The sequence below is a fragment of the Pezoporus wallicus genome, unplaced genomic scaffold, assembly GCF_028554395.1.
Source record: "Pezoporus wallicus isolate ANWC-B61680 ecotype Strahan unplaced genomic scaffold, APGP_CSIRO_Pwel_v1 contig_6488, whole genome shotgun sequence".
NCBI classification, from domain to species: domain Eukaryota; kingdom Metazoa; phylum Chordata; class Aves; order Psittaciformes; family Psittacidae; genus Pezoporus; species Pezoporus wallicus.
This window is the reverse complement of record NW_026641738.1, coordinates 628,710-700,798: the sequence shown is the minus strand read 5'-3', so window position 1 is coordinate 700,798 and position 72,089 is coordinate 628,710. Positions and strand designations below refer to the sequence as shown.

The 72,089-nt window shown below is 42.0% G+C and overlaps 1 long non-coding RNA gene across 2 annotated transcripts; it reads left to right on the top strand.

Annotated features, from left to right (window-relative positions):
• The first annotated feature begins 12,537 nt into the window (after positions 1 to 12,537).
• Positions 12,538 to 38,406, top strand: LOC130607717 (uncharacterized). 2 transcript variants are annotated; one of them, XR_008974315.1, is made up of 6 exons: positions 12,538 to 12,927; positions 24,702 to 24,878; positions 34,392 to 34,468; positions 36,406 to 36,539; positions 37,395 to 37,515; positions 37,868 to 38,406. It is a non-coding gene; the product is annotated as an uncharacterized LOC130607717 (long non-coding RNA). The 2 variants fall into 2 exon arrangements; XR_008974316.1 differs by lacking the exon at positions 34,392 to 34,468.
• Positions 38,407 to 72,089: the final 33,683 nt, after the last annotated feature.

Genomic DNA, 72,089 nt, shown 5'->3' with positions numbered 1-72,089 from the left:
CACCAACCAGCCCACCCAAAAGCTGGGCACTCCTGGCAGAAGGGAGGTAGAGGCAGCCCTGCCCCATACAAAGCTGCCCAAAGCACACCTTGCCCAGTCACATGCAGGCTCTCAAGTGACATGAAGGTGTTGAGCTGCTTTGACACAACCATACCCCTGCTGAGGGGGCCTAGGGGTGGACGAGACGTCACTGAAACATTGGACATATTGAGTGGATCTCCCAGAATGGGGCAGGCTAAGGCAAAGCACTGATTTCTCCTACAAAACTCCCAAAAGACTTTTCTGTTTTTTTTTTTTTTTACCTGGGGAAAAGGAAGATTCATTTTTTTTTGTCAGTACTTTTCCATTTTTGCATGTGAAAAATTGGAAAGAAGTTAAAAAGAAGAGGAAAGAAGAAAGAGTGTTCAGAACGTAAGAGTTCAAAACTAAAATAGAAGGATGAACTTTTCTGATTGCCAGCACACAAATTGTTATTTTCAGGTAAAGGAATTTCTAGTTCACTTCAACAGTGATGAGACATAAATGTTCCTCCTGAATTTTATGTTTTATGGTTGGTTATAATAATGGGATTTCATAGAAAAATTCGATTTTTATAACTAAGATTTTTCTATGACTGTTTTGAAAATTGAGTTATTTCAGACAATTCTCTAGAAAGTGTTCCAAATGATCTAAAACCCTAGCTCTCTTGATGATGTCTCCATGAATATTCCCCCAACTTTGGATGCACTGACTGAAACGGGGTTGTTGTATACTCCTCATCAGGGAATGTTTCTTTGTGAAAGCTGCTTGGACTAGAATAATGCGTGCCATGGTTAGGAGACATTTCATGCCTTGTTGAGTGGCCAGCACTTTTGTAAGGGTGCTTACTGATTCACGGTCTTATGATAAACGGTCTGTAATGGGGGAAAACCATATATCTATTGGCAGTAGGCAGAGATCATTTCACTTCTATGCTGTTTCTAGCAAAATGTCCACATGCACTTCAGGTCATTATTGATCAAATATTCATACCCTCTAGCAGTGGTCTGGGAGCTTATCTGAGAAAGGTCTGAGATTTCTGAGTCCTGAACAATCCCGTATTACATGATACCTAGGGTGATGCACATACCCTGGCACTGGCCACTGAAAAACTAGTTGTGTGAGGCTCCTTCCATCCTTGGTGGGGAAGGAGAGCATCAGAGGGACCTCTACAGGGTGCTTCATCTCAGCCTCAGTAGGTGTCTAATGGAGGGGGGATGAATTGCCCTGTGAAGGTGTTACTTCTCATATAATTTTATCATGCAGGGGGCGAAACATCTAGCTGCCAAGCAAGTAGGGTGCTAAAGTTAAATGATATGTACCTCAGCTATACCATGGGGTGTTGGCAGTGTTACATCCTTTACATCCTGACAACCTAAAAGTGCTCTGCAGTTGTCATACAGTTTTATTTTCAATGAATTTATATTGCAGATTCTTATTTTGGCTGCAGTGTATTAACTGTATAAACAGTCAAGTAAACTGGGCACCACAAAAGCTTGCTGGCTGGTTGCTGCATGCCCCCTAGGCAATAAAAACATGTGCAAAGAACAAAGAGCTACACAAATCGACTGCAGATATGACCACACACGTTAAGATGTAACACGTCATTGAGACAGGAGAAAAAGCCTTTGTAGCAACCAGCACTGGGTGGAACTGGCTAATCCCATTAAAGAGCACCAAAACCCATTGATAAAGGGCCAGCTTTTGTACTCTTGCTTACACTGGGGCAAACCTACTGACCTTGGGGAAAAGGAGCCGAGAGCAGAACCTGGCACAGCGCAAGTCCCCATCCTTGCCTGCAGAGATGTCAGCATGTGTGGTAAGTGGCAGGGCTGACAAGGAAGTGTGTATGGCACTGGTTTGCCCCAGTACCCTGCTGTCTGAGAGACAGAAGGCTGGAGGAAGCTTATAAATCTACTCACTCCAGGATGTTACGGCATGTGAATGTGTGGATTTCAGAAGGAAGACAATGAGTTACGCACAGGTACTGTGGTTCTTTGGAAACCGACTGCTCCGAGCTTTGATCCTCAGAGCCTGCAGGCTCTTCCAGGCATCCCTTTATTTCAGCATGCTGTGAAACTCTGGTTGCTCTTTGCTCGGATGAGAAACTGGGGAACACTGAAGTCAACGTGCTTGCTTGCACTATCCATGAAGGAGGTGCTGACCTTGCTCCCAGCCAAGACCAGGGATCCCCAGGAGGTATTGTGCTGATACCTTGTTTTATGACTGAAGGGAGGTCACCACTTCTGTTCTTGTGAGTGATCATGCAAAAAAAATAAAAAGGAGACACAACTACCATGAATAATTCCTGTTGTGCCATTTTATACTCTGAGATTTTATAACAGGGATGGTTTGTCTCATACAGACCTGACTCTTTTGACTATGAATGCCCTGACCCTGCGGCTTATCCCAGCTCCCCTCCAGCCGAGAGGCACTGTAGAGCTGAGAGCACATTTGTAGCCTGAGTATGTGCTCACTTGCCGGCCAGAAAGGCTGTGCTGGCTGCCTGGGCTGTCCCTGCCAAATATAACAGCTGAGTTTGGTGCACCCTTCCCTCATTGGGGTCACAAATTCGTGTCTATCTTCTCTTTCTTCACTTAACGTTAGCTGAAACTGGAATCAAAATCTATTAGGGTGTTTGTACTGAAGGGAAGGGGAGGCTGAAAGACAGGCAGTCAAGCAGGCAGCTCAATTGCAGGATTCTTTTTTCTTAAGGTAAAATTAACTGAAGCTTACACAAGTCTTGGTTTGGGGCAAACCCTGGTTCAGGGAGCAAACCCTGGTGTCAGGCTGTACAAAATTGGTCCTGGGGCTGTGATGGGATGAGGGTAGACAGCCCTCTTCTACCTAGGGATCCTTCTCACTGCTTCATTGCTGGGCTGTTGCCTTGGGGCCACCTACAGGGACACCACCTTGGAAGAGGCTCTCTCTGTTGTGTTTGTTCTGTGGGACTCAGGGATCCTTCTGGCTTCCTAGATTCATGTTAGTGAGCCCCCAGACAGAGAAATCCTGGGTGAGTGGGCTGCAGGGAACCCTAACACCCTCCAGCCCTGCCTGGGCTGAGCACTCAGTGCGCCCAGTGGTCTGTTCAGCCTTGACCAAGTACCTGCTGGTGCCAGCCTTTCCTGATCTCACTGTCTCAGACCATGGTGTCGTTGTGAGATCATTTACATGAAATGTTTAAGAAGTTTGTGCCAGTCTAATTAAAAGAAAACCCCAAACAAAACCATAATTCTTGAATTCCTTTTTCTTTCCACATTGGCCTGTTCCTTTATACAAAAAACGTAAAATAAATGTGGGGAATACATCTCTACTTTTACAGGTCCATTTGGGGACATTTTCCATGTATAGCTACACATATTTGCATGAGCTCTTTGCAATTCACCTCTAAGCAGATGTTCATCCGCACCTGAAAACATGAGAAGGGCTGAGAATTGGATCAGCCAAAAGAGGAGAGATCAATCAACCTACAAGTAAATTTTTACAGGGAATGTATTTTTAAACTAGGAATGTTAAAACTCGTGTATGTCTGTGAATCTGGTTGGGCATGAGGCTTTTTTTCTGCCTCCCAGCCCCTCTCCTTCCTTTCCTCCTCCTGTCTGTTTCCTACCTCTCCCCCACCCCATCCTGCCTCAGAAAATTAGCTTTCATTGGGCTTTTATAGCTGTACTTTTAAGTCACTCAAGATTATTTTCTGGTGCTTAAATTCCTAGTTAACATGTCATGGTGCCATTCAGGGCTGGAAATGATGTAATTTATTGGGTAGCTGGTCAATTGCACAAATAGCTGGAAAAACAAGTTTAGCTTGATATAAATAACAAGACACAACAGTATATACAGTACAACACCTTGCCTCCTGCTGCAAACCTCCTGATTTTTGTTATTCTGGTTTCAGCGTGCCTAGCTGTCTCCTTACATTCAGTACTATGAAATAAGATAATTATAGCACAAGTAAATATTACCCAATCAATCTACTGTAACAACTGTTAAAACAAACCATCTTATAAATTTTGCTAACAAAATATGCCTCAACCCAATATACACAGAAGGTAAGTTTCTCTGACCTTGAAATAAATTTCAAGAGCAAAGAACATTACATGCAGAACAAACATCCAGTGATGAGAGGCAGAGCTCGAGTCCAGCTGTATTTCCCCTGACCCCCTGAAATCTACCTAAGCTCAGAGGGATGGTGTGGCTGGGACAGCTTCCCTTTTCATGTGCAGCATAAATAAGAATAGTCCTCTGAAATCAGTTTCCCCTCTTCCCTTACGCCTGGTGGCTGGACTCAGGCAGATTAACCTTCCTCTTCCCAGCACGCTAGACTCCAGCTCTTATGGGCGTGATGGTCACACACAGCATCAGCAGTTTGGTGCAAGGAAACTATAAAGCTTCTTCAAAAACCAGAGCCTCCTTTCCATCTCCTCACCAAACCTACTTTAAAAAGAAAAAAAAATCAAACAAAATATCAGCAGAGATCAGAATAAGTTACTCAGCAGTAGCAACTCACATTTATGCGCAGAAAACACTGTATGGGTTCACAACATTGTGTACTGTAGAAGACCAGTCAAACCAGGGACAAACTTTTGGACAAACTATAGCAGGTCTGTTTTGAAATGCCATCAGATTTAAAGTTTAAATCTAGGCACTGCTCTGTACGTTTGTCTAACTGACTCACACAGAGAAGACAGTTTCTATAGGGGTGGAGATAGAGGAGAAAAAGAAGCCAAAAAGCCTGATTGTAAAGATTAATGCCTTTTATAAGAAAATAAAGATGTTCTGAATCTGTGTGTGGCAGAGAGGGGTCTTGAGAGAGAAGCTAATTATGATACACTGCTTAAATACGATTATGCACTAATTATTGAAAAATGATGATGGATTTCTTTTTGTTACTAAATGCAAGTAGAGTAGCGCCAGTGTTTGCAGCTTTTGAAAGACACACCACAAAAAGCAGTCAGATCATGAATTGCTGAACACCTCCCAGCAAGCATGTGCTGAGTTTCCAACACAAAAAGTGAAGTATGGCTGTCTAACCCTGCCAGATCCAAGTATCAGAGTGGGCTGGTTGGTCTGGCCAGACTTTGCTTGAGATGTAAGGAGGGAAGAATGACACGCACCGATTGTACAACTGGTCTGTAAGCTGCGGCGAGTGCACAGTCTGGACTTGTAGGAGAGGACAGCCTTTTACTGGTAGATATCACTCAGAAATGTTGGCTTAAGTTTATCTCTAAGGTCACTCTAAATGAGGGACTTGAGCAGTCACCCAAAGCTCCTCAGGACTCAGTGGAGAAAAGGAAAGATCTCAGAAGGCGATGAGGTGTCCAAGTTAGGCAGAAACATCTTTCAAAATGCTGAATAAATTTAGTGTTCATTCCTCTGTCTGTGAAAGTGCCCTGGGGATGGTGGCAAGGTAGGTCTGGGCTGACACAGCATGGCTACAAAGCCCATAAAATCTACCCTACATTTCAAATGTGTCATGTGGAGGAGGTGTAGGGTGGTGTCAGGGTTTAAGCCCAGCTGGCAACTCAGCCACGCAGCCATTTGCTCACTTCCCATCCCCCTCCTCCTCCTCACCCCTGCTCCCGGAGGGATGGGGAGGAGAATCGAAAGAATATCATTCCCATGGGTTGAGATGAGAGCAGTCCAGTAACTAAGGTATAACACAAATCACTGCTGCTACCACCAATAATAATAATGATAAGGGAAATAACAAGGGAAGAGAATACAACCTGTCACCATCTGCCGACTGATACCCAGCCCACCTGAGCAGTGATCTAACCCTTCTGGGTAACTGCCCCCAGTTTATATAGTGGGCATGACATGCTGTGGTATGGAATACCTCTTTGGTTAGTTTGGGTCAGCTGTCCTGTCTCTGCTTCCTACTGGCTTCCCCTCCTCCCTGGCAGAGCATGAGACTCAGAAAGTCCTTGGTCAGACTAAACATTACTGAGCAGCAACTAAAAACATCGATGTTGTCAGCGCTGTTCTCAGGCTGAAAGTCAAAACCACAGCACTGCACCAGCTACTAAGAAGTAGAAAAACGACTGCTACTGCTGAACCCAGGACAGGTGGGGTGGGCTGGAGGTGAAACACTGCATGTTGCACCTTTTGTACCAGTCTCTGGACCTGAAGCATGCCTCTTTTCTAGTGCCATGCCAGATGCCAGATGCATGTGCTGCACAGGGGGTTTGCAACATGGACTAACATCCCTAAGGACTGGGACAACTGAAAACACTGGCTCACCTTGCTATCTCTCTATTGTGGTAAACAAAATGTCCTTAAGACCATTTGTTGTTGTAGGACAACCCACTTCCTTACCTGTTGGAGTGTTTCACCTGTCCAAATTTCCCTTGTGAAGAGCTCCTTGCTCCTGAATTATGCCTGAAAACTGAATGGGAGAGTGCTAGTTGCCATGGAACAAAGCCACATCCCAAATTTTTCATACCCAGTGTCCATTGTGGCCTCTTCAATGTCCCTGAAACTTAGCCAGGGCCTGACTAACCTGAAAAATTTCTCAGGGTCCGTCCTAGCAGTTGAGCAGAGCAGACAGCTAATCTCCAGGCATGGGCAATACTTTTTACACTAGCGCCTAGATGGCCTCATGGTCCTATTTTCTTTGACATGGAGTGACCACAGAGTAAGTTTTCATGCAAATGGGATTCAAAAAAATGCAGATAACAAGCAAAATACATGACTGCATTTGCTTGCTGACATGTGTCCTCCCCTATGATCTGGTTGAATCTTCTGCATCAGTCAGTTTTTAAAAACTGAGGATGAAAGCTGAGGGACATGCAGAAGATATCTGCAGCTGGAGTCCATGATCTGCTGATCTCCTCTGGTCAGAAAGTAAACTTGCTTTTCCCTTACCTTTGATGTGTTGTTGGCTAAAAGAGGAGGATGTCCTTTCTGTCCCTCCAAGAAGACACTTCTGGTTTGTGTGTGCCAGCCATATTCATCCAGCCCATGTAGCTGAACGGAATTCATCATCTGACAGATGTCTTTTGTTGTTGCATTTTTGCTGAGAATCTGACTTTCCCATCAAGTGAGTTTTTTTTCAGGAAAATTCTGAAGTCTTTATTTCTTCCTGCTTTTTTTGGACCCAAGTTTGAATTTTTGAAAGAAATTTTGAATAAAAGCAAAGTACTTTTGTTTTCTAGGGTTTTTGTTTTGCTTTCAGGAGAACAGCATTACTCACCCCTAGTGAGGTGCTCAGCATGCCCACAAGGAGAAAAAAATCACAGGCGCCAGTATATGTGAGGGCCACCCAGCTGGAAAGCAGCTTGTCAGAAAAGCACCTGGGGATCCTGATGGACACCAATTTGACCATTAGCCAGCAATGTGCCCTTGTGGCAAAGGCAGTAAATGGGATCATGGATTGCTTTACAAGGAGTGTTGCCAGCAGGTCGAGGGAAGTTATCTTTACCATCTACTCAGCACTAGAGAGACCACACCTGGAGTACTGTGTCTATTTGTGGGCTCCTCAGTGCAAGACAGACAGGGATATATTGGAGAAAGTCCAACAAAGGGCTGCAAAGAGGATTAAGAGAATGGAGCATCTCTTCTATGAGGAAAGAGAGAGATCTGGGACTGTTGAGTCTTGAGAAGGATCAGGGGCACCTTATTAGTATATATAAATACTTAAAGGGAGAGGGCAAAAATGAGGTCAGGCTCTTTCCAGTAGTGCACAGAGTTAGGACTAGAGTCAATGAACATAAACTGAAACACAGGAGGTTATCTCTGAACATCAAAAAACACTTTTTCACTGTGAAGGCAACTGAGCAGTAGTAGAGATTGCCCAGAGAGGTTGTGGAGTCTCTTGGAGATATCCAAAAGATGATTCAACATGGTCCTAGGCAGCCAGCTCTAGGTGGCCCTGCTTCAGTAGGGACTTTGGGCCAGATGATCTCTCAAGGTCCTTTCTAACCTCAACCATTCTGTGATACCGTGATTCAGAAAGCTTGCTGGGAAACAACACAGCACTACTGTAAGAAACTAAAGCAGCTGTAATCTTGCCTGTGCTCTCCTTAGGGAGCAGTCCTTGAAGTCAGCTTTTCCTAGAAGCATACATGGATTTAATTATTTTGAGAAAAGTGCTTGATTTGCTCCTAAAAAGAACAAGAAGACATATGTGGAGTTGACAGGGGATGGGGAACTGGGAGTTAAGGTGGGATCAGGTGATGTGAGGGGCACCTTGAGCTGGGTCTAAAAGGAGGGAAGAGATTCCCAGGAGAAAAGCAGGCCCTACTAGACAGCATGGACATGGCAGTGTGGGAAGGGAGCTATGCTACCTCAGTTGGAAGCAGTAGCTTGTTCAGTGCTGTCTCGTGTCCCACCGCAGGACCAGCTTCCTCAAACTTGTTTCGTGCCTGACATTCAAAGCTAGACATTCAAAATGGCCTCAGCACAACTTTCCAGCTAAAACACACTGGGTGAATGGGCAGACACGACTGCATCCAGTAAGAAATGGAACAGGCTCTGCTGGTTTTAGGGAGCAAATATTTCCTGCCTTGATGGAAAGACCTAGATTTGTTATTGCAAAGCTAGGGGCAATCTCATAAAGCCAAATTTAGACCAACCAGAGAAGAAAAGAGAGCAACACACTATGCAAGGGTGGAGAACAGGAGCATGGGATTTTGGGTGTGTGGTTTTGGGTGTGCATGTAAATTGTTTGTGTGGGCAATTTGCTGTTTTTGCAGTGAAAAATCCTGATCTTCCATAACTGCCTGTGTGGAAAAAAAGGGAGTGCAATTTTCACTACTCAGATTTATAATCTGCTCTCAAAAGTATGCCCACAGGAAGCAAAATTAGAATTTTCTTCTCAGGACAGTGCTAGCTCAGGAGTTTAAAATATATCTTGAGCTAACATTTTTGTGAGTCATCCTGCATCACTGAGTAAAGATATACATGATGTGAGCGCTGCGGATTTAGGAACAAGCCAGCATTGTTTTCTGCTTTGCTCCATTATTGAGAATTTTCTGATTCTGCCACCAGTGGTTCATTAGGGTGAGTCTGTCCCTGGTACAGCTCCACAGGACACAAGGGAGAGATGACTTCGGTCCTATAAACATGCTGCTAAGATCTGAGCAGCCAAAATACATGACGATGGATTTTTGTGGTGCCTTCATGGGTATTGTTACACAGAATAGATAGCTAGGTACCAGCTCACAGTCTTATGTCCTCAAAGGGGAAAGTTAATCCCAGTTTCCATGATGCAAGAAATTATTCTGTTTAACAGGAGATACATCGGTACACTACAACACGGTGTAAAATATGTTTGGTTTGTAATTACATCAGCTGCATTGGAGAATAAAGCAGGGGTTAAACAAGGCCACATGTTTAACCAGAGGTCTCATAGGACTATGAATACAAGGAAAGATGATATTTTTTCATGATATCAATACAATGCAGTCATCCTGTGTGGGTTTTGCATACCATCCTGTCCACAGCCAGAGAAGGGACTTTTATTTCAGTAAGAATTAAAGCAAAAGCAAAGGGATCACAAAGGGGTGAGAAAGTTGATCTTCAGGAGATGATGGTAAATCCCACTGCATCTTGTAAAACCCTCCTGCTCTTTCCTCCACAGTGGCATTATTTTCCCACCATAACCACTTCCTTAGCAAACAGTCAAACTTTGTGTTTACAATTTAAACATATTTTTGAGGGATGAGGGAGAAAGGGACTGGGCTGCTCAGGGTTTGGCAGTAACACAGTCAAGAGTCTGCGGGGGTTTGAATTCGATCCAGGTTGTGTTGCCCTTGATTTATTAGTCATCGTGGTGCAGGGGAGTCACTGTCTCTCCTCCATATTATTTTGGTGGGTCTACCCTGTGGTAACATCAATCAAGTCAAAATAACATGCATTTCTTTTCTCACAAAAACGTGACCGATTTTTTTAAGAAGCAAATTCTTGGTGATGCAGTTCATGTCCCTCTGTAATGGAAACTCAGCTTCATAGCCTAGTGAGTGCTAAATAAATGAATACAGGTATTGAGTCCCGACTTCTGATTACAAAAGTGGTAGGGAAAAGCAATAGAGAAAAGCGATGATCCCCACGGCTACATCTGCACATACAGTCTGTGTCTCTTCTGGTAGCTGTGGGGATGCAGCACAGTCTGCATGGACGGACTGATGTGTTTCCAAGAGTAAAGCAGCAAAAAGCTCAGCTTGTATTGCACAGCCACCAAGCTCTGCTACAGGAGTGGTCTTGCCTTCTCCCACCAGCTAAGGGGCATGTAACACCACTCTGGCCTTCGGGGTGAGCCCTGGGGTGGTGGTCGTCCAGCGTGAGTTCTTTCCCGTGGTTTTGGTGCCTCCAGCCCCAGCCTGCACCTAACACTAACCTCCCTCATGCTGCTTGGCCTGTGCAGCCTCAACGTGAATAGCTTGCAGACAGGTCATGGGCCACGGGCCAAGGGTTATTCAACAAATCTGACAAATAAATCTCTGAAATCATAAGGGCTCTGCAGAAATTCACTCCTCAAATCAAAAGAGAAAAAAAAAAAAAAGGACAATCTGGGAAATGGCTGGCTCTGAATAATTCACTGGCCTCCAGGATAAAGCCCAGGCTCTCCTTCTCAGCTCCCTAATCAGAGACTGTGGGGACAGCTATGCTGCTACTGTCCACACTGGTAATTGTCCATGGCCTGAAATACTCCCCTGCTTTTTAGTGTCATCAATCTGGCAGCTTCCCATTTATGTAATTATTATTAATATTTTTCCCCCGCCCACCCAAATGCTTGGAAAATGATGAGATAGTTTGCTAACAAACACTTTTCATGAAAGCAACAGCCGGGTTGTTCTACTTCTAGCTCTTTACAAAAGCTTTCTGCATGTCTGTCGAGCTGGGGTGTAGCATGATGAGCCGTTTCTGTTGAGAAACCAGAGTTTACAAAATAACCAGAGTTGAGGTAAACCCTGATTATGGGGAAAGTCTGCGCGTTAGGCTCCCTCACAGCCTTAACTCACACGACTGGCCTGTATTTTTGGAAACACTTCCAAGGTTTTTCCTTTGTGAATTGGTGCAAATGGCTTGTCGGAGCCAGGCGTGCCTAAATTCTCACTGACTTTTCCTTCATCTCTTTGACTTGAGCAGAGCCTCAGACAGGCGTGAGGAGATTAAGTGGGTCCATGGGGAGCCCTCAGCCATTAGGGTACCATTCAGTAGAACTGGCTTGGTGCTTCCGGCCATGCACATAATTGTATACTTTCCTAAATGGGAGAAGAAACAAAGCGATGTACGTCAATAAGCTAAAGGGAGTTATCTCATGTACAAGGAACAGCAAGCTCTGTGTTTTCCCTTGTTTGCTCTGGGATTTTTGCTATTTGTACTAAATTTGGCATGCCAGAGATTGAGCCAGCCCTGCCTCCCTGTGGGCCAAGTTCAGGCATGTTGGGTCCTTAGGGTGGGAGAAGCACAGTGAGAGGGATTTGAAGAAAAATCAGCAGCAAGGGGGAGTGTTAGAGCTCAAGCAGCTCTTTTTCTTGGACTTTGTGTCTCTGTATAACCTAACTTCAGCCGAAATGCCCTTGTTGCTGCCAGCTTTCCTCTCCTGGGCACTGTGATGTGGAGTGGAAATTGTCCCAATTGTGTTCGGGTCCTCTGGGTCCTCTCCAGATCCTGCGTGGGCCCCCACATGATAAAAAAACACAAAGCCTGAAATCTTTTCATCACACAGCTATTGATTTTTGCAGAGTTATTAATATCAGTGTAGGTGGGATTGAGGCATGTGCTGATGTGCCTCACCAGCCGAGAAAAGATCATGCAATTCAAATGCTGATGTAAGAGCCTGATTGCCCGCTCTGCTGTGTAGTGGGAGTTATACAAGTGTCCTTCGTGGGTGTGAAACGCTAGATCTTTATTTGGACAGCCAAAAAGCCCAAGGTCTGGTGTTGACTTTACTTCAGTCCTTGCTTTAGCAAAATCTCTTCCCTCTTCTCTGTGGGATTACCTGTAACAGGGCTGGGGTGAGACCTCTGGGTTGTGTGGCATTAGTTGATGCTCTTTCCAGTGCAGTGGGATTTTGCAGTTTTGAAGCCAGGAGGTGAGTGGCTTTCTAACTAAATACTCCAAGATTTCTGTTTGTTTTATTTTGCTCAGAAGAAGGTTCAAAGATAGAAAGCTGATTAAGAATGATGATGTGCTCCTACTCTGTTTCTGGCTGTCCTTTAGCCAGAACTTCAAAGAGAATTTTATTTGTTTGTGTTATGAACTGAATTTCTTGAGATCTGTGCTTACATGAGGCCATGATATTACCTGGGAATTATTAATTGGGAGATGCTTACTCTCTTCTGCTGCTCAGAAACAACAAGAACATGTTGTTTGTAAAATGTGAAAGAAAAATGAAAACAATTTCCTATTTGCTCTCTTTGAAGTTAAGGGGGAAAAAACCCTCAGAGTATAGCTGAATTACCACATAAAGCAACATGCTTTTTTTTATTATGTAAAGATCAAAGTAGACGGAGAAAAGTATTGCAAGGATCTTACTTTGATGAGTTTGGTCACAAATCAAAACTTGGTTTGGTGGGGGAGATACAGACACAAAGCACTATGTACCACGGAGTTGCTGAATATGTTAAAAAAGTGCTGAGCAGTATTAAATTAATGCAAAACTGAAGATTACACAAGGGTAAACACTGCAGCTAATGTTTGACTAGAGCTGAACTGAGGGCTGAGTGCCTCCACTTAATTTGCAGACCATGCCCACGGCAGCCCCAGGAGGCTGGGAGTGGAGGAGACAGACATTTTATAGTGAGGAGCCACATTATTATTTTTAAATTTAGGGGGAAAAAAAAAAATCTGGCTAAAGTTACTGTTTCTAAACACTGGGGAGAGGCAACTGAGAGAAACCAAAAAAGAAGGATCAGTGAGTGCCTTTTGGAGCTGAAAGAGAAAGATATGCTAAGCTAATACCCAGTAGGTGTGAACGTCTCTAGTAAACACTAGATCATAAATAGAGCTGAGAAAATCAGTGTCGTTCAAAAGCCATGCTGCAGATAGCTCTGCAGCCTGAAAAGGACTTGCAGACACTGCTCAAGCAGGTGCATGAAAAGCGTACTTTTCATGACCATTCATTTACATACCATCCAGGAACAAGATGGTTGTGGTGAGTGAACATGATGGCACAGGGAAAGCAGTGAAATACAAAGTGGCTTTTAAGTTCAAACAAATATTTGCCAATTATTTCTTCCACTCCATCCAGATCAGATCATGACACATTTTCCTTCCCTAGCATGATGGGCCATCCCTATCATGCTGCTTTGTGGCCTGATCCTGCCTTTCGAAGCAAAGAGCACAAAAGCCTGCTCTTGCAGTCTTAAAGTTTTGCAGGAAATCTTCCACTTCCAAAGAGCATGTTTGAGCCCTCCACAGTCTGATGCAATTCCTGTTTGTGTAAGTGGCTCGGGAAGTGAAAGGAAAGAGAGGAGGGCAGCACCGGGCTGGGACTATAGCTGGTTTAAACTTATTCCTCATAGAACTTTTTTTTGGTGATTGAAGCCCTAAGTGTCTTTTAGGCATGATATGCTATGTCTTCAGTAGCAGAGCAGTGAGTATCTTTAGATTGGGTTTTCATCATATACTTTAATTTTCTAGGCTGGGGGATGACCATAATTGCTGAACAATTCAATGTAATGGAATGGGCTAATTCAGCGCTTTTTACTACATTTTTTCCACATAATATCTAAAATCTTTTTTTCCACCATAACCCATGTTTATGAAAGCAAGTACTTAACCCGCACATTTCCTGGGCTTGAATCATTTCCTTAATAAGGCATAAAATTTTGCAAAATCACTCCCCTTACATTAACACATCATTATAAGGAGATATCATTATTTAGCATGTCAAAGGCATACACTAGTCTTTGCAATGTACAGCTACTCCACTTACTTTCAGAGCCATGTATCGTGGCTTTTGAATATTAATTCCCTAAAACTAAGAGCTTTGCTTTCCTTTTCTTTCTTTCCTTATTTTTTTTAATTCAATGTTTTCTTCCTAGCTGTTAGAGGTTGTACTCTTGCACAGGATGAAGCATGTCAAACATGCTAGCTCTACTTTTAATTTTGGCTTTGAATCCGATAAGTAGAAACAAAGCAGCAAGCAATGGCTGCAATTTGAAACTGCTATAACCGCAGTTCATAAAATAACATTAAAAGATGACAAAAGCTATAAAAATCTCTATGTTCCCTTTTGTTGCTGTGTTCTGTGAGACAGGAATCTCCTTTTTCAGGGAGACACTGAAAAAGCTGATATACTACTTTAAAAATAAAAAAATATTTATGCAAACCAGAATTTCTCCTAGCTGTGAACCCACTGTGCTGCTGCAGGACACGCTGACATCCAGTGCTTAGTGACCTGGGCACACAAGTACAGTAACTCCTGGGAGCAGTTCCTCTGACATCAGAAGGTCTGCTTGCTTACATTGACTTAAACATGTGCTCAGGACCTGGCTTCATGCAGATGTCTCACTGCTGTGTGAACTTTAGTTTGGAACAAGACTTCTTACCAGAGCAGTTTTGCTGCAACAGTCTTTTGCATAGACAGGGTCACTGAGCTGAAAGTTCTATAGCTTCTTGTAACTTGAATGTCTCTGTGTCTATTGAAAAAGTGGCCAAACCTCTGCAGAGCCAGCTCCAGGGATGTCAGTCTGAGCTTTGCTCTGGCTTTGTGCACTTCTATTAACTCAAATCACTGTAAAAATGAGGTGCTTCCTAGGGGAAGGTCTCACAACTCTTGAGAAGTAGTAGTCAAGCAAGTAAAATCTTGCTTCATTTCTGACTGGGAACAAAGCTCAGATCTGCCAAGTATTTCAGGACTTGGACCATCTATCCCAGAAGTCAACTCTTGCTCACAAGAAGGCCACTCAGCAGCTTTGTTCCTGGCTAAACCATAGCAGGCTCAGGTTTACATAAAGAAAAATATCTGTAAGATGTCATAATTTCATAAGCTAACATAAATCAGGCTCTTTGCTGATGCCCCCCTCTCATTTTGTAAACATGCAGTCTGGGTTTTGACCATTGAAGACACATCAGGATGAGCACATTAGAAGATAAAGTGAATAATAGGTTTAATGAACACCTGAGTTATACAGGGTTAATGAAAACTAAACATGAGGGCTAGCCACAACCAGAATTAGCACTGGTAGCCTGCTGGGTCTGTTCTTTATAGCATGTTCAGGGTTAGGTTGACGGGCTAGCAGCTTATTAACTAGTGAGGCTATTTGTGTGAGACTGGGCTTAGTTCTGCTGGAAATGTGAAATCATAATTATTGGGTTCCTTTCTGTTTGATGCAATCCAGAAATGACACATCTTCTGAGTGTGTGGGAGGAGAATTTCCTTCTTTTCTTTCTTTCTTGCTTTCTCTCTCACATCCTTTTCCACTTTTTGATCCTAATGTGTGACAGGAAATATTGCTGGAAGAATTATTCATAATGAATAATTTTGTTGATATATTTCACCCTGGAAACACTTCAGGCACATTGTCATTTCTCTTGAAAACATTTAAGAAATGACACTAACTGTAAGCCACATGGTATGGTTTCCCTTTCCTAGTTGGATGGCTGGCTCTGTGATGACAGCTCTGGTGGGAGTGCTCCAATAGGTCAGGAATGTGGAGCATGTCCGGGTCTCGCGAATTTTTCATGAGTCACGGGATTTCCACCAGGTCAGAGCCTATTCCTCTGGTTAAAAAAAAGAAATAAAATTAATCTCTGTCATGAATTTCAGTCCAAACTGGGAAAAAATCCCACTCCCCTCACTCTGGCTGACCAATAACTTTTCCTGTGTTCTGGGTGAAGAGCAGCCCATGAGAGCCCAAGTTGGCCAAGTTCATCTGAATTTCACTTGTGTCAGGGACACTTAGTTCCTACAGATTTTCTGCAGGCAGTACAGAAGCCCTACCAAAAGGTTTGGGGAGAGCAGTGTGAGCAGAAATCCAGCTCCCTACTGAACACCAGTGAGCTCAGTGGGAGAGGAGATGTTCCAATTAAGTGAAAATCTTCAAAGCTCAAGCTTTATTCCTGGCCAACTAATCCAGCACTGGACAAGGAACTGTGGATGCTGTGGGTTGAAAATGGCTTAAACTGTGAATTCTAACAGGCAGCAGATAATTGTATGCGTGTGTGTGAATACCCCAAAATGAGGTTCAAAGTCTCAAGCAGAAGCCTGCTACTTACTAGCAGTGACTGGTACAGGCTGCTTGTCATTTGTGGGCTAAACAAAAGTAACATGTCCTGAATTCTCCAGTTAATAAAGAGATGTGGGCCAGAGACGCCTATTAGAAGACTGATCACATGTTGTGCTTTGGCACATGAACTTTCTAGATTTCTAGGACTTGGTCTCCTGGAAAGCAGAATTGCCCAAAAGGAAGGGGTCCCATAAAGAAGAAGTAATGGAAAAGAGAAGTGGGGTCAGAAAGGAGGTGGTGATCCTGGCAGGAAGAAGCCCTCTGTTCATGGGGAAAGTTCATGGGGAAAGATCATTGCCAACAATCCTGCTCAGTCACAGGATCATGGCCAGCCCAAGTAAGAGCAGCATGAATGTTGTGGGTCAGAAATCCTGTGTACAGTTCCACTGGATGTGTGATTTTCCATGTGATATCCTTGGCCAGCTTTGGGTGTGAAGAACTTGGTGACTGTGCTCTCCCTTCTGTTAGGGTTAACCTAGCAAGGGCAATTTGTTCTTGCAATCTGTTTTGCAATATAGTGATGCAACAATATAGCATCTGCAATAGTCATTAATCCAGGCTGGCACTTTTTGGTCAATGTATAAACATGCAGCATGCTTTGAGGACTTTTGTGGAGGAAAGCAGACAAATGATAGAAAAGCATAGAAATGAGAAGCGACAGTCTCCAGGTTAGTCAAAGGTCAGCAGAACGACAGGTCTAATTCCTCCTGACACTGATCTACTGTCTCCTCACATTTTTGTCCTAGTAAACAACTATCCAATACCAAATGCCTCATGGCCCTCACATACCTTTATCATCAAATGTGTAACTGAAAGCACTACTAGTTTGATATGATTCTCTGGACCTTACCCAGGGCCCTATTTCCAGATAATTTTTCTATCACGCTCGACCACGCATGGCTGCACCTAGGTGAAAAAATGCTCTAAAAAGGTCATTTGTGGTATAGAGAGAAATGTTTTGGATGAAAAGATTTTTAAAAAGGTACTGAATGATATCGGGAGTGAAAAAATGCCAGTGAAGGCCTGGAAAACTAGGAAAAATGTTGATCATCATGTTGTGACTGAACTGTAAAGGGACAAAAGATGACAGGAAATAATCTAATAGGAATACACATTTTCTTTAGGTGCTTTTTTCTTTACATTGTGTCTTGTTTAATTCCTTGCTTGTGTTCTTGCCTGCTGGCCTCTCCTCTCCTCTCCTCTCCTCTCCTCTCCTCTCCTCTCCTCTCCTCTCCTCTCCTCTCCTCTCCTCTCCTCTCTCCTCTCCTCTCCCCTCTCTCCTCTCCTCTCCTCTCCTCTCCTCTCCTCTCCTCTCCTCTCCTCTCCTCTCCTCTCCTCTCCTCTCCTCTCCTCTCCTCTCCTCTCCTCTCCTCTCCTCTCCTCTCCTCTCCTCTCCTCTCCTCTCTCCCCTCTCCTCCTGTCTCAAGAGCTCTAACAAGGAAGGAATAAGGCTGGTTATAGTTCTGATGGCGACCCCACCTGACATCAGGATTTGTGTCTATTTGCTTTCCTGTTTCAGCCTGAGAACTAGATCCTGCCTGTTGCTAGTGCTGGTGATGGGGAGTGGAGGAGGTTTGCCTGGTTACCAGCTCCTTTTCCAACCCACAGGAGCCTAGTTAAACTGAGGCTTGTTGCTGGAGCCCTGATTCAAAATTTAGGAAGAGGCTACTGCCTAGTCCACTTCTGTTAATGGAGGAACTTATTGTTGGTGCTCCCAGCAAACCACTGAGGGATCCTAACAGTGCAGAGATTACAGGTGATATCTCCTTACCCTTCTTCCTGGGTGGGTACCCTTTCTGACAGAGAAGTGAGACAGAGAAGCAAAAGCCAAGAAAGAGGGAGAAAAAGAGGAAGAGAGAGGGTATGGGAGAGGGCAGAAAAGAGGAGGAGAATTTAAAAACAAATGTTTTAAATGAAGTCTGACAAAGAGTCTTTTATTGAGAAGTCTTTAGCTTGGCATAGCATGGAAGGTTACCTGTAAGGCACTGGAAGAAGCATACAGGCAGGTTAATGTCCCTAAAATAAAGCATAAGACAATAATAACAGGGTCTTACACCTAGCAAGTTACAGCTGGTCAGAAAGTCTGCACAATAACACACCATTAGATTTAGCAACCACTGTATATACAAAAGTATGTCTCCTCTTCCCAACAAGTGCTGGAATGCACAGAAGAGGCTTTCACTCCAGATGATAACCCAGCACTGGACTGAGGCATTGCCTAGTCTTAGAGGAGTTGCTCTGAGTCCCAGGAGTTGAGGATGCTCTGACTCACTGGTACAGCACCAAAGCAGGCATTTGCATGAAAAAGTCACTGAGAAAAAATTAAAAGGGTGGCTGTTAGGGAAACATCACAGAACTTTGTCAATATGGCAAAGTAATGAGCAGGACAAAGACTATTCTTTCTTGCTTGTTTTTCATATCTGCTGTGAGCTGTTCAGGCATAAATGATTTTTTCCCAGCTATTCTTTTGACAGTTAAATTCCTTTTTAAGGCAAATTTAGAGATATCGCATGAAGAGAAAAGACATGGAGTCTGTTATGCCTTAAAAATGCAAAATAAGCCAGAACTTACTTTTAGAAGTAGTTCCCATTTTATTTTTGTTACTAAATTCTTTCTTCTATGGGTTTTAAATACTAGTTCTCCTCCCTCACATGTGTGCATTTGCCTCCTAGCACACTATGCATAGACCAGCCTATTTCTTAAAGAACTATAGTCTGAAAATAATCAAGAATTTTAGGGGCAATGCAGCTATTTCCCTGCTCCCCCATGCTACTTGTTATGGTGAAAGCACAAAGGAAGCCACCTGGATATGAAATGTGCCTGAAAAATTCCATATAGATGGAGAAATTTAAAAATTACAGCAACGGAGGAGTAATCTATTAACATGTATAACAGCATCCATCCAGCAAATGGCATGCTGTGCAGTCACTGGGAGCCCAAGGGCCAATCTCCTGGGCTGTCTGCCTAGCTCTGCTTTTTTCACAGTCTCATGAAGGCACTACCAGTTTTGGGGGAGGCAAAAACAGGGTGCAGGGAACTAAGAGTAACTCAAGTAAGGGACTTACATCCTGAAGAGGTCAGCATCTCTGTTAACTGAATGTTTACATACCTGTCAGAGTGAGGTCTGGCTGAATGGGGCTGCTCAGGAGCAAAGGCAGATGGTAAAACAGGATTGCCCAAGAGTAGGGATTTTCACTGAAGGTTGCACCAAGATGAAAGGAAAATGGTACCTCTGGGCTGACCAGACTGTGGCAATCTACACCTGTGTAGGAGCAAATCCCTATGTGGTCTGCCCATCTGTATTTTCTTGAAGGATGAAGGTTGTAATTTTTTTCTGAGAGACTTGATAATTCAGCAAAATAAAATTAGTCTCTTTTTCTTGGCATGAATACTCTTTTCAGGATGTTACTCTTCCTAAGACTGAAAATGTTTTCATAAAGAGGTGAAATTTGAAAGGTCACAGGCGAACAAATAAGCAATCAATCAGTTAGTAAAATGGAGAAGACATCTGTCCTTACACAACTGTGAGGCTGGTATTATGGGAATCAAGAAACTCTCAGAAGTAGTTTGAATTTACAATATATACATGGAAGGGACAATTAAGATGCCAGGTACACAGGAAAATATAAAATATAAAAATGCCTGTCTTCTATTGTAGAAAATAAAATGTGTTAACTTCATAAGAGTAGGAAATAAAATCTATGAAATCTAATGAAATGAAATCTAAGTCTATGAAATCTCTGATTAATAATGGTGATAGTCATATGTATTTGCTATGAATTAGATAAAAAGAAGAACCAGCTACAACACAGTCTCAGAAGGACCTGCATCCCAAAATATTGTAACATGGGCTTGCTTCACACAGCTCCAAACAAAATCGATCCCTTGAGTAGGGAGAGCGGTGACTGGAGAGAAAAGGACCTTTTCTTCTCAGTACCTCCCAGCTGCTTCCATGTTTATGTGAACGGTTGCAGTCAGAATGTGATGCTGCCTCTTTACTTAAGATGATTATTAAATGACCAAACAATCACAGTTTCTCACCCCAAATTGCCTGATAATCTACTGCCTCTCTGGGGACTGTTAGAATAGAATAGAACAGTTCTCACCACTGCTGCTTTTAAACACTTGTAATGCCATTGATCTCAGTGGAGCTAATCTGAAAGGTACACACAGGGGAGATAGATAGGAATCACTTCACTTCCATGCTGAATGACATGACCTGCACTTCACAGTTGGCAAACACGTATGTTTAGTGGCACCAGCATACACTTGGGACAGTAGAGGTTGAAATTAATCTGAATTGAACATTCCAAGCAAAAATACTGCCAAAACACACACCCGTTTTGGTAGCGGTGATGGAGAGAAGCCAGCTCTCCTCTTTCCATCCCCCAAAGAGTTCATGCAGAGTCTTCAAAGTTACTGAATGCATAAAGCAGGGGAATGTCATCGTCACCTGACAGTAATGATCACATTTCATGGTAAATAATTGCCAGCTCCCAATTACAAATGTGAGCTTCTTAAACTGCCATAATTCATGGCAACATACTTGCTGCCTCCAACCATAAATCACAATTTTTGCTAGGGTGTGGGTGAAAGAGCCATCTGTGCTGATTTTCAGTGAAGCCTCCAAAAAAACCAATTTATCAGTGTTATGTTCATCTTTCTGCCACCTCTGTTACAGCCTGAGCTCGTCTAGACAAGTGTCTTTTTCCTCCCTCTTCATGCAGGTCACCAGGACAGACCCTCCAACATGCACATCTGATTCTACAATACCCATTCCTGTTGCCTGCCTGTAATAGCACTGGAAGACCTATTTAACCCCTAAACACTGGTGACCACCTGTTTAAAAAAAAAAAAAAATCACTGATATGCCTTGCTTGGTTTTCTGCAGCATGGTGTTTGTTATGAGACTAGCAGATATCATTCATTTTTTGCCTGGGGGTACACCCAACAACAAGGCATCTTGGTTAGCTTGCAGAGCAGCGATACTCCTACCTTAATGTTCACATCTCTGCCAAGGTCCAAGTGACTCATGTACACTGCTACAGCTGTTTCAGCATTCTCATTTTATTTTAAAGCCAGCTCTGCTGGTGACTAAAGCTAAAAAGTAATCTAAAACCTCAGTATTTACAACATAAAAGCACCACAAGAAACCTACCTCAGACCTTAAGCTTCTGTAGGATTTCATTTAGGGGAATTTTATTTGAAAATGCGATATCCCCTCCCCCCTTGCTTTCCTAAGCATAATTAAAAGAGCAGATCTTGGATGGAAATGCACTATTTATGAAAACGTGCTTACCTCATTTGTGTTAGAAAGGAAAGACTGTCAACCTTGATTAGAAAGCAATAATTCTTAAAAGGAGTCAAGCAAGGTTTAATATTATTGTTTACTCTAAGCTTGAAGTTTTCAGAAATTTTAAATAAAAAATGAAAAATGACTATGAGACTCAGGAAATTACTGTATCTGAGAATTACTGCCAGGGCTATTTAAAAAAAAGTCCAAAATAGCTTGTCCCGTTTTAAGGTTGGAAACCTTACAAAATGCCTAGAGGAAGCGCTATCAAACCATGCTCCATTCCGAGTTTTACTACAGCTGTGGACAACTACAACACTGTGACAGCAGACTTACACGGAAGTATTGCAGTGCTGAATCAGGTCCTAATTGTTATTCATTTATCTGGTTATTTCAGTCACCTCTTTAGCTCATCCTCCGTAGCACAACAGCGGTCCACACAAAATTGGTTTTAGAATGATTTAGTTAAACTGACACAAGATGTGGCCACTCAGACTGATTTAAATCTGCTCTGTGTCAATTTAGTTTAAGTCATTTCCTGATCAGATTAAGCTAAATCAATACAAACCTACTTTAAATAGATTCCAGTATTTGCACTGGCTTAACTAATTTGATTTTAAAACACACCTTTAATTAAACCAGTGCAACTCTGAGTGTGGAAAAGGATTTACAAGGCAAAACTTTTGTCTGTGATAACTGGCTAATATTTTACTACTGTGTTGTGTCATTTGTGACCTGGAAAACAGAGTGAAAAAGCAATGCTATGCCTAAGAAGCGTGACAGTAGGTGGGACTTTGAAAAAATGCTGTGTCTTTGCCATGGCCTGGGGCTCTTCAGTTGTGGGAAGATAGTTGGGGCCTGTCAAAAGACAGTTAACATATTTACAAGGAAGATGTATTTAATTTATGAAATATGACACTCTCTAGACAACAGACAGCAGCTGGACAAAGCAGTTGTACCTGTGACTTGGGGGTTGTTTCAGTCCTCTTTTTAAAAAATTTTGTTCCCATGTTTTTGACTTGGCTGTTCTGAACAAATCTCACAATTTTGTTAGCAAGAGGGAATTTTTTTTCCTGAGAAAAGTGACTGTTCTTTGCAATGTGTAGAAATATTACAGGAAAAGTTTACTTAAAGAGAACAAATGAAACTTGCAGTTTATCCCAGGGTTAGAATTGTGACTCCTCTTAGGTTACTGGAATTGGGTGTGTTTTGCTATCTCTACAAACATTGTTGTGAATACTTGCTATATAAATTCTGTGCTTGACTCAAACTCAGAGATTTACACAGTGGTTTTGGTTAGCAGCTGAAAAATATTGGAAACATACGTTCCTCTAAATAATTGATGCTCCAGATAACAGACTAGCCAGGAACCCTATGTGTTACTATTGCCATTTTGCTAGTGGGGAACTGAAATGCCGGGGAACACAAAACTGAGATCCAGCCATCTCTCCTATGCATCTTGCACATCACCAAGCAGTCACCCAGGAAGTGCTATGTGATAGCCTGCAGCTGTTTGCCCATTTTAATTCTTGAGATGAACCCATGGAGCCCAAACGCCACAATACAGTGCCCTGTCGTGACTAAACAGTGTTTCCCCTCCTCAAGATGAAACAGAGCATATTGGAACCTGAAGCCTAGAGGGCTCCCAGATGGATAACGTAGCTGTGCTAATTAATTAATTCAAATTGGCTGAGACCCTGACAAGCTGCCAGTGTGCCTAACAGGCAAAAGTTCAACATGCCCTTGCTTAGGATACTTCGTAAAGCATACAGCAAGTTAAAAGTGTGCATCCAGGCACATTATAGCAACTTGCACCCTACCTTGTAATTTCTGGTTTTAAAACCCATCTGGATGAGTCAGAAGCAGCACACAAAGAATTCAACTGCTAGTGCAAAGAGAGCACACATCCAGGACCCCTTCATTTACTGTTGAATTAAAACCTGCAATCACCCATACTGGGCTGTTGTTGTTTGTGGCATGAAAGTGCCAGGAGTTCCAAATTATAGTCAGGGCTGAATACTGTAAGCACATTAGGGACCCTGTGATACCCTAGTACCTGAAACTGAGCAGCTCAACTGGTAAGGTGTCAAAGGATGATGGGGAGGAGAAGCAGAGAAACAGAGGCATGAAGAGATGGAGTGACTTCTGCAAGATCATGCAGATGCCAGTAGCAGAGACAAAATTAGATTAAAATTGCCTGGTGTAAGAGCCTATTTATTCACCATTTGAAAAACAGACATGAAACACCATTTGATGGGGATCAGACCTGCTCACGTACACATGTAATGAAGGCAGGCTAGGATTTTGGTCTTCAGCCAAAGATACCTTAGCAAACCAGCCATGCTGAGACTCCCGCTCTTCCTGTCACAGAGCTTATGATATCATCCCTATTCAAGATTGCACAGAAGACTGAAAGTTGGACCAAAGTTTGTCCTTGTTAGTGATGCAGAAAAAGTCTGGGCAGAGCAGATGCAGAAGTATCACAGGGGCCTGTCTGAGGATAGGTAAACATAGCTGAATGTGGAGGGAAGTACACAGTCTCTTGCCTTGCTGACTGCATGTGATCTGCTAGGCAAAGATCATCATTCCTGGAATCATCACTGAAGTCTGTGCAGAAGCATCTACAGATGTCAGTGGAGCTGGGTGATACTCTGGTGAATAAAAAATCAGTGTCCAGTGCCCATACAAAGCTGCAAAGATAATAATGCAGTGGTCTACAGGACCATGAGTTCACACTCATGGAGACACTCAGCTCTGCACCAGCAACACACCCGTATTATTCTTGCAAACTCCTGAATGGAAACTTTCCAAAAATAATACCACATAATACATATCTGCCCTTCTGTTTGTGATAGGCAGTGCTGTAGTTAAGAGTAGGCTTGGTTAGACAGAGTATAATCACTTTTTATTTTTGGAGGCAAAAGTTTGCCTACTTTTTGGCAACGGTAAGTGTGGCTACACCAGGAAAAAACTCCCAACAGCCTTGTTTACCTTACGTAGCTTCCAACCCTTTCACTTACTGAAACTGCTCCTGAGAGGATATCCTTTATGTACACCACACTATATATGACAGTGCTGTGTTGGAAGCCTTGATAATATCCTAACTGCTTGATAAATCAGATATTGTCTTCACATAATTGTCTGGGACATTAATTAAACAAAACAAAAGAAAACCAGAACTTTGCCTACAGACTCCTTTTGTCTCCTTACAGGACCTATTCTTGCCAGGACCAAGGGTGGCTGGCTCTCTCAGCTGGCTCCTGTCTGACTTGTTCCCTGCTGAAAAGCATGAAACGTCATCACACTTCACAAGAGTTTATCTTCATGTCTTGAGTTTCCAGAATTTGCAACCACATTGACGTAGATCTACAAGTGACAAAAGCACTGCGGTAAGTCTTATCTGGCAGCTGGCTTGCTGAAAAGGACCAAACAGGAACAGATAATTTGCTGTATCTGCATCAAGACGACTGTCCAAGAGTCGAGGTTTTCAAAAAGAATGCCTAAAGTAAGAGATTTTCAGTATGTGCAGATGTACTCGAGAAGTGGTCTTCATAGAATCGTAGAAGAGTTAGGGTTAGAAAGGACCTTAAGATCATCAAGTTCCAACCCCCTTCCATGGGCAGGGACACCTCACACCAAACCATGTCACCCAAGGTTCTGTCCAACCTGGCCTTGAACACTGCCAGGGATGGAGCATTCACAACTTCCCTGGGCAACCCATTCCAGTGCCTCACCACCCTTACAGTAAGGAACTTCCTCCTTGTATCCAATCTAAACTTCCCCTGTTTAAGTTTTAACCCATTACCCCTTGTCCTATCACTACAGTCTCTAATGAAGAGTCCCTCCCCAGCATCCCTATAGGCCCCCTTCAGATACTGGAAGGCTGCTATGAGGTCTCCAAACAGCCTTCTCTTCCCCAAGCTGAACAGACCCAACTTTCTCAGCCCATCTTCATAGGGGAGGTGTTCCAGTCCCCTGATCATCCTCGTGGCCCTCCTCTGGACTTGTTCCAACAGTTCCATGTCCTTTTTATGTTGAGGACACCAGAACTGCACACAATACTCCAGGTGAGGTCTCACAAGAGCAGAGTAAAGGGGCAGGATCACCTCCTTTGACCTGCTGGTCATGCTCCTTTTGATGCAGCCCAGGATACGGTTGGCTTTCTGGGCTGTGAGCGCGCACTGAAGCTGGCTCATGTTCATTTTCTCATTAACCAACACCCCCAAGTCCTTCTCCGCAGGGCTGCTCTGAATCTCTTCTCTGCCCAACCTGTAGCTGCGCCTGGGATTGCTCCGACCCAGGTGTAGGACCTTGCACTTGCCATGGTTAAACCTCATGAGGTTGGCATCAGCCCACCTCACAAGTGTGTCAAGGTCCCTCTGGATGGCATTCCTTCCCTCCAGCGTATCAACCGAACCACACAGCTTGGTGTCATCGGCAAACTTGCTGAGGGCGCACTCAATCCCACTGTCCATGTCAGTGACGAAGATGTTGAACAAGACCGGTCCCAACACTGATCCCTGAGGGACACCACTCGTTACTGGTCTCCACCCGGACATTGAGCCATTGACCACAACTCTTTGTGTGCAGCCATCCAGCCAGTTCTTTATCCACTGAGTGGTCCATCCATCAAATTGATGACTCTCCAATTTAGAGACAAGGATGTCGTGTGGGACAGTGTGGAACACTTCACACAAGTCCAGGTAGATGACATCAACTGCTCTACTCCCGTCCATCAATTCTGTAGCCCTATCATAGAAGGCCACCAAATTGGTCAGGCAGGATTTCCCCTTAGTGAAGCCATGCTGGCTGTCACCAAGCACCTTGTTGTTTTTCGTGTGCCTTAGCACGCCTTCCAGGAGAATCTGCTCCAAGATTTTGCCAGGCACAGAGGTGAGACTGACTGGTCTGTAATTCCCTGGGTCATCCATTTTCCCCTTCTTGAAAATGGGGGTTATATTTCCCTTTTTCCAGTCGTCCGGAACTTCACCTGACTGCCATGATTTTTCAAATATGATGGACAGTGGCTTAGCAACTTCATTCACCAGCTCCTTCAGGACCCGCGGATGGATTTCATCAGGTCCCATGGACTTGTGCACGTTCAGATTTTTAAGATGGTCTAGAACCAGTTCCTCTCCTACAGTGGGCCTTGGGTCTTCATTCTCACAGTCCCTGCATCTTTCTTCCAAGACTTGGGTGGTGTGATCAGAGCCTTTGCCAGTGAAGGCCGAGGCAAAGAAGTCATTCAAAACCTCAGCCTTCTCCAAATCCAGGGTAGCCAGTTCTCCTGAGATCTTCCAGAGAGGGCTCACTTTGTCCCTAGTCTGTCTTTTATTTGCTATGTACCTATAGAATCCCTTCCTGTTATCCTTAACATCCCTAGCAAAGTTTAATTATAACTGGGCCTTAGCTTTCCTAACCTGGTCCCTAGCCTCCCGTACAACATCCCTGTATTATTCCTAAAGACGAGTTAGGAGAATAGTAAGCAATAACAATTTATAGACTAATTTCCTAAACCATGTAAGTACTAAGGTAACTATTTATTTATATTTTGCTTGGGACTGTATTAAAATAGTAAGGTCTTACATCTGATCCACTGTCGTTCACATGACACTTTGGATCAAGCCACCAACTATCGTTTGGCCTGTTTTACTCAAAAGCCAGAAAATGTCAGTCAACAGAATTTTGTTTTTCTTTGTCCTGCTGTGCATAGGCAGTATGGTTGCAAATGTAAGGGCGGAAAGTATTTTTCCAATAAACAACTATTTTTCTAAAACATGTCTCTAAGACAACTTATTTTCACTTAAATTTGAATCGCCTTTATGAGCTGACATGCCACTAGTGAAAGGTGCCTTATGTTTACATTCCCTGACATTACATATTTTAGTTAATTTTAATGTTTCAGGAACATGAATTCTTCTCCTTAAAATTTTCCATTGTTTATTAAGCAAAAGAAGGGCACAGGGCATAGTTAGATATATTTTTCAGAGGTTTACTTTTGCAAAGTTGGACAGGTTTTGCAGTGTTTGGCGGAAGAGCTTCAAGGTTCATACAGGAACCTGCATCAAGAATCTAAGGATCCATTGTAACCCATTGCATTGCAACTGTTTCAAGAATCGAGGACCTGTCACCTTGGGACCCACCACTCTCAGTGAAGAAAATTGGAGGAAACAAAGGTCCAACACCCTATTTGAATCATACTCATAATTTCTCAAAGTTCAGGAATGTTCTGTTCAAATATTGACTTTATTTCCTAATAGATAAAGGAGGCAAGATTCAAAACTTGGTTGTTAACCCAGGCCCAAGCTTCTCCAAAGTTTATCTGAGGGCTGAATACTGCTGCTCCTTAAATACCTGGGAAGAGGCTCAGCGGACTATTCAAACTACAGGAGTTATATGATGACGTAATGTGTTTAGCTTCAGCTATTTCTCCATGTTTATTTAAAAAGCACCCATCAGGATGACTCCACACACTTGGGTAATTGTTTTAAATATACACACAGCTATGGATAAAAATCCAAGATATCTTGATTTGCTCTACTGCAACAGTTCCTGTGCCAAAGCAGGAGGCTCCCTCAACTTGCCATCTTGATTCGCTCAACCTGTCATTTCCAATAAAAACTAAGAAAATAGATGCATCCTGCCAGGATGCCCCCAAGTCAGTTAATTTGAGGTTTTTCATAAAAAAAGGTGGAGGCTGCTCCACAATGGAAGACCCAGCAGGGAAAAATACCTGCTATCAGTGCCTCCTTCTTAAACAAAGGATCTCTTTTCCCGGGATTGTACCTGTGGCAATATCACGTGTAGGAGGAAGATCTCTTCAATAGCCACAAGCCAAGCATACTGCCTAAACCCACCTATTCCTCTTTGTCACTTTATATTCTGACCTATCTTCCAATGGTTGTAAAATCTATCCTTTTGGAGCTCTTCCACACTGGAAAATTGCATCATGATAAAACACAACCCCAAGGAATCTTGGTAACTAAGACAATGTTAAACATGCTGCTAAACATTGAACACAGACAGGGACTGTTGTGTTTAACATCACATCAGCTGGTTGTGGTTAAACCCATGGGCTGACCAGCTGCCACGATGCTAAACATGATGGTGTCTGCCCGAGTTGAGTATTTAACAGTGTGTTAGCAACCCTAACTCTTAAAGGTCTTTTTTCTTGAATGATCTGGTTTTCTAGCATAGGCAAACATTATAGTGATATACGTGACTGCTGCAAGGTACCAGATTAACCAGATTAGAGCAGTTTACATGGTACTCTGATTTATGTCAAGGACTTCACTCTCCTAGCTGAGCTGACTAGAGCAATTGCAAACACCATGTTAGTTCATGCCTTGCCTTTGTTCCTGGACAAAGTGTCTGTGACCCCAGCACAGCTGGACTGTTATTACACTGGACTGATGGTGAGAATATCAGACATATGGCACCTTGACAAACGGGGTTTTTTAGAGGCCTTATCCTAACATAGGACAAAGGGGAGACAAACACTTGAATGGTATTTATGTACCAGCAAGATGGTGAGGAAAATGACAAGCATCTGCTTTCCTTCATGTGATTGGGCATGATGTATTGGAAGTACTCTCATCTCTGTGATGCAAAAGGATAACACAAAGTTAACTTTACTAATGGATCAGTTCCAGAACTATTTCAGCTCCAAGAAATATGTGACATTTGGATGTAATTTTTTATTTATTACCAGATATCAGACTCCTGCAGAAACAATAGACCAGTATGTGAATGGTCTAAAAATTAAGGCCAAGTTTGTGAGTTTGTGCAGCTTGATGCATGACAAATTCCCCACAAGACTGTTGGGATGACCAGATATTTGGCTTTTGAAAGGAAAAATAAAAGCTTACAACAAGTGAAATCAGTGCCTTCCCTGAAAATGAGGGAAAACCCCCAACAAATTAAACACATGGCTTAAAAGTAAGAAATGGAAACCTAGGTAAGTATTATTAAAGCAGCATACAGTCTGAGAGATGATCAGTTCTTACTGCAGCTTTTCCATAGGCAGAAGTTCTGTTTAGTGTCTTTCTCCTCATTTTAGTTGGTGATTTCCCAATCACTGAATTCATAGCTTCAGTTGCACTACTTAAAATTAAGCAATTGTTTGAACTTAATATTTTGAGGTTTCTTTACATCTGCCTGATTTTACTGAAATTAATCAGTGGCTTCTCTTATGAGGCAGAAATTATGAAAATAATGAAGAAGAATGCCAGATGTAACTGTTTTTGCCAAGAAAGTGGATTGAAATTAGAGTGCTAATTAGTTTTAGTTAATACAAATTTTTATTTTTTACATATTTTGATTATTTTTATGTTTTCTATCATTTTTAGGAGAAGGGAAAAGTAACCAGTAAAGGTGCTACTGCTAGTACTTTGGGTCCAAATAAAAGACTGAAGTTTAGAAGATACAAAGGATGAGTTTGAAGCTGTGAACAAAAATCAAAGGAGAGAATCCTTTGAATTCCAATCCTACCCAAGTTTCTGAAATCCTATCCAAGCTTTTCCTGCAAGCACAGTGGCTGCTCAAGGAGGAAAAGGAGTATGAACAGAATGTGGAAGAGGAGGGTGAGCTCTGCTACTAAGTGGGCTGAAGAGGGATGAGAAGGGAGTACAGAGGACTGTAACAAAACTAAACCCTGTAAGGCATCCTTCTCCTAACTCCATTTTAACTTCTTCCAAAACCCTAAGTTGCTGGACACAGATACTTCTAAGTGGAATAACATCCATGCCGGAGCTTTGGTTTTATACATAACCTTCACAGTTTAAACAATGCCTTATATCAAGTGAACTTTCCTCCAACTTCATGGTGTTTCCAGTATTGCTGATATATAGTTGGGCTGGAGAGCTCTTCTTCCTGGTTCTTTCTCAAACATTCCCTCCTCAATGCAGACCCTGAGGAGGGCAGGATTCTTCCCCACATTGGGCTGGCAGCTAGACTTTAACCTGCCACCTAACCTCAAAGCACTGCTTCGGAGGCAACTAATGTCCCATACAGTCTGGGTTCAAACTTAAACAGGAGAAGTTCAGGTTAGATATAAGGAAGAAGTTCTGTATTGTGAGGGTGATGAGGCACTGGAATGGGTTGCCCAGGGAAGTTGTGAATGCTCCATCCCTGGCAGTGTTCAAGGCCAGATTGGATGGAGTCTTGGGTGACATGGTTTAATGTGAGGTGTTCCTGCCCATGGTAGTGGGGTTGGAACTAGATGACCTTAAGGTCGTTTCCAACCCTAACTATTCTATGTTTCTATGATTCTCTAGACGTAAATGAAATCCAAACCTCTCACAAGCCTGACTAATGAGTGAAAACACAGATATAGTTTCAGATGACTTGGGTATAAAACTTAAGATAGGGCTATTGGTTATGTGGAAGATGAAGAAGGTCCAGACTGTAGAAACTCCACACAGAGGAAAGACTGGAGGAATGAAGAGGGCACAGGAAGGGAAATGGGTCTGTTCTTGCCAGCTAGGCCAAGGGAGTGGCAAGATGTCAGTGAAGCAGTATCAAAGATGTGAACCTGAGCTAAGAGGAATTGGTTTGGGGAAGAGAAGATTTAGCAGTGATCAGTAGAAAGATGATATAAGGGGGTTTTGGAGACAAAAGGGTGTCCCGCAAGGAAACAGAAGGAGAGAGAAGGGAAAATGGAGGTTGACAGGCTACTAGACATGCCAGCAGGGATCGGAACTGGGTGAAGGAAGAAAGATTATAGAAACTGCTGAAAAGTAGGAACAGCTTGAAGAGGAAGAAAGAAAACAAAAATTTGTAAGCTGAAGTGTATGGATCCATGGATCATCTTCAACAGAATTTGACTTCAGCTGAGAGTTTCCAGTGAAAGGGAGTTAGCTGCAGAAGTGATAGGTACAATGATTAGTCTGGGTGCATGCCACAGAAAAGGATCTGAACATTCTGACTTTGAGCTGCTTCAGAGACTAGTGACTGTGTGGAGCACTGGTAAGCTCTGAAGGTGGAATATAATGAGCAAAAGGAATATTTCATTTTCACAGCTTTCACTATACCAAAGAAACACTGCAGGTACTACTGAGGTTGCAGAAAGCCTCTCCTTCATGTCCTTAGAAACTTACAAACCTATTACCCAGGCCCAGGTATGCTCCCGACTGAAAACGAAGCAAGACTGCTGATGGATATTTGTTGTAAATGACAATTTACTTCATCCAGGTAAGGATTTAACTTCTAAACTTTACAGCCAATAAGACTCATCATTTGACCTAAATTCCACTGCCATTTCTAAATCATGGGCTTCCTAGCTCTTGCTGGACCCCAAAAGTGATTTGGTCATAAAGTTCACAAGGGACTTAACTGGAGTTCAAGTGAGATTAATGTGGGCCAAAGTGATCATAATATGATGCTGGCTGAATTTCCCCTTAACACCAGCCATCAGTAGATCTAGTTCAGTACTCCTGTTCTGCCAGTACTCTGAAGGAAAAGGAGGCAGGTGTTCTCCAAGAAGAAGTGGCAACAACAACCAATCTGCTTTCCTGACCTCAGGGTATGTGTTAGGGTGAGATGATTATTTATTATCTGTATTGCTGTGGTCCTTAGGATACCTTATGCAACTCAGAGTTGCATTCTGATTTTGGAATGGAAAAACCTGTTGTGTATAAATAGCCACCTGGGCTCTGCAAGAAATGTGCCCTAAGCAGTCAGAATTTTCTGCTTGCAAAGGCACATGGCTGTGAAAACCTTTCTTGTTTAGCCCAAAAGTTATCCTGTCTAATGGGATAGCAGAATAAGCAAGCAGAACTGTTGAAGGATTTACTTGCTGAGCCAAAAAAGCTTGTAAGTAGTTAACGAGTGTTTAGCCTTGCTGAACTTTCATAACACTGCCATTGATAACCAAGTGGGACCTGCACAGCACAGGCTTATGGAAAAAAAAAGAGCTGGACTTGTCCTTTCTCAATTTTAAGAAGCCTCTTAAGCCCCAGGTGGTGAAAGATGTTGAAGTTAAGATGCCAGTAAAAAGAGACAGCTGAAGGCAAAGCCATTGCCCATTTTCTTTGACAGAAATGTAGTAAAACTACAAATGGGGTGGTCTGGTAGCATGTGCTATAGGAGTTATATGTTCTCCTGACATGTGAATCTGGGGAACAAGACCTCAGAAAACAGAGAGAAGGTCACTGCCATGGGGGAAAGCTTTTCTGTTTAAGCATTTGGATGACAACGTAAGTACATCGTGAGTAAATGGTTACAAGAAGGTTAAACCAAGGGTATTTGTGCTTTTATTTGTAAGTCTAAAACCAAGACTTTTTTTTTTCTTGAATATGCAGTCTCATTTTTAATTTGACCCCTGGTATTCGAAGACCCAGGGTCTTGGTTGGATGAAAACTGGGTTGGCCCTTCTTGGTTGGATGAAAACTGGGACTAGAGTAGGTTTTAAAAGAACTTTCATTTGGTGACTGTACTGTAAGACTAAAGCAAGCTATCACTCAAGACCGATTTTTTTAAGTCTTTTTCCACATGATAGAATGGATTCAGGAAAACATGTATCTAATTAGAGGACCAATACCCAAACATTTAGGCAGTTATCTTCCAGGGATATGAAACCCATATCCCTGGGTTGAAAATATTCAGTTATTTATGTTACTTGTGACTACTCCAAATTTATGGCTAGCAAGAATCTAATTAGATTATTCCCTCTCTTCAGGAGTGGATGAACATCCCCAGCTATCAAGATACACATGGTCTGACTCAACAGAGTAATATAGCCAGATTTCTGAGCTGCATACCAAAATACAGAAACAGCTGAGAGCTATCAGTCCTCTCATCTGCCAGAGGGCTGTGGAAATGGAAGACCCAGGAGCAGGATCTTTGCAGAGTTACCACCCCCATGCTGCCCAATGGCCTGGTGCTGAGCATGCAGCAGGCAGCTGGGGTTATCAGTGGTGTTGACCAGAGCTATCATCCTTATCCACATTCTCTCCCAGCTGTAGAAGCAAATTCCTTGGCAGCCTCAGCTGCTGGTTGCTTGACACTATCTCAGGGGAAGAGCTGCACTTACACACTTTGCAGTCACATATAGCTTAAAAGCAAAGAGATGCCCCTTCATCACCTAGTGTGAACTATTATTAGTAGGTCAGGGTGTTTTATACAAATAGTAATGGCACATGAGACCTTTATGCCCCTCGTCTACACTGGATTACCCAGCCCAAGAGTAAAGGCAAAAATACATAATATATGTAGGTTTGGCTCTAAGAATATAAATCATAGAATCATACAATGATTTGGGTTGGAAGGGACCTAAAGGATCATGTGGTTCCAGGTTGCCTGAAGCCCCATTCAACCTGGCCTACTTGGCCAGGATACAATTCTGAGTGTATCAAAGAGAGGAAAAGAAGCTACTGACAGTTCTGAGTATAGAGCAGCAGTCCTTAACCAGGCTTTCTCCTGACAGGTGCAGACAGTATGGTGCCAGCCGGGCTGAACTGATCCAGAGAAGCTAGTGTAGCACTTTGCCAGGTACCTCCACAACCACAGGGCTCTTTCTGCCATCTGCATCACCACCTTAATGTAACTAGGTACAAACTGCTTGGGATGCCCTGTAATTGCTATTGGAGTCCTTGCTTGCTATTAAAAGGGTCAATTTTCTATTTTGCATGCAACTATGTAATGCAACCAGTAGCCCAAGAGCCTGTGTTGATGCTCCATAGATGTACAAATCCATCCCTGCCCTTGACAAATTGCAATTTGTTGTGCTGGTGAGGGAGGTCACAAGCAGCAAAAAACTGCGGTGCTACATCTAAACACTCAATTTCCAGGCATGCACACAAAACAATTTCCCACTGTTCATCTTGATAGGTGGTTTCTGTCTGAAATGCTGTGTTTATGTATGGATCTGTAATAATGCAGAGTTGTTATGGCCTTTCTAACAGTTGCCAGGTCTGCTGAAGAACAGTGAGAAGATTACATTTTCCTCTGAATTCAGCAGAGGTCTCCAAACAGTACTTGTGTGTGTACAAGGAGAGTGAGGCCCAGGGAGCCTGTAATTATCAGCTAAATAAATAATTTAATTAATACAAACTCTGGGGTAGATCCCAGTCTGACTTGGCAGTTTTATTCTGTTTCAGGGAGGTATAAAACAGTGCCAAAGCCCCCAGATCTAGCCTTTAGGGATTCTTCTTTTGTAAGAAAGTCCAGGTGTCATGCAGAGGGGAGGACCTAGCCCTGCAGGTTAGCAAAATGCTTCAGAAACAAGTAAGAACTGACCCAACTGATTTTTTTTCCCCTTTAGTTTCTCAAAACCTTGGCTCTGTTCCTCATCCCAATCTCCCATCATTTATTTTTCATCTTTACATACCTCTAAATTTCCTGCCTTTTGGCTGGGACCAGGCGTGCAAGAGCCAAATACTGTTATAGCTGGTTTTGTGTTGGTTCCAGCCCAATTGGAAGCAGGAAATACTAAAATTCTCCTGGGTAATCCTCTTCTCTGGAGACTTCCAGTCCAATTTTGCAGATTCATGAGTGTTACGTGCTTTAGGCAAAGTTCAGAGATGCAACCAAAGCCAATTACAACAGATACGTAGACGTGAGACGCAAGGGAGCCAGCAAGTTTTGTATGACTGTAACATCCCTTGCTATCAGGACCCTTACATGCACCAAACTACCGCAATCTGTTTAGAGCTCAGTCCCGAATCTGAGTGCTAAACTGTTCCTGCACACCTCCAGAACTTGGTCTGCATTACTTATTGTCTGAGGGTTCAAGTTCAGCGGGAAGCCAGTGGAAGAGCCTTTTCAGGACCTGAAAGCAGAGGCAGGAGGAGTAAAGCAAGCAGACAGTATCATCCACACTTCGGTACCATTGGTACTGTTACACAGTGGCTCTGTGGAGACCTCAGGATTTGGTCAATGCATGAACGGCAGACTGGGCAGAAACCTCCTACTGCCCTGCACTAGCTATGATGGGGATGGGACATGCAAGCACTGCTGGAGCCCCTCCAGACCTCTTCTACCAGCCTCTGTCCTCTGGGGGAAGACAGCAAATCTAAACTGGTTTGTTCTGGGAAGAGCACTCAAGGATAATAGTCCTGCAAATACAGTTCCTCTGCATGGTAAACTTGAGCTCAGACCTGCTGAAGGGAAGCATGTTTAGAGCAGCTACCATGCAATGGCACTACTATACAATGGAGATTCCTACTAACAGTGGAAAAAATAAAATACTTTTGAGAAAGGAGAAAAAAAAAAGAGACAGAATGATCTGGAGAGCTGTTGGAGGAATGGGAAGGAATGAGTATTGAGTTCTCCTCATACCAATGTGATATTTATCACTAGTGCACAAATAATCTCACATGATACCCCTGTCCTCACTGTGCTCAGCAAACAGCATGGACATACATAGATTTATGAACATCAGCCACTGTTAGAAAACCAGGGAGATTTGTTTCATGTGGCCTGTTTCTGGGAAAAAAACTCCGAGCATGTGTTTCTTTGCCTGCTCTGGAGCTGATCAGAAGATACTCATTTAATAAGAGTATTATTTTCTATTGCTTGCATGACATCAGCACAACATTAGCACCCATTGAAACTGGTGACCCATTTTAGGTGGCGCTGTACCCAAGCACAGTAAGAGACAGCAGTCACTATGCTTATCAGCTGAGCAGACAAGACGTATGTCCCCTTTCCAATTGGGGAACTGATACAAAGCAATGAAGTAATCTACCCCACAGATATTCAATATACAAATACAAGCATGATGGCCAGCTGCAGTACTGAAATACGGTAAGAGGTTTAACAGCACTAAAAACAATAGGCATTGTATACTGTAGGCTTATAAAATAGTACTGGATGAAAAAAGGTTCTTTTCTTCCCTGAGAAATGACAGATTTTTGTCAAACACAATTTGGCTGAAAGCTGGAATTTGTGCTGATTGGAATATCTTTTGTTTTGTAGCCTTCAGTTATCTGAAGTCAAAATGCAAAAGCAGACACCTCTCATGAAAAGTTTGACCAAGAAGAGAATAATTTTCAGTGAAAATTTGCTTAGATGAAAAATGTACAGCCAGCTCTGATGCAAAGCACCTTATGGTAAGTGCTTCCTTTCTGTTTGCTCTTGCATCCAGCTCTGCAATTCTGCACTGCATTGGCCTTTACTTGAATATCACCTTCTGCTCCTAATATATTGCTGACAGCTCCAGCATAAATCTTCCTAAATATGAGTGCTGGGATGCTGTAGGGGAGGAAGAGGAGGAGGAGGAGATACAGAAGGGAGAGACTAGCTGGGAACAAGGGGGAATTAAAGTCCCAGTTTCAGAAGACAGGTGTCCAGCACTGGTTAAATTAAAAAGGAAATACATATTTAACTGTTGTGGTCATGGAGAAAATCTAGAAAATGTGAAACTCCCAGGCTTAAAAAAAACTCAGCCATGGATGAAGATTCCTGATTTTCTGCTTTGATTGTAGTGCTGGGGTTGAGGGCACTGAACGGGTCAGGTGCACCGCAGCTTGCCGTGGGCATCCAGGGCAGGGGTTTCTGTCCTCATGCCTGCCCAGGGGTGGCCAAGGGTCCTGCATGGCCTCCTCACACCTCCAAAACCTGGGCCCCACACACCAGACCTGGGGAGGAGTAGGAAGAAGAAAGAGCATCTCGTTTGTCACACTGCTGAAGCTGACTTGAGGCTTTCCAGTGACTTCTTTTCTGCCCAACTGGCAGCAGATGGGGAAAGCCCATACAAAGAAGTAAGAAGGACCTTGCAAGGACCATGTATGAGCTTTTGTCTGGAGTGGCTCTGTTGCAGTAATGCTGGTTGCAAGCAACGCACCCAGCAATTGCATCACCTCCTCTTTTTGGACTGTTAGGGATACTTCCATCCATATGGGCTACTTGTATCCAAAAACTGCCTGCTGATTTTGCAAATCCTAAATGCCATCTTCCTCTTCCAGTATCAGCTGTCCTTGCAAATTTTCTTCCTGTCTGGATCTCCCTTCTGTTTGAAAAGCAGACTTCTCCATGAAACTTCCTCTATAGTAATAGCACAAGATAGGCTGGTTTTCCTTATCTCAGGTTAGTTATTTCCCTAGTCTGAACCTTGAACCTGAACCGCATTGTTCTCTTACTGGCATCTCTGCTTTTGGTGCCCAACCAACCCCCATGAGTCTAAACCATATGTTGAATAATTTCCACAACTTTCATCATGTCTCTTGCATGGTAACATGGGTGCTAAGGAAGTGTTTGGTGCAGTTTTCAGTGCCCTCGGCTGACTGTGAGGTGATAGGGGAAGACAGAGGTGGATTTCAGCTGCCGAAGCCATAACTCTGGGGACAGGTGGCAGGAACAGAAGCAGAACAGGAGGAAGAGGGCAGAGCGAGCTTGTGAAGCTAAGTGGAACTGAATAAGCGGAGATTATTTATTGCAGGAAAACAAGAGCTTGTTCAGAAGGTCCAACTAAGGCACTTCCCAACAGAGCTGTGCAAAAAGGCTGAGAAAAGCTGCAATGGAAACGTGCGCCTCCGAAGATCAAACCCACCCTTCAGGAAGGCTCTTACCAACTTCTGGGAGTGCAGGGGAATATGCCTTTCCCTAAATTTCATTATAGAGGTACGACAAGTAATGTGGAGTTGTGTCTGGTATCTATATTTATCCTAGTCTGAAGCAATGCTTCTAAAATCATGTGCCAGTATGCTTAAAATGGTGGAAGTGTGTCATGGTTTTAGCTTTGTCATACTAGAGGTATTACTGCTAGTCCTAGGTACGTGACACTAGACGCCATCTACAATACCACCAAAAAATTTTTCTTCTGTCAAAAAATGGTATACTTTAATTCTCAGGAACTATTGTGTTACTACCACACACATCAAGATGTGTAGGCCAAATGCTCTTTATCAAAATAATTTTACAAATTCTAGCATATCAGAAGGATATTTAAATCAAAGCTAATACCAGATGTTCTATGACATAAACACCATAAACAAATAAGTTCATATAATTTTCTCTTCTTTGCCTCTTACTTTGTGTGAGAAGTATACCATGGTTAATGAAAAGGTTATGCCAAGCATTTATAAGAAAATTCTCAGCTTCAAATACTACATAAAAATGGAAACATAAACACAGTTTTTAGAAGGACAAGTCTCCAGGGGGCAGACTGGGTGGCACGAACGGCATGAAATGCTTCACTGCATAGGGTATCTATCTTTCACATACAATTACTTGGAGGACAAGACACATTGTAAATTAATTCCATAGCAGAAAATGGGTTGAAAGAGTGAAAACCACAAAAATGTGGTGAAAAATATTTGCAGATCTGGCCAAATCTTTTGACGTAAAATCAGTTGAATAGTTACAGTAGCATGAAGACTTGTTTGGGTGGAAAAGACCAGCATACCTATATTAATGGAAATTCTTAGCATCTCTGTCTCTGCATCATTTCTTTGTTTCTTGATTGATTTTATTTTTCCAGTTTCCAGCACTGAGCTGTATGAAGAACCCTTCTCACTAAAGCATTTAGGTGAGTGAAGAATGTGCCACTGGGACATGGTGCTCTCTAATGTGAGAGATTAGCATGTACCTACTCACAACGAACGCAGTGCATATTGCCTTCATGAGTGTTTCTAAGCATTGAAAATTAGCTACAGTGATTCTTAGAAAGGAGAAAAAATACTTTTATCATTTTGATGTCAGACATCACTTGTCTGTTGTGAAGGAATTTATCTTGGAACAGTCATCTTAGGTCATAAGATATTCTTGATATGAATGCAGTCCTACAATAGGTTTAAGTACAACCTCCCTGACTGAGTTGCAAAACTTTTATGTTCTGGATTGCCATTTAAGTTAGCAGGTACTTGATACTTGAAAGGACTATATATGGAACTGGAACATGGATAAGCAACCAATACAGATAAACATAACATTGAATCCCACTGAATTTGCCCATTGAAATGGCCACTAAGCCAAGACCATCTGCGTATCACTTATTTGGTGGTAGGAGAACTGAAAGCATTTCTATTAAGTGTTTATCAAAACATGATACAGACCATCTGCATAATGTTATCACCTATTCTCTGTTTATGACCAAAAAGGTATACCTAATACAAAATGTCTTCTTTTTTGTCTTCCAATAATTTTAGGATGACTAACATTTAGCTGCTTTTTGGTATACTTTTTCTAATTGCCTGTATGTTTCTTACGTTCATATTCATCAGTAGGTGATAAAAAGTCTGTGTCTTAGAGATATATTTAAGTACCCACATAGAAGCTTTATTTTTGTCCTTACTATTTTGTTTTGCAAGCTGCCATATAAGCACCACCTTAGGTTCAGGAGAGAGTGTACACACATATATACATGTAGCAAAAACCCTGTACAAACTGTGCTGATTACAACTAAATTGTAAATAGCTCTTCCAGCAGGGAATCCCCCAACTGTGCATTACTCTGTTCTGCAAAAGCAGCAGATGAGCCAGGTTTCCCAGTAAACAGGACCAGAAGGCAATGGCAGTAAGGAAAATCAACAGGCATAGCAAGACTTGCTGTGATAAGACTGTCATTACCTTTTTTTTGTCTGTCAAGTATTTAGTAATGAACCTTACCATAGTTATTGAATATTACTTAAGGGACCAGAGGTAAATCAGAGAGGCTACAACTGCTTTCCACACAAACAGGGGACTTTGAGCATTTTCTGAGCTGTTAATTCACTAAAATGCTCTAGCAGGGAGTTTAAGTTTCACATATTGCATCATCAGAAGAAAAGCTCCCACTGGTCGATGAATTATCTGGGGGATCCTCCTTCTGAGAGCTCATGACCTTTTGTGGTTTGTGCAATGCATAGCACACCTGGGACACCAGGGCCTCACCCTTCTGTACAGGTAAAAAGGTACCAGTTGGAATGTTAGAGAAACTGGGTTTTTGATTGGCCACCTAGGTCTCTCTAGAGGAATAAAATCAGGCAACAGAACTGGTTTAGCTTCACCTGGAATTTTCTCCCAGGTTTCCTAGCTGAAGTAAATCCCTGAATGTGGTTTGGAGTGAGTAGAATATCTCATATGAGAAGAGATGACATTTCCCCATTTGATGAACAGGAGCTGGCTTCAGTGTGTGCTCGCAGCCCAGAAAGCCAACCGTATCTTGGGCTGCATCAAAAGGAGCATGACCAGCAGGTCAAAGGAGGTGATCCTGCCCCTCTACTCTGCTCTTGTGAGACCTCACCTGGAGTATTGTGTGCAGTTCTGGTGTCCTCAACATAAAAAGGACATGGAACTGTTGGAACAAGTCCAGAGGAGGGCCACGAGGATGATCAGGGGACTGGAGCACATCCCGTATGAAGGCAGCCTCAGAAAGTTGGGGCTTTTCAGCCTGGGGAAGAGAAGGCTGCGTGGAGACCTCATAGCAGCCTTCCAGTATCTGATGGGGGCCTATAGGGATGCTGGAGAGGGACTTTTCATTAGAGACTGTAGTGACAGGACAAGGGGTAACGGGTTAAAACTTAAACAGGGGAAGTTTAGATTGGATATAAGAAGGAAATTCTTTCCTGTTAGGGTGGTGAGGCACTGGAATGGGTTGCCCAGGGAGGTTGTGAATGCTCCATCCCTGGCAGTGTTCAAGACCAGGCTGGATGAGGCCTTGGGTGATATGGTTTAGCGTAAGGTGTCCCTGCCCATGGCAGGGGGGATTGGAACTAGATGATCTTAAGGTCCTTTCCAACCCTAATGATTCTATGATTCTATGAGCAAATCAAAGAAGAAAAAGGACTAGATGTGAAAAACAAAATGGGAAACAGGGGAAATGTGCTTTTTTTATCCTATGATACCATGGCCATGGCATGTACACACCTCTAGTCCTGTTGTACTAAGATCTTGACCTCCCCAGGCTGTGCCCTCACCACTAGGTGACACAAGTGCAAATGGAGCATCTCCTGCTGGCACCAGTTTCCTACACAGAGTGCCATGAAGATTAAAACACATCTAAGCCCTCCTGCTACACAGTGAAGCTTTTGGTGATTTATGTATGGCAGAACAGCACCAAGAAGAAAGACTGAGGTGGCCTATAACCCCAGGAAGATGCATGGAGTCTGTCCAAGGCATACTCAAGGCACATATGAGTAAGAGGCTCAATGAATAGAAGTTGAATGCTAAATTGCTCCTGGATAAAATTGTGCAGCTCCTGCTGCAGTATTATACCAAATATTTCAAGTACCAAGCAAGACTTGGAAGATAATCTTGGATTTGATTCATATTTTCAACCCATGACAAACCAAGAATCAAGGCAAAAGATATTATTAGGCTGGCAGAAAAGGGGAACATGGGGACTCTACGTATGGTGGCTGGAAACTATTTTTTAAGTGCTTGTGGTAGGCGATTCTGGGGAAAACAGCAAGTCAGGGTGAAGATGCTTATAGAGTGACACCTGAGACAACAGCTATGTTGTGATAATTTTAGATGGCAAGAGAAGAAACCAGAGAGAAAGGTATTCAGTGAGAAGGGGGCTTACAGAAACCCTCTGCTGTTCCAAGTGAGAGTTTGGTTGAAGGAGGAGATCCCTATTCCTCAGTATTCCTGAATTATATCTCCAGTGTATGTGTGCATTAGATCTGCCAGTCTGTCCCTTGTTGGTTAAGCCCTGACCTATTGTTAATAATAGTTACGCAGTGTTTTACAAAGTGGGAGTTAAAAGAGTTCATACTGCAATTAAAGTGAGAAATAACGTGAATTCCTACTTTCCTTACAGCAGAAGTGCACAGAATTGTACTCATTGTAAAAACTAAATGGAAGGCTGCAGCCCTCAAAAGGCAAGATATGATTTGTGCAGAGAAACTGCTTGTGTTTTGTTGAAGCTGGGTTTTAAACCAGTTTCATTAAAATGAGGTGCTTCTGCCCATTCTGGTCAAGCAGTTTGCCTGGTGTAGCTTCAGCCATGAAAGAATCAGCTGCAGTGAAGCCAACATCAAACCGCTCGCAAACCAAAGTAAAAGCCGCTCCAAGTTAAGGAAGTTGTTTTGAAAACACACCCTTGCTTAAGCGGCTCACGCCGGCACGGACAACGCATACCTGCCGGCTGCCTGCGTTCTGTGCTTCCGGCCTGCCACTGGCGGCATAACTCTGACCCGGGGCACTGGCTGGGAGTTGCGCTGCTCCCATGGACTTGGGTGTGAACGAACGGAGCAGGCAGAGCTCGGGGGCTCTGAACTCAGCACTTCGGTGGCAAGCTGGACAAGGAATCCGTTTTCAAGAAGCGCTCTTTGAATCCCACTTATTTTTTGATTCTCACTTTAACAGCCGGCAACTGTTCAGGATCTGAGATTTCTGCAGAAAGCGGTGCTGTGGGGGAGGTTTCTGCATTTATCAGCCTGTTTTACAATCTTTTGCTTCACTTCTAAGGCAGGTAGATTGATGGAATAACTACTGTACGGTGGTGCTACAGTTGTAGAAGCGCACGTTCCATTACATTTTGGTGTGGTTTTGTTTTCACACACTGGCTGTTTTTTTGTTGAAGTAACTTTTTTCCCCTAATACCTCCATCCACAAAGTAGTTTCATCTCAGCAGATGTCTTAAGCATAGTTCAGCTGCATCAGCAGATATTCTGGCCATGGTATTGCTCCCCTATGACTCTCAACAGGGATTTTACTTTATTTTTTTTTATTTAAGTGCTGGCAACATGGTTTATTTATAACAAGGAACATATTTCAGGAGCATTTTCTATATCTATGTCTATTTCTTCAATCTTTATCTCAGTAAATAGAACTTTGTATTCACATTTAGATTTTTCTTTTTCTCCCCCTCCCAGTGTTTTCTGCTCTTCAAACAGCAGCATGGTTAAGAAAAGTTTGGTGAAAGTGCTGTTCGACCAGTATTATAGTCTAGAGCAGACTCAGCAGCACTATGCAAACATTTTCTTTACTGTATTAGTTCTTTCACCTACCAGATATATCAAGCTAAAAGTTCGTAACACTGCTTTTTTCCCTCATGTGTGTTTCAATTTTTCTGACATCTGGAAAAAGTGTTTTTTGACTTGGTCCTTCCTGCATAACTTCTGTTTAAACTTGATTCACAAAAAAGATATAGTGTTTGCCTAGGGTTTGGGTGATTAACATCATTTCTCCTTTTGCCTGGCAGTGTTACAACTCTGGTAGAAGGAGCCCCAAAAGAACTACTCTGGGAATTGTCACGTTTTATGATGTATGAGCTTCTTTTTCTTTTTAATTTTACCACAAGAAAAGAAGGAGCAGTCTCCCATCTGCACGGAGCTCTTCGGTCCTGCTGAAGGTCGAGGCTTGGAGCTGGTTAACCATTAAATTGGAAAGCCAAAATCCTGCAGAGCCCTCTCAGGCAAAGCTCTCATCAAAAGCTTTGCTTGATTAAACATGGAGGGCCAAACCCTTAACAGATGAATAAATAGGCTTTGTTGGAGAATGGCCCCTGCTCCATGGAGTGGGGCTGGGACAGGGTCCTTTCACTGACAGTGGGACTGGAGCACTGCTAATGCAACTGCTGGGGTGCAGTAACAGCTGTCACCCTTTTGTCTCCTTTGAAAGGGAGATTTTTTTGTGAAGTCAGTGATTCTCACACTTGCAGACCCACTGGTTGAGCACCATCCCCATTTCCTCCAGATTCCACTCCTGAGCAGAGGCAGGTCAAGGGCCGGCCAGCCACTTCTGTTCTCCCAGAAGACTGACTAGTCTGCACTGTAAATTCAGATCCAGAGAGCCATTTACATCTCTGTCAGGTAACTTGGGTAGGGCCTTGTGCTGGAAGTTTCCACTGGCATAAAATGATCAGGGTGGAAGACTGCCACCTCCTGCATCTCAACCATAGGCAAAGGGGAAGATGATTGAGCTAAATGGAGTTTGTCTGTAGGGTATGTTGTTTTGAAAGTGAGGTCCAGTGGGATCCTTCTTACTGACTGCTGCTGAATGGTGGCTCCATATTTCCAGCCCCTTTGGCTACAGGAAAATGATTGCCCATAGTGCTAAACTGTTAGCAGAGTCCTTAGCATGGGTTTGGCTTCAGTCAGCTGTCACCCTCTGCTCCTGGCTGGTGGGTTTGGAGTTAGCACAGGGAAGGAGAAACTCCAAATGAGCAGTTTGGTGGTGACCATCCCATTTTGGAGAGTAAGTGAAGTTAGTAATACAGATGTGGGCTGTTTGCAGCCTGCTGCCATCAGAGCCAGAGACTGGTCCTTGGCATATTTAATTTACTACTAAATTTGCTAGTACTCATTTCAGTGTCCCTTACTATTTCTGTTATGGACATAGGAAAACATGAAAGAAGCTATGGATGTCCCAGAAATCAATTTTAAAGTCTTTCTGCTACCCATTGTTTGAAGGAATACTCATTTACTGTGTTCATCTGAAGAAGGGACTGTTTTAAAATGCTGGTCAAAAGAATGTTTTTCTCTTCCACCTCTCAGTAGTAGATCCTGTCATGATTAATAAAGCTATTTAAAAAACATTTTCCATTTCTCTTTCCCAGCTGCCCTACCTTGCCCCGAACTCAATTGATTAAATGAAATAGTGACCTTCCTAAACATGCCTTCTCTTTCCATGCTCTAATCCCAGGCTCTTTGTCCCACTGAAAACAATGATATAAGGATTAAATGTCTATCTGCAGCTCCGTTTTCACACCATCCCATGGCATCCCTGCTTTACAACCCCTGTCATTCATGACTTGTATTTTCACAGGAGCAGCACTGTGGATGATACAAACAAAAAGAAGAAATTCTTTCTCCCTGTTGTCCGTAATCACAAAACATGGTCTGATCATTCAGCTGCAAAAATCTTCAGAGCAGTGCTGTTGAGCCCTGTTTTCATTCCTGGTAGTGTTATGTGTGCATTGGAGGAATAATCAAACCTCTTTCCTTCATACACATTTCTAAAATGTCTGGGACAAATGTGTTTAGAAATAGTACTGAAATGTTCATTAGTTTATCTGTCCTTTATAACCTTACAGTCACAGGGAAGGCTTGTTGAGGGAAAAATGTGGTTATGTGATATCTTAACTGGTGGTTTGGGCATAGAGGTAGTTACAGAAAGGACAGGGATTGCAGCTGCTGTTATTTCCTTGGTGAGGGACCTATTCCTATCCTGACTCCAGCAGTGTGCTCAGTCTCAGGGCTGAGTGTCACAGGCTGTGCTTGGGCTGTCAGATCATGCCTCTTACCTTTGCACTATCGTGACCCTTTTAGGAAGGATGGTAGGTGCCTTCAAGCCTTTCCAGCCTGATCCAGTAACTGCAAAGACAGATGGCCATCAAGAAACCTGGGAACTGCCTGTGTGGCAGGTAGAGTTGCCCTTGTGTGGCACTGTAAACCCTGGCAGATATTAAGAGCCTCCCAGGGAGTAGCAGCACTGGGGTTTCTGTAGCCTGTCAGGTTTGGTGTTGTTCCAGGTGAGTGGTAAAGGCTCCTGGCTGTCCCAGTCTCAGACCTACTCTTCAGGTCACTCAGTGCAGCAGTGCAGGTGGAACCATTTGGCATGTCAATATTATGGTGTTTACTTCACCAGATTGAAGCTGTGAGACTCTTAGCAATGGTGGCAACTGAGCTGGAGATGGCAGCAGACCCTTATCATGAAAAAGGAGGCCTATGGTTTCAAACTGTCTTTTTAAATTTTCTCTTTCCAGAGCATCCAAGGTGTATTTTCTGAATGAAGGCACTGTTGTTTCAGATACCCTTCCTTCCCTCTTGGTTATAAGTGCCTGACACCCAAAGCATGTTCAGGCCAACCTGCACACTTGAAATCTTCCTCTAATCCCATGAAACTCCCCCTGGAGTCTCAAGAGTCTCCATCTCTTTCTCTGCCTTTGTCACTCTGTGCTTCATAGTATCTGGAACCTGTTGAAATCTGGGAGAGATCAGCACCTCCATTTTGTTAACAGGTGTCCATCAGAGAAGCTATTCACTTTCCTTGTTCTGAAAACAGGGTGACAAATCTGTGTTGTTCACATTTCACCAGGTAATGGTAGAATTGCCACCTACCTGCGCAAACATATAGGCTATGCCTAAGTTAAGATGGCTATATCCTTCAACATATTAAAGTACCAGTCCTACTCCCCTGTTTCTAAACTTGATCAGCAACTTCCCATTAGATACATGTGTTTCTCTCTCATTCTTTTTTCCCTTTGTACTGTTTCCCTTCCACTTTGGGACAAGCTCACCTCCGACAGATGCAAGTTTAACTCCTTTGAATTAAGAAGTTTAACATTCGTTTTTAGTTTCCTTTGCTGGACTCTTCCATCTTTCACTCAGAAATTTGCCAGATAATGTTCTCCATAAAATGATATAAATGCAGGATAATTCCAGAAACAGGAGTTTCTCTAATTTTTTAAACAATCTGGCATCAAATGCATATGTACTGGGAGAGGGAAAATGTAATGCCAGTGGCATGTTACACCACAGTAACAAAAGATTTCAGTAGGTTGTATAATACTTTATTTCCATTCTTTCCCCCAGCAACCTTGCAAAGATGTGGCATTCATTTTAAAAATATATTTAGCAACAAAATCCAGACCAGTTAAACAAGGCTCAGCAGTGTCTGTCTACGATCACAACTGAAAGTTGCTTTCTTGTTCTTTTAACTGAGAAGGATTTAAAGCATAATAACAGTTCACAGGGTAAGAAAGGAAAGAAAAAGTTTCAAAGAAAAATTATTGGCATGATAGTAAAAAAAAAAATAGATTCCTGAGTAACAATATTGAACTTTTTTCTGTTGACCAAACAAGGTTCTGAAAGTCATGTGGAAGAAGTTATTTCATTTGAAGACCTTTTAGCCAAAAATATGTATGGTGCTCTCAGTGCAGTCCAGTAGCTGAGCTTCTCAGGAGACTGGCTATCCTAGAGGGTCTTCACACCCTGATGTCAGCATTTTGGTTGTTTCTATCAAGCTAAAAGTTCAGTGATGGTGAAGGGAAGTGCGTTAGCTGACTGGGTGAGGTTTGTAGGTAAGTGCTCATGCCCTGGAAGAGTCTGGTGAATGCAACAAAACCACACGGTGCCAGGTCTATAATAAGGTGGTTGTCACCGTGACAGGTTTAATAAAATCTGTGATTATTCAAACTCGCTCTTTCAGCAGGTTCCTCATCTGGCCATGTCCTTTTTGGTCCCAGAAAGCATCTAGGCTAGATCAAAGACTAGAACCACATGTTCTTTGTGCTACACCATGTCCCCAACTATTAGAGAAGTATTTTTCATGCATGCTCCACGCAGAGTGAACATGAGACAAGAGTGTGCTCACCATCAGCCTTTAAATGAGTTCTTGTCTCATTAAAAAAAAACCCAACAACAAAACAACCAACAACATCAGTGCCTTTATATACTAGGCTGTGAGTTAGGTGCTACAAGAAGGAGCAATAAAGCTGAGTACACCACCGCCATCAGCCTGAGGGCATTTAAAACCACATTTACTACTGAACTGGGGAATAACTAGAATCATGCCCTTGAAAATAAGATTGTGTGGGAGGGCTCTTCCAAATCTTCCTGCTGAAGTGGTGTTACAGTGTTGCAAATAATGTAGGATTCATAAGGCTGGAATGAAAACCAAGTGGGAAGATGACTCAGGCAGCTCAGGGTCGGGGTGTTCAGCTGGTGCGGTGAATCCGAGGGCTGGCCTGTGCTCCAAGCACGATGCACGAATTTGTGTTCAGATAGACCTTGGATCAATAACGAGATAGTCATGAGAGCCTGTCTGCTTGGTTACATGTCATATGTTCTGTTCTGGATGAAGTTGGCTGGTTTTGTTGTGTGTATGCTGACAGGACAGAATAGCTCTTGGAGACCATTTTGATAGCAGAAAGAGAGAGGAGACCTGGATGGACTTCAGATTGGGGTGAGAATGGAGCCTGGCCTTCTGCTTCCCAAGTGGATGCTAGGATATTATGATTTTTTAGAAGTACTTTCATTGTACGATGCTGATATTATTAAAAGACTGAGCCCAGGCCTGCTTTCCTAGGTAACTTTGGCAGCAGATCCCATGAGCACACTGCAAGCTGTGGGTAGCTGTAGGCATTTCCTACATTCAGTGCAGAATCTCCAAAGTGGGGCAAGAGTTCAGACATATCATTGTGGCTTGTGGTTCCTATTGGTCATCATGGAGTGCAAAGTTTGAAGTTTTTGGGGTATTTTTAGATGATTTTTCTGAGGATATAACTCTACCCTAGTTGAACTACTCTGGGTCTGGATTCTGTTCTGGTGACCAATATCCCAGCCAACCCATCTTTGACCCAACTCGGCCTTCAATGATTGCCTTTGAACAGCTGTGTGAATCCCACTGCTGAAAGCAATGTGCTGTGCCATCTACTTTTCTTAACAAGCCAAGTGCCCAGCACTGTCACTGCTTGGTAACTAATGCATACAGTTTTGACTTTACACAATGCAGTGCAATACATTTGGCTCCACAATTTGAAAAGGGTCTGCCCTTTGTCTCTCTTTATCAGTATTATCTGACAGTGAGTTATGAGCTGCTAATGACCCAGAGATAATGAAAGTCATGTCTTAGAGAGCTCACAGTCTGAAACACTGATGCAAGAAGACAAGAGAACCACTCAAGAAATCCAGTGGGAAGAATAATCTGTGGCTTTGAGCATAATATATATTTTAATTACTGTTTGTTTGGCACTCTGGTAGGGAATATGGAAGAAAAAAGCTTTTAGGAGAGTTTTCAATGGGCTGACGGCAGTGGTTTCATTTTCTACAGCTGAATTCCCCTTCCCCCCTTAGTTTTTCTTCTCAGAGTACTGGCATTTTGATGTGTTGATGGAAAACACTGTCTTTTATGCTTAATGTGGGTGTGAGTAGAGGGGAGAGTATATTGAAAGTGCTGCATGCAAAGTGCCAGAAATGCCTGTGGTTCCCACACTTGAAGGAGCAGAAAATCTCCCCCCAGAAGGCCCCACAGCGTCAGAGGATGCAAAACAAAGGGAAGGTGGGCTGTAGCCCAAGCTTCTGTCTCTTCCCCAGTTCTGACTAATTTGGAAAGCGAGGCAATGTCATCTAAGTGAGTAGCTCAGTGGCCTGGGATTGCCTTCTGAAGATGTTTCTCTCAGGTGATTCTATGATGAAGTCTTGCAGAGTTTGTTTAGGCCAGTCTCCTGTTGGAGCCTGTTGGCCACTTGTTCTTCTCAGCTGAAAGAAGATAATGATTCTTGTTTGAATTATTCAAGATTTACACTGGTATGATCTGGACAAGAATCTGATGCAAGTATCCTGCAGATATGCCAAGAAAGGAGGTAGTTGTATGTGAACACATTCATTATACATATTACCCCAGAGAGGCAAGCCACTGTCTCTGCTTGCCACTTCAAAGAAATAGAGTGGGTCTGTTAAAAGAAAAGATGCCTCAAGGGACGATAATTGAGATTTCATTGATTTGTACAGACAGCGATGGAGACAGAAATCTCACGCTTCATTCTAAGTTTATATGGCACCCTTTCCTCAAGCACACTGTTGTATGTGAGTCTGAAATCTTCAGCTAAAACACTGCAGCCCAGCAATGAGGCTCCATGATCTTCACAATATGCCTTTGTTTTTGTTTTTATAAGTCAAGAATATGCAGCTGATGAAAGACTGTCACAGATTCCCTGCAGAGCTCTCCCAGTCTGAATCCCTCTCTCATGCCACCAGAATGAATCAGTCTGCAGAAGCAGTTTTTAGCAAAGATGCTTTATTACCAGGACTGTAGCACCCACTAGAATGAGGAAACTCATTACTTTTAGAAAATTATTCTGATATTTGAAGTTCTTTTACAGCCCCAGACTGGAGAAATTGTGAAGCTCCACATTTCTTTTTTAATGAGAATGAATGCTTTGGATGTCTCTAATTACATAGAGGTGGAACTGTATTAATTACCAGAGGACAACTCTCCATCTTCAAGTAACAATACAGGTGGACCAGTCTGAGCTCCCAGTGGTAATAAAGCATCCTGGCATATTGGCTAAGAGCCTTAGTGCCTGCTGGGATAAAAAGAACTGGCAGGTATTTCCAAACCTTCACCATCATGAAGTACCATGAACAAGAACAAATGCTATACACCTTTGGAATGCTTATCTTCTAATTATGCACAGTGTTTCTGTTGAATCTTATTGATTTGCATATGAAAAAATAATGGATTCTTCCACTTTCCACTTCCATACCATCCACATTTTAGCAGCAGCTGTCTAGAGGATGGGGGCAGTAGACTATGTTTAAAACATTGTTGTTTCAATTTTTTAGTGGTTTTACTTTAGAATATTATTTGCTGAGTCTAGGAGTTTGTGAGAAGTGTGGTTGCTAAAAATCATGCTGAAACTAAAGGAGGGGAAGGTGATAATCAGAACAGCCTGATTTTCAAATGGGATTGTGAATTAACTTATTCAGCTGGAGTTCCTTTCTGCTGTTGTCTTTATCAGCTGTTGTCATTCACTCATCTGTTACAAATGCCTAAATAAATTAAATTGAGAAAAACACTGAAGGTCAAAAATATGGACTAGAATTCAAAGTGGTTGGGAGCAGTTGCAGTGCCTATGGCTTGAATAAGGAATGAGCAATTGTTTACTACAGCAGCAGAAGCCTGAGCAAAGAACAGCCTTTCTGGAGTTGAAGGGTAATTATTGACAAAAGGACTTGCCAAAGAATTGGAACTTTATTGTTAGCAGAAGATTGTGCATCTGCGTACTGAATTCTTCTTCCTCTAAACACTGCATGAAGCTTCAGAAAGATCGTAGGTATTTTGTGGCTCTGATCATCTTTATTTTTAGATTTGACAAATGAAGAGTAGCTAAAGAAAATCTTGTTCCGTTGGCCAAGGTGATTTAGTCAGTGGAGGGGGGTAATGCTAACTTAACTATCTCTTCCACTCATAGAATTTGTTAGCTTGAATAGTGCATTAATTCACTGTTTTGAGCAATTCCGTGGAAAATACAAGCTAGAAAGTGTTTGAAATTGTGTGAGAAAATTTCTACTTTCTGCTAAATCTGTGGGTTTTTTGTGTGCTTGTGGGATATCAACGGTACTTCTTTGAGTAAGGAGATGATGTTAATGTAGTCACACTGAAGGTGTGTATGTCAGCTCTTTTCCTCACTATAATGTTTCAATTCATTAGCTGATTTCATCATTTGAGCAGAGGATCAAGTCTCCAATATGCAAAGTTTCTGCAAAAGGTCTCTAAGAAGTATGGTAAAAAAGCATGAGGATCAACAAATATCTGACCTCCTCCATGCCCTGTCTTCTTCTTCCCAAAGAGATGTGGGACAGAATTTGTCACAGGGAAGCTGCAAGCACTGTGGTGGGCTGAGCTGTGGAAAATTGTTTGACACATGACCAACTGGTTGAGCAAACATCATGTATGTCCTGGCCAGTCAAACTATGTTCATGTAGCCCTGGTCCTAGCAAAGATCTTGATGTCTCCTGGCCTACCAGCAAGCTAGACAGAGTTGTTGAAAGATATAGGTAGCAGAAGAGAGAGTAAAAAAGACATAAGAATATGGTGGTAGAGGACTGAGGAGTCCTATAGTGAGGAAAAATGAGGGAACTGTGGTTATTGTGGTTGGGCTGTAGGTGATATGAGGATGAGTTCATAATTGAGATTTATTTGAAGGCTCAGTCAACCATGAAGCACAAATCCAGTGGAAATCAGAATTAATTGGTGACCAAGCTCATAGAATTACTTGTTGATAGTGTGCTGCATTCCTCTGCTTAGTTCCCTTTGTCACATTGGGAAGGTGCTCCTCTTTTCAGACCTAGTTATGTGAAAGGTCATCTTTTTGACCAAAAAATGTGTATGTAATGGCTTTAAATGATGGATTGCTTTTTATTTTAACTTAATGACAGTGGCACTTGAAAAATGTGGTGGTGATGTATGGATGAGAAAAAGAAGGCTTCGGTTCTGGTCTCATACCAGGATCATGTTAGTCAGGCTCTGGTGTATTCCATTTTGTTGTGTTCAAGTAAATGTATAGGACCTATCAACACTGTACTCATAGCACCTGACTTCTGCAGTCATATTGAACAATTCATTGGCCTAACTCTGATATAATATTAGGATAAATCAGCAGTGATTTGATTTAAATTAACAGAGAGCAATTTATTTAACGTGGTGATGTCAGAATCAGGTTCCTAGTATTTGCTCTGACTCCAGTGTCCTCATGCAGTAACTGGAAGAAGTGCTAAGTGCAAAACAATAGGCTCTTTGCCTTTTTTTACATACATTTTTTACAGCTGGCTCTGAAGATTTGAAGTCTTGCGGGAAGCACTGTAGACTTCAGGCCTCAGTTTATCCCTAGGCCAGAAGCAATGCTGGTAGCTGAAACGTGAGTTTCTCTAGAGCTCTGTAAATGATCTCCCTTTGTCCCAGAAGATCATCCTTTCACAGGATAAGAGACAGCTTCAATATAGCCTGGTTTTCTGAGCTGGCTTTAATGCTTAGGACAAGTGGGCATCCTGTTGTAAGAGCATATATGCCCTTTTTTTACTCTATGCTTAACACTTTCGGAAACATGTCAGGTATTAAGGCTCATTCTGGTAGCACCTTGTCCATCTTAACCATCCCCTTCTGGCTTTAAATCTGGTGGTTCTGTTTGCAGGTCTGGGCTTGCAGGATTGCAGCTCTGGGTGTTTGCGATAGGGATCATCGTTATGTTTTGACACTCACCTCAGTTTCTGATGGCTTCTGTTTACTTTTATTCAATGTCTTTTATCTTCAGCCAGTTGGAGATTACTCTTCTGACTGTGGCCTAATAATTAAAAAAAAAAATAAATTCTCCTTTTAGGAAGGATGCCATTGTCTGGAGATGTCTGGAGGGGGACTTTTTACAAGGACATGTAGTGCTAGGATAAGAGGTAATGGCTTTAAACTGAAAGAGGTTAGATTTAGATTAGCTATTAGGAAGAAGTTCCTTACTGTGAGGGTGGTGAGGCAATGGAACAGATTGCCCAGAGAAGCTCTGGCTGCCCCATCCCTGGAAGTGTTTAAGGCCGGGTTGGACTGGCTTAGAGCAACCTGGTCCATAATGGAAGGTGTCCCTGCCTGTGGCAGATGGGTTCAAATTAGATGATCTTTAAGGTCCCTTCCAATCCAAACTATTCTATGGTTCTGTGATCTTCTACAGAGACAACCATGGCTCCACGTTTTACCATAGCTAATAATGTCTATATGTCAGATATGAGTCAAAAGTAATTTCTCTGTCTCTTCACAAACAGTGTTAGAGTCTGACTCGGCAGAGTCCTGCATTGCTGTACAGAGGTCTTCAGCACTGCCATCCTGTTACACTCACAGGCTGAATCCTGCCAGTGTAGCAGGCAGTGTTACAGTGGAGAAGAAGGATTCACAACAACATCTCAACTGGGCACAGGTCGAGGAGTCTCCTTCAGACTCCTCAAAGGAAAGCGTGCTCAATGGGAAGATACGAAGTCTCATGTTACAACCAACGATTTTACTTTAACCTTGAGAAAGTTATCATCTGTCATGTTTCGAGGAGAAAAAAAAAACAAAAACAACAACAAAAAAATTTACATTAACCTGATAACTCAGTTATTTTAAGGCAATTTTGAGGTCAAAGAAGGGAAAAAAGCAAGACACTTTCTAAAAGGGAAAAAGGAACAGTGAGGAAGAAAACTCATAAACTAATTGCAGGGTGTCATGATACTACTTTTAGATTGGCATATTTGCCATGAAGCTAAGAGACGGGTTTGCCAGCAAAAGACAGCACCATGTTTTCTTCCCTTTTCTGGCAGAAAATAGGTAACATTCGGTTTCTCTTGTGATGCGGTAGTGCCCAAAAGCTTTTAGAAAGTACCGTTTTGTATTGCCGCTTGCCTGAGAGCTGTTCTGTTCTGATGAAAGCAATGTTTGTGTCATATTCTGGTTTATAAACAAAATGTTCTATTTCTTGTATAAAATGTGAAATCACTTGCCATGAGAGTTTGACTAAAGTAGTTGAAAAGACCAAGAATTGCGTGTGTGGAGTTAATTTTTCTTTGATATTAAAGACCCTTTGGCTTGCGCTTTTTTGTCAGATGGGAGAACAACTGTGCAGATAAATGACTTCAGTGTCTGTCTGCTTTAAATAGCACATGTGATGTGAGAAGTGCTCAGGAGATTTTGGTCTGGAGACTTTTTTTTGGTCATGCCAAGTCGATGTAAGAACACTACAAAACAGTTTATGTAGAGTTTGGGCTGATAGAGAGCCAGGTGGATGCCTGTCTGAAGGCCTGAATATTTGCAGCCATCCCAAAAAGCACATCTGTAGGTCACTAAAATGCATCGTGTCTTGCCATATAGCTTTTGGATACTTATCTATACTGAGAAGTTGCACGTGTGAGTAGTGATGACAGTGCTGGCATTAGGCACCTTATAAGTGTGCTGCATTGCCTAAAATGTGTGTTCATCACGGCTCCGTGTGGTGTGCCATGTATTTCCTACACTGAGTTTCCGTTAGCTCGAGCAACAAACATACGGGTGCTTCGGACTGGAAGAAATGAGCTCTGCCCTAGCGTATTGCCATGAACTTTTGGCAGTCAATAATGGGCACTGCCTGGTCACTTTGATATAGTGAGTACCACCAAGAGGATTAGAGGAACTAGCAGAGGAATTTAGTATTTTCCAATTAGTTTATTAAGATCCCTTGGTTGAAACCCTTTTAGACTAATATTTTTTCAGAATAACATTTTCAAGTATGGTTTATAGTCTGAGAGCTGTCTCAAAGCAACTATAATTAAAACATATATAACTGTAGCCTGTACAATTTTTAAGAATAGCAGAGGTAAATTATACCCATGTCTTTATATGGTTTATACCGAACTATTCAGTTTCACATATATGTCTGGGAACAAAAAGTGTTTTTTAGCTTAAAGACAGTGAAAAACTGGGTTGTCATTAATTTCAGTCCTATACTATGCTTGTCTCTGTAGTACTTGGGTGTCTTATGATATTATTATCACAGTAATCTCTGTTGCATGTTTGTTCTTTCAGTTTCTTAGGGAGAGAAACAAGCGTAAGGAAAGGTTTTGAGTTTCAACTGTATGAAATGTGACTGTGTTTTTACAGATGCAGGTGCACACACCCAATCTGATATATCTATGTTACTTTACTTAATGATCACATATGTCATTGGAAGTAGATATGTGTGGTTCAGTTCAATCAACTGATACTCTGAAAATTTGTTTCAGGTTTTCTTATACTTCAAACTTAGTCATCTTATATGGGAGTGTAGCCAAGAGGTCTCATTGCTACATGATGTACTATGAAATCAACACACAGTACAGACTAAACTAAAACTGGTGTTAGATAAACAGATCCAAGCATGGAGTAAGTCTGGATGGCCTGAATGGATGTGTCACATATTGCTATGAGTTACTGATGACCTTTCGTAATTCACAAGTGGCTTAGGTTCCCTCCACCACTTCTGAGCTATGAGGTCATTAATAATGTGTGCAAATAAATAACACATCTTGAGTCAGCTCATTGTATTTCCTATTGCTCTCTCTTTCCCTTCATGTATGGTATGTATGCATATAATATTTATTTCAGAAACAGTGAAATTCCCACCAGCAGCTGTTGGGAAGAAAGTTATATCTCACAGTCATATCACTGGAGAGCTATATTTCATATCTATAAGGTATAGTCATAAAATAAAGCCTTTTAATGTGTTAGGAAAAACTTCTGCAGTTATTTAAACCAATAGGACTATTGTATTCAAATTAATTAAACTTTACAGTACAGTCACATCCACAAGGTCAAATTCTACCCTAAGTTACACATTGAACTCATTGGAAATCACACATGGCATCATCAGTCAGTAAAAAACTGACTCTGCATATCCTCTGGGTATGGTGGAATCACATTGGGATGAATTGGTCCAGCAATTAAGGTCTTTTGACCCTAAATGTGCTGAAGCCTCAGTTACCTTTTGCCAAGTCTTCTCTCTTTCAACTTGGAGTAATGCAACTGTTTCAGCCAAAAGCTAAAATGATCCCAAGTCCATTGAAATTAAATCTTTCCATTGAATTCAGTAGGCTTTGGATCAGCTCCTAAGTGTAGCTGCCATCTTGGAAAAACTCTATGTGAAAATTGTCCTTGATTTTGCTATTAATGATCTTTTCCCTGATGTTACTTCATTCCCATATTTTTCCAATACTGTATTCAAACACTGTTTTTCATTCCTCATTGTTCATGCAGCTTTTGAGGTCTGTTCTTGTCAGTGCATTTCTTACTGTGCTAATAAGAAAAATATTGCAGTTTGTAATCTGTTCTTTCATCTTAGTGTTTATTATCTTTTGAGAATATACTCAGTTCCATGGGTCAGTCATGCCCGCAAAATAAATTTTGTCATACCGCTCAGCCTTCCTGCTTGTAGCTGCACAGCCTTTTATTTCAGTTTCTGAGAGGCTCCTCCTGGAAAATCCTGTAGTAATTGAACTGGTAAGACATATTCATGGGGGAAATAAGCTGAGGCTATAATGTTTGTATTGGTGCATATATGGCTGTGCCTGGTAGTTTAATGATTGGTTATTTAAGTCTATTTCAGCACATGGTCAGCAATCAAATATGCTAGTAGATGAGTATATGTATATATTGTTAATCAGACTGGTACCAAATTAGGAAACCTTTGTATTAACCTGATGTCTGTATCCACAGCAGAACCCTTAAATAAGAATGTAAGCAGATGAATCTCTTTTAGACCGTTACCTCTTTTTTATATTAATTGGACTGCAATTGTGTAATAACCCAATTAAAGAGATACTACCAGTGTGATAAGAAATATGTACCTAAGTGGGTCTTCATTCTGACACCTTTAGCCATTCCAGGTCTGAATGGGAACATTTTGTTCCCTTTACTGAGCATCTTCCTGGGAAGGCTTTATTACTGAAACCAGTTTCCACAGTTCAAAGCATCTGGGGTGAGGAAGCCCAGAGGTAGGGATTTACTACTGATTTTTGAATGGCCCAATCTATTTAGCACAACCAGCACTGCTTTATGACAACCTCTAAGGGATTAAGTTAATTTACCTTAAAATACTATCAAGTGGAAAATTTTGGAGAGAGCAGGGAGAAATGGTTGAATTTAAGAAGTTTTTCCCCTAACATAACATGGAAGGTCTGGATGGTAGTCCCCTTTCTGGAACTAAGCAATGCTGGCGTTCATAGCAACTGTCTGAGATTATAGCTGAGCTTCTTGAGATTATATCAGTGCATTCACTGAAGATCCACTTTCCGCATCTCCCAAAGTGATCGAGAAAACTGATACTTCCCAAAACTGCTACTGAAGTCACTGCTGCTGTTACATCACAGCAGCTACATTCTTCAAATTGAAGTGTCCTTCACTTTAAATATGATTTTTGGGTGCTGCCCAAAATGTGAGTCATTTCTTCACAGACAGTTTTTCAAAACTTGTTGACTCTATGTTAGCAGATACCCGTCTTTCTGCTGAATAAGCCAAGGATTCTGTTAGCTGTACTAATTGCACAGAATAAGTCACCCTTTGGCCCCTGAATGCAGCAACCTTTCCACTCCAGCCATGAAGTAATTGATGGAGTAGTGCAGGAAAGCTTGCATTTTTGCTGTCTGGCGAAATAATAAATAAAAATGTATAATTTCTTAATGGACTTTGGAGAGGTGAGTAACTTAAATCTGGTAAATGTATGAGAGCAGCAGGCAGCTTTATTTTACTGGGCTAGTAGAGGAAAACTGCTTTAAAAATTCATCTAAATATCCTCCTATATGAAATGAAAAAAATGTTTCTAATCCATCTAAGAAAGTATAACATTTTTTTTTTTGTTCAGGCTGACCAGTTGCAGTACTACCCAGAAGGGTCCTGGTCAAGACTACCAATGGAAATCAACAAGGAGTCTTTTAGTTGTCTCTAATGGAGTTTGTTGTATTGCTCAATGAGTATTTGAGAATAATAGGGAAGCTGGCTATGAAAAGCTACTCTGATTCATTAGGACAAAGAACAGATTTACTCATTGTAGGAGTGCATAGATAACTGGTTTCTGAAAAGTTTGATTAAGAAACTAGTAGCTTACTCATGGCCTCTTTGATGTGAATAGGGAAAATCCTACCAGCATTAGCAGATGCAGAACTGAGGCTTTAAAACCAACAGAGAGAAACAGCTATAGAGAAGGGCTGACAGGAACCTTACAAAGTTCAACAAGGGGAAGTGCAAAATACAAAGTCCTGCAGAAGGGAGCAACAATCCCGGGCACCAACATATACAGTGTTCCACCTTGCTGAAAAGCAGCTTGGCAGAAAAGCACCTGCAGGTACTGGTGGGCACTAGGTTAACCATTAGCCAACAAGGTGCCCTGTGGCAAGGACAGCAAATGGGATCTTGGGTGGCATTCAGTGGAGTGTTGCTAGCAGGTCAAGGAAAGTGATCATTTCCCTCTGCTCAGCACTGGTGAGACCATTCCTGGAGTGCTGTGTCCAGTTCTGGGCCCCTCAGCACAAGAGAGACACGAGCACACTGGAGAGAGTCCAACAAAGAGCCAAAAAGGTGATTAAGATATCAGAGCACACCTCCTATGAGAAAAGGCTGGGACTGTTGAGCCTGGAGAAGGCTCAGAGGGATCTCATCAATGTGTAATAAATACCTGAAGGACAAAAAGGGTGGAGCCAGACTCTTCCCAGTGGTGCCCAGTCACAGGACCAGAGGCAATTGGCCCAAAGTGAAACACAGGAGGTTCTCTCTGAATATCATGAAACGCTTCTTTACTGTGAGGGTGACCAAGCGCTGGCACAGGTCAGCCAGGGAGGTTGTGGAGCCTCCATCCTTGGAGGCATTAAAAAGCTGTCTGGAAATGGTCCTGGGCAGCCCACTGTAGGAGATCCTTTTTGAGCAGGGTGGTTTGAGCCAAGTGCTTTAGAGAGGTCTTTTTCAAGCTCAACAATTCTGTAATTCTGCAATGAGTGGAAGAGAATTAAGGTACAGCAGATTGTAGCTGTCCTCAAAACAGAGACTGAAGAGCACATGTAGCCTCAGCAGAGATTGTTTCATTGATTGTGACTTCAAATCACAATGGGACAGCAAGGGTAATAAAATATACAGCAGAGGCAGAAGGCAACGAAACCTAGCCAAGACTACTCAGAAGCTGTTATAACAATTTAGTAACTGTTATTCGTGTGAGATAAGTGTAAACTGGATGAACTTGTGTGTATGTGTAAATTAGCCGTTGAGGTTGAAGAGAATTGAAGTGAAAAAGAATTAAATTTTCCTTTCTTCTTTATGAAGAGAAGTTTTTCTCTTCTTTATCAATGAAGTAAACAAAATCCATATCCTTGAATAGGATAAACCTAGGGAAAACCTAGGGAAAAAATCCATTATGAATTGAGAACACGTATGTAATTATGGACAATTTGAGACCAAGACAATACCTTTTTAACGTGTTTCGCTAAAAATAAAGATGTTTCTAATTTTGCATAATTCCATCACATGGTTAGTTAAGGGTAAAGATAAAACAGCTTGGAAACATGAGCTATATCTTAGCCAGCTAAAAGGCTTACCTAACCATGGTCAGCTACTTTTTAAAAGATAAGAGCACTGGGAAATAATTGGAACAAGAACAGAAGCAGACTTGTAATCCTCAAAAGAAATGAATGTTCTTAGTAATTACCATTTTTTAAAGTACTTTAATCCCAAACTCAACATCTGATAAGGAAAATAATCTTTGAACACATACAGGACAATAAAATCATGATCAATAATTAACACTGATTTGTCAAAACTAAATATTGTCAGACAAACCATTTTTATAGCTCAGAGTAATTAGTGGATGAAGAAAATGAGGTAAATGTTATACTGAAGATCAAAGTATCAGCTGGAGAAAGCAGACATAACCATATTGACTTCATTGTACTTATTAAAGCAAGCTGAAGATCAGCATTTATAATTTAGAGCAGCATTTCTCCAAGTCTAGTAAAGTCTTACCTGAGAAATTAAATGGAATCATTCCTAAACATCACACATAACCTGAAACGTGGGTAAAGTGATCAGAAAACTGAGAAATTTGGACTGATTTTTGGTATTGCAAAGATTGTTTCTAAAACATGTAGTATTTCCCAACTTTGTTAATAATTCAGGAAAAGACCACATTTTATGAATTTAGCATGGTATATGCTCTATGAACATTTGGAAATAAAGAATAAAAAATATACACTGAGTTAGGGAGAAAAGCTGGGTGATAATACAAATACGGTATTTTCAGGGAAAAAAGTAGCAAAATACTGATATTCAGAAGGAAGAAGAAACCTGACAACAGAAGTGCCATTTTGCTTGCTTGAAGAAAGATCTAAACCCAATTTTATTATATAAATATATATTATATATCTTATATATATATTTGTATAATATAAATATATATTATCTTGACAAGAAAAATCTGTATCCTCTATGTATATGTTTCCATTTGAATTAAATTAATTCAGTGGAAAGAATTTCCATTCTTTTCCTTTTACTACTATCTACTGAAAGAATTACTTGGTACTGATATTCCATAGTGACATGCTTCCTAATACTCATAACTAAAAATATTTTAGTACGTAGAATTAAAAAGAACAATCTTTTACAAGCTACAAGATGAAGCAAGTTTTAGATGCAGACAATTAAGGAGAAAATGAAAGGGCAGTGACACAATTCTGGCCAGCTTGATAACGATTTTGGCAGAAGTGTTTGAATATATGGATTATTAACTCTGTCTTGAGGATATGCCTCTGCCCTCAAATCAATTTTGGTCAGAGTTTGCTCTCAAGTTGATATTTGCTAACCATTTGCTTTATGGTATCCGTAGTACCATATCTATATCTGTCATATCATGGACATTACTTCAGCCCAGTGTCTGGAGCTCTCTAGAAAACAATTCAAATGCAGTCATTTTATCACCATGATATGATGTAATTATACAGAGTAATTAAGATTACAGGGATCCTCCAGTCCAACTACCCCCAGAAAGCAGGAGAATTTTGAGTTAGTTTAGGTTGCTTTATGTCTTAACAACACTTTATACAGGCCTACAAAGTAATGTAGGCGGAAAGGATGCAAACTCTGATATTCCAGAGCTCTCTTTGTTTCTCAGCTAGAGATTTCGATTCCCAGGTGCTCCCATTAAACTATTGCTTTCTTACATGAAGTGTTTGCTTTTTGGCAGCACTGACAGGTACACCACAAGAAGAAACTGTTGTCAGTGCTGCAGGTGTAGCTAAGCATAAACAAAGAAGGAAGGGCCAGCTTCATCTGTCTGGATGTTTGTGAGGAAATAATCAGAAATATTTGTTACTGGAAACTTATGTGTCCAGACTTGCATATAGGTTATATGCAGTATTACTGTTCCCATGCTACAGTTTGTAGTGAGAATGTGGGGCAATTATGAAAGTGAAAATTGCCTTTTCTGCAATGTGTGCGACATTTATTGAAAATGAATTGTTCCAGGGAACATATTTGCCAAGAAACTCTGTCAGGAGATAATTTAAGGAAAATGAGCACCAAAGAATGGAAATTATGGGATTGAATTCGCTTAATTCAAATGGAAAATGTCTTCATGGTTTCTACCCAGCAGGTAATGCATATGTTTATTGCATTACAGAAATTATAGCGCTAGTTAAATTATTTCACTATTTTTGACATTCTGAAAATCTTTCCATTCCTTGTGATCTGAAATTGATACTTTTTCTGCTTGTTTTACAACGTATTTCCACAGATATTTTCCAGCATTTTTATGAGGTAATTTTAGAAAATTCATATTTACTAATAATCTGTTCTCCTCCTGAAAGTTGGGAAAATAAAGAAAGTAACAATGTTAAAAAAACATTTTAAAAATATTGACATATGCAGTTGCCAAAGTTTCAACAGGAAGTACTGATACTGCTTGAAACATTCCCCTTACAGAAGTACAGACCATTTTTTTCAACAGAGTAATGGAATAGGATTTGCTAAGAGCTATCATAAATCGTAGAATTATGGAAGAATTCTGGCTGGAGGGGATCTCTGCCAGTCTCATAGTCCAACCTTCAGCTCAAAGCAGGGCTGGCTTTGAAGTTAGATCAGGTTGCTCAGAGTTGTGTCCAGTCACACTTTGTGTATCTCCAGAAATGGAGATGCCACAGTTTCTGTGGGCAACTTTTGCCAGTGCTCACCCACTAACATTGTAAAACTTTTTCCTCACTTCTGATAGGGGCCCAAAGTAGGACACCCTATTCCAGATGTTTCTTCACAAGGCCTGAGTAGAGAGGAATAATCACTTTACTCAGATTGCTGCCAAACTTCTGCAAATACATCTGGTACGTCCTTTGCCTTCAATTCCGCAAGGTCACAGTGTGAAGCTGGGTTCAGCAGGGTCCTTGTCTGTGGAGCTGCTCCCCATCAGATTGGCCCCTACTCTGTACTGACACAGGCGTTTAGCCCTCCCCAGTGCAGGACTTTCCATTGTTGCATTTCATGAAGTTCCTTCTAACCCATTGCTTAAGCTCATCTGGGTCCCTAGGTGACATCCAGTGTATCAGGCACTCTTGATACATTCCATTTTGGTGTCATCAGGAGACTTGCTGAGGCTCATTATGTCCCATTGTCCAGGTTATTTATGAGTTTGCCTGATATTTGTTAATCTATGCTGGCTTTTTGAAGTTGCTCTCTTTCCCTTTGTGTGTGCAGTGAAATGACCTGCATGAAGACTTGCTCCACAATTTTCCCAAGAACTGAGGGAAGACTGTCTGTCTTTTAGTTGCCTGGATCCTCTTCCTCACTTGTTTCAAGAAATGTTTTTTCTCTTACCGCAGACCCAAAGAGGCAGTCCTGCCTGAGGACATCTATTCTTTGTGGAGACATTTGGTCAGAGGAATCACATATCATTGTGTAAATAATCAAGTCTGTCCTCTCCAACCTATAAATATTCTGTTTCCCTGGGAGAATGGGGCCTTCATGCGGCACAGCTCTTCTATGTCCCCAGGCATGTCAATGTTGCCTATTAATCATGAGTCTTTCCTGAATACCACATCCTGGCTTCTCTGTTTGCATGCAAGCATATGACCAGGTGTAGGCACAGGCTGAGTTTTGGAGTTGTTTATGAGAACCTAAACACGTCTGGCACCTTTGCACAGGACAAAGATCTTGTTCATTGAAGCAGACTGGGTAGAGGAAAGGCCAAACATTCCTGTTAGGTCTGCTGACCTATGCCCCAAGCATGGGTAATCCTCAGAGGTTCATGTACGTCTCAAGCCTAGGCCACATTTGCAGAAATAGCAGTGCTAAAGACAGAGATTATATGGGTGATGAACTCCCACCCAGTGAGGGAGATAGGCAGTTTCTCATTCTTCTCTAATCCAGGGGAATGTTATGGGCTTGCTGTGTTGTGTGGTTTTGTAATGAATTGAAGATAAGGTTGTGGGATTAGTCAGACTTTGTTGTGAAATAAATGCTAAAATAACAACTATTCTGTCTAGTAAAAGAAGACATGTCATTTGCTTTCTCAGATACTCTCAGGTGATATTAGGCAAAATCCATGGAAAGGGGTTAGCAATCAGGTTATAACACATTTCAGCCCCAGCTTTACTCCATGCTTCTCTATGGCTGAACATACTCTAACAGCATATCACAGACAGTTTGAAAGACTTGATTTATGAACCATTCAGATTGCAAACATTTTATCTTTCCAAATCAGAATAGTAGCAATTCATCTTTTTTGTTGAACGATCATCCAAAAATGAAGGGGACTTTCACACCAGAAGGATGTTTCTCTGTCATGACATCCTGTCTGGACTCTGGAAGCTCCTGATCCCCTGTGAAAATGAAGGTGCACGAGTGCTCACTCCTAACACACTGCTGATGGCAGTGGCAGCCTGGCAGCTCCCAAAGGAGTCTGTGCAGAAAGTGGCATTCCCTCATATGTCACTGTGATATTTTAGAATGCTTGCATAATTACTTCAACTGTTGTACTCGCACTGTGTGGCAGGACTATGAAAACTGAAATTTGTTACAGAAACTGTTTGGATTTTGTCCCTTTTCTCCCCTTTTTTCTTTTTTCCCCTTTGTAGCCTGGGGGTACACAGCACCCAAAGACATTATGCTGGGAGGGAAAGTCTCTGAAGAGGGAGAGAAATAGGTGATTCCAGACCCACACATACTCTCCCCTGTTCCTCAGTCTTAAAGAAAGGGCATGCAGTCACTGGATTTCCATTACCATGGTGGGCCTCATTGATGGTGCCTACCAGATCTGCACAAGTATCATTAGTGAGTATTTTGGCACAAGGAAGCCATCTTCCAACCATGGTGATGTCATAAGAGAAAAGACAAAGCCTTACTCAAAGACTTTATGCACCTAAGGCCAGCTCTATGAGATGTGTCATGACCAGAGATGGCAGCAAATGTTACTGTGTTAGGCACCCCTCTGTCCTTTTTGAGGCAATGCCCACTTGTGTCTCCTTGAGAAGACAGTTTTTGGAGTGCAGTGATGCCTGTTCTGCCCCTGAGGATTGCAGACTATAGTTGGAGGAGTACAGGGATCTCGTCCTGCCTGACCACTGTGAGCTTGGTACCTGCCCAAGGCATGTAGCACTCTCACTGAACAATGGCTCCAAAATTAAGATAGAATGAGGTTACCCCATGAAAAGTAAAATCAAATCAATGCAAAGAAGATGAGCTTGGCTTTGAAGGGAATAAGGAGAAAAAGAAGTCTTGGTTTCCTTTATAATAGATGTCTTGGTTACATTTATAATAGATGTTTGCACTGAGCCTTTAGACCATGACCTTTAGACCATTATGTGATCCAGACTAAACTCCTGTGCTTCTGGGACCTCACAGGACCATGGTTAAGATGAGCACACTTTGAAGAATGTGAGAATCTACTGAGTGGTCGGAGCTCTTACACAGATTTTGTATGGCAGAAAAGAAATACGAGTTTCAAGAAACGTATTTCTCAAAGGCACATAGAAAGCCCTTTAAGTGTGGACTGTACTCCACACAGAAAGGAGACCACATTAAAAAGGCATTTAAACCCCCAAATGTCTTCTTGACTTCTGACTTCAAAAGAGATCTCTTGCAGAACTGAACCCACAGTAGCTGCCTCCTGATCATATGGTCAGGCACGAGGGAAATTCAGCTGATTTCACCCTCAGCTATACAATGAAGCATGTTACAAAAGGCAAAATTATGTTGGGCTGTTAATCTTTTTATGCCAAACAAATGTAGTCTTTATTTTCCACTATATCTTCCAGAAATGCAGATGGTGATGTACAAAATGAATTTGAAAGTTAGTGGTTAGTGAGGTTAAGTTTTCAAATATTTTCAGGGACTTGCGGACAAATTAAGCCTCCTGTCTGCCTTACCCAAAGAGAAAAGACAGCTTGCCCTCTCAGGCACTCTGATGACTGCAGTTCAGTGATGAAGTCCATGACAAAGACCTAGCTAGGTAGAAGATGCCAGAGAGAAGCCTGGCATAATTTGGTAACAAGTGACCTGTCTTACTCAGACAACATATAAATAAAATGGAAATGGGAGAAATGAGGGCACTGAGGCTGGAATGTGTAAATAACCAAGTAATACACTTGTTGGCTCATCTGAAAAGTAATTGAAATAAATAATTGCAATGTAGACTGTGTTATGTTCTCCCAACAACAGGATTTTTTCCTTGCCAAAGTGTAAAGAAGTTAAAAAAAACCAACAAAACAACCAAAACTTTGGGGTAAAAAGTTGCAGAAAATTTTACTCTTGGAGTTCTGAAGTAAAAACCAAGAAAATTAAATGCTAGATAAATAAATTTGACAGCAGCTTGGACATTTCTTTGACTTGAAAGGAACCCATGGCTATTCCTCTGCCCAGACTGTGAGGGAACACGGGGTGTACTGGCACAGGCAGCTCTGTCTGCTGCGTGCACTGCCTAGGGCTCCCTCCAGCTCATTGGTCATCATCTCCTGGCAGTGCTCTCCTCCTTGGAGCATCCTCAGCATCTTGCGTTGCAGGAGCTGGCAAAGTACTGGGAAAAACTGAAAGGGGCCAACAAACATTGAGCGGCTACTGTCCTCCAAAGGGGTAGAAGACTTCAGTTCAAGTCAGGACTTTTAATCAGAAAGGACACTTAGTTTATAGAAATTGTGGCACTGTCCACAAGAACCCATGAAAGCAGAAACATGCTGTCGCTGACTGATGGCCAATGCAGTTTTCTGAGACATGAGTGCAGCTCCTCAAGCAGAGGAAGAATTCAAACCTGCATCTTTCATTTTTTTGCTGAGGACATTAGTACTGTGATATTGGGTGGAAGGTTAACTACTACCAACATACCTTTATTTACATGACTTTGATTATAAGTACTCAGAAAGTTAAATATTTCAAAAATATGAAGGGCTTATATTCAGAAAGTGTCTAAACAAGCTGTTTCTGATTGTTAAACGCACCAGTCTTAATCTGCTTAGACAAAACCAGTTTGTTGAATTTGGTCAAACTTCAAGAAGTCATCAGCCAATCTGAAATAGTGGGTTTTTTGGTGACTAATGGTTTACCAAAAGAATTATGCTGTCTTCTTCCCAGGAAGCATATAACTAATTTGGGAGTTCATGGCAGATTTTTCTTTTTTCTTTTCTTCTTTTCTTTACTTACAAGGGATTTGAGTTTCCCCAGGAGAAATGTTGCTGCCTTTTGCATTGCCTTTGATTTGGGCTTTCAAAAAAGGGAGATATCTCACCGCCTTCTTTGGATGGGAGCATCTTTTTTACTCTGCCTCACCTAGGGCAGAGGGCTGTTGGCAGCATCGATGGGCTGTGAGCACAGAGAGGCCAGCAGCTAATGGAGCCTGAAATGACCAAAGGTGCAAAATCAGTGTCAAGTAGGTATCTTGCCTGACTCTGCATGTTGTGTTTGGGCACATTTGAAAGCAGGCAAAGGGCATTTATCTACACGTCTGATTCACACCTTAAGCATGCTAGCTGGTCAGAGGAACCCTTTGGGATCTGTGACTTCTATCTGGGGGAGCTTCAAATCTAGTTTTAGAGAGAGGGCTGAGAAAATACAAGGTGGAGTTGCTCAGAGACTCAGTCCTCCTGGTGCTCCTCTAGAGCTGCCCAGCTGTTTGGTTGAATTAACCTCTTCTGGGTGATGCCATGGACTTTGAGCTTTGTCACCATGCTGACACAACTGGGAAAGTTCACAATTGCCAGTGAATTCAAGACAGGGCAAGTGGTGAAAACAGTTTCCTGGGACTCCTCCCTCACAGCTGAAGTGGAGCCCAGCTCAAGCAAGGGGTTAGCAGAGGGAGAACAGCATAAGCATCATGTGGAATGCTTTGGGGGCCTGGAGAAAACAACATCTCCTGATGAGGGGAGCTTCTCCATGTCTCGGTCTTGCCCTATGTAACATGAAGTTGAGGATTGTCCTGGTCGCACACTGAGCTCGATATGGGAGCCTGATTACATTAGCTCAGAGTCGTTCAGCTGTTGACTGCAGAAAGACTCCCAGGAAAGTGGGTGCTTACCTTTAAAATGATCATCATCCAGCAAAGAAAGACTTGGTTCAGTTTTGCTAGTGTGGAATACTCTCATAACTTTAAATCATATCATGTTTTGATTGTGGGTTTAGCTATATGTAGTGAACATCAAAGTTTTGTGCAAAGACCAGACAGGGGTCAAGACAAACATGAGCAGCCATGTTGTTCCCTCTCCAGTCCAAGACCTGGATTATTTCACAAAAACCTCTGTGACAAGATAAAAAGATGAATATTTGACGTGGCTGTAAGATAACACTCCGTGTTATCACTATGATAAACATAAGTGAATTAGGGGTTATGAAAAAGACTCTATGACATGGTTGCTTGCGACAGCTGCGAGTTGAATGTGATGCCCCAAAAGGCATCTTTCAGCCTAGTCTTGTCATTTGCTGGAACAGATTCATGGGGAGATGCTCAGTAGTATTTGGGTTACTGTTTTGTTTATAGAAAATCTCACCTACCCTTGCTGTATAATGCACTCATGCGTTGGAGCTATGCTTGGAAAAATAGGTTGAGATGATAATTTCTCTCTTTCCCATCAGACTAAACTGTCATACCCCTATTTGCACTGAATTAATAATCCCCCAAGGTCAGTGCAGCTACATGCAGAACAAGCAGTGCTCAACACCTTGGCTCTGCTGAGCATCAAGGAGGCATTATGGCAGCTTGGTGGTGGTCTAGTGCATGCTATTGCTGGTGAATTCACCTACCAATCTTGGGAACCCAGAGGAGAAATCATGCTGGTATTCATGAGGATGCCAGAGATTAACTACATAGTCAGGAAAACTGGAGACTCTCTGCAGGCTGCAGCTCATACAATATTAATAAAAAGCTCAGATGGGAGAGTTCACTAGCATAAGTCCAATTTAAAAATTTAAAGACATTTTTGCAAACTGACGTATCAGACTTCTACAGCAGCTTGCAGAGCCCTTGTCCATCCCGCAGCATAGCTAATTCTTACTCTCTGAACTTGATTTGTTAGCATGTCTTCTGTCAAAATGTCTGTTTCTTATTTTTGATGACTTATACCTTGAATGAGTCTTTTTTTGGCTACTTATGTTCTTGTTTCTGCACAGTGGCAGCCAAGCAGGGGCCTAAGTACTCATTCCTGGCCCTCAGATTTATTCCCACATCATTGATGGGTTGGGTCTGATGCTGCCTGTATCTCAGAGCACCTGGATGGTCTGACTGCAGGCATTCACTGGTAGTGCAATTTCAGCTGTGAAAACAATTTTGCTGGCAGTGGAAGCCCAGTTTTGCTGGGGAGGGGCCTATATTCCTTGTTTAAAGCATGTGAAGCCTCACCACAGGTCTGTTATCAGGCTTGCTGGAATTGTTTTCCCCTCGTGCTCCTCTTGGTCCACTGTCTCTCTCCCCTTTAAATCTTATTTCTGCTTCTTCTCAAATTCCCTAATGTATCTTTTCTGGCTTCCTTCTGCTGTAACCTCTCACCTTATTTTTATTTCACCCATTAGCTCTTCCTTCACTGTGCTTCTCCACTGCCTCTTCATTTTGCAGAAGCCTCATGTTTTTCTCTCTATGTCCCCACTTTCATGCCTTCTCCAGAAGCTCCATAAATGAGAATTCCAGTCATGGGACATATCCCTTGAAAAGACGGCTCTGTCAGTCCTCAGAGATGCTGTGAGATTAAGGTTCAAGTGGCATTGTTCCTGCTAATATTTTATTAACAAGCAATGCTGGGACCCACAGTGCCAAAGGCTGTGTATCTGGGCAGTAAAAGACAGCTCTTGCCTCAGAAGACCTCACATGTTCCTCAGGCATAAAGGGATTCCAGCCTCCATCTCATACATCAGAAATTGAGGATTAGAGAAAATAAGGATAAATTTACTAGGTATTTAGGCACATAAAGTTGTGAATACATATTTTCTCCCCAGCCTGATGTCCTTATGCATGCTGTCTAATTCTATTTAACTTATAGATTTTACTGGGTTATAGGAATGATGTTCCTGTAGAAACCATAGAAAACTTTGCTCATGGTGACTGGGTCAAGGCCACACAGAGCTCAAGACCATCCGTTTCTTTCTACAGTCTTATGGGGGGAATATAAGCTCAGCACAATTTAAGGCAAGGAGAGAGAACGGGGAGAAAAAACAATGAAACATTATAGTCTGAGCTCACTGTGCTGTATCTGATTCTGGCTCAAGGGTTTGGACTGAAAGGCCTGTTTTCTTGAGGCATGGCTAGAGCTGAAAACTGCAGCGTAGTCCTCGTGTTCTGTGATATTCCAGTATGGCATCCACAAAATGCTGTTTCATCTTCATATATGTACAATAAGATGGAAGACTAAAGATTTAAGCACAAATACTTTCTCCTCCTTTGTGTTGCTCTGATGTTTAGACTTTAGGTTTAATGTCATCTCCCAGTTAGCAGGTTTTGATGTGCCACAGGCTTTTCTATCAACATATGGTTGTATCATTTCCTGTTACTCAGAGGTCAGCTGGTGCTCAGCCAAAGATAAGTGGACCTGTTAAATTTGAGAGCAGTGAAATAGTTGATTAGATAATATTTAACTTGTCAAATCCTTAATCTGCAGAGGTAGCATGCTCAGGAGTTGAGCAGGGCAGTGAGATTTCCCTTAGCTATCATTTCAGGATGCCTGCAGAACCAGGAAGACTGTGTATCAGTTTACACTCAGCCTGGTAATCTTGCATGGGGCCTGTTTGTGTCTCTTTTGCTGAAAGCTGAATGTAAAATGAACATTGTTAGCCAAGAAAGCAAATAAAAGGAACTATTTCCCAAGGCATTTTATTCTGTTTATTTAACGCCTCTGAGCAAATCCCTTTCCACATCCTCTGAACCTACTGGCCACTTCAGATAGCTCCACTTCCTGCTGGGTGAGTTTTTTCTAAAATGTTTATTCAGCTCCAGGAAATGATGATTTCCTGAATACTCTGAAACTTCATATTTTTTTGTTATATCCCTGTTTATTTAATAGTCTTACTTATTATGCAAGTGTGCAATGCACAGCAACACGTCTTGCGATGTAACTGTAAGGAACGAGTAGAACTAGATGTAGTACATCAAAAACCAATTTAAGTAAAACTAAATCTGGTTTTACTAACTTGTACACTAGTGTATTCCGTTAGCATGAGCAGTTACTCCTTATTTATACTGGCCCAAATGAGTTTGGAAGTAGGCTTTTAAATTTGTCATGCTCTTTAAGGGAAAGTGACTAAAAATTCAAGCTAGTGAAGGAGAATGAATTAACTTCAAGATTTTATAATTCACAGTTTACATTAACGTCTTTCAGTTTTCTTTAAGCAGCAAAACAACAGAAGGAACTATATGTTTTCCTCACCCTACACTGAGACTAAAAATGAGCAATGCTTATTTTGCAAGGTTGAATTCAACCTGCAGCCAGCACTCCAGCCTGACGTGGATTTTACTTAAGGGAGTGAAATTTGTGCACAGTCTTAATGAAAAGACCATAATACTTTATGCACAAGGATGGGAACCAGAAGTAACTTCTCTAAAGCAAGAAGGGCTACTTTAAAGTAAATCAAATGAGATTGGTCCCACAGGAAATTCAGGAATTGCATAGCCTTGCCATTAACCTTGGACTCAGGCATGTGTGTCCCTCTATGCTTTCCTCTTTTCTCTTCATGTCTACTTGTTCTTAACCTTCATCTTCTGACATCATCGGCTGTGATTCCCTTTGCCTTTTTACAGGCAGAACAGATCACATCTCCACTGATTCTGAAGGGAAAGTCAAACTCATACCTAAATGAGCTCTTACAACATCCAGGTACAACTTGCTCCATCCTTACCTGGAACTTCTACCCTCAAAGAAGCCACATCCTTCAGTAGACATAGTGTCTCCATTTGGAAAAGATTTTGTAAGAGAAACAGACTGAAGACTGACCTTCCTTCCTTCCTTCCTTCCTTCCTTCCCTCCCTCCCTCCCTCCCTCCCTCCCTCCCTCCCTCCCTCCCTCCCTCCCTTCCCTTCCTTCCTTCCTTCCTTCCTTCCTTCCTTCCTTCCTTCCTTCCCTTCCTTCCTTCCTCCCTTCCCTTCCCTTCCCTTCCCTTCCTCACAATTAATTCACCTTAATTCCGTGTGTGACCTGGTTTCTGCTTTTGCAAAGGGGTACTTCCCTCTTTCATCTTAACACAGGCAGAGAAACAAAACTTTAGTCTTTTTCTTTCCAAGAACCTTTTTCTTCCTCTTCCTACCTCTTCTGCTCTACCATAGCTCTGATACCTGTC